A 72,089-nucleotide genomic window follows, 5' to 3' on the forward strand; every position below is an offset into this window, starting at 1 on the left:
CACAAAAAGACAATTGGCACAAGCACGTCAAAGACCAGCCGATTTTAAGTCTTATAAGATTATCCTATAAGATTGTCCTTTGGCCCAATGTGTGTTAAGAGTGGCTTCGTCCCCATTTTGGGGTCCGAAACAGATCGGGGCTGACAATCTTAAATAATGAACATGTTCAATATTTACGACCAAAACTCTTCATCTGTGTGGGGAACTCCGACTTCTCCCGAGTCATGATGCCGAGAATGGTGAGGTGAAACAAAATGTAGCAAAACAAAGAAGCACAGTTATTTTCCAAACCAAGTCATTTTTTGAGAGCATTGCCATTTTACAAGGCTTTCGACTCCGGCAACCTTCGGGAACACTCGGGAAACATTGATGTGTTTCCGGAGGTGTTTCTTTTTCTTTGGTTTTGTGAGCTCACGTGTGATCACGCGAGACTTTGAGGTCGGCGGTACGACAGAATCTTTACATGTGTGGTGTGCGGTGTTCTTGGAGCACACCACACACAACAATCACAACTGTTGAATGCCTGATTTTTCATCTTCAGGTGTAGGGCCTGCAGCAGATAATAAAAAACAATTAAGAGTGGAAAAATCTTTATGTGTGTATCAGGGTTAAGTCATACCATTAAAGCAAATTCATCCACGTCAGCTGCCAGGAAGGACAAAGGCTTCAAGCTGTACGTGTTAAATTATAGTAATAACTACAAAGGTAAGTTTCACATTCAAGTTTCTGATGTTACCGATCATCTTGCATAGTTCGCACGCTGTTTACGTTTGTTGACATTGCCTCGGTGGCTATGTTATCACATTTTAGGAAGATGTATTTGCTGTCTTCTGTCTTTTCGTCAGGAGGCGGTCTTGGTCTTCTGTCCCAAACACCCGGTCTTGTAAAGGGGAGGGAGTAGTTGTTCCTGCTGGCTCGAGTATTTTCCCATTTTTAAACAAAATGCCGGCCGCACACCTGGGTGTGAGGTTTTATGGTAAAGTTGTCCCTGCAGATAGAAACGATCTACTGATGTTGGATGTGGGAAATGTAAAAAAACTGAGAATCTGGTTGTACTCAGTGAAAGCCTGACACAAAGGCATACAGCAATACTTGGCAGTAGTGCCTCTTGTTCTGTCACGGGCGAGTGTGGTGAAGGACCCAAGTGCAGTCCACCGAACCACCAGAATACTGGGAAATGACTTCTATCACTTGGGGACCACTGCTGAAATCCACAAGAAGAGGAACAGAGAAACTCACACTGCGTTGTTGTGGTAGCAGAAACAGCCACAGTAACAGGCAAACATGCTATGGCAAAATTTGTGGTCGAGGGCAGAAGGCAGTGAAATTTTGGGATAGAAAGACAAGCCAGGAAGATCAGAGGCCGACCGGATCGGCAACGCGAGATCAACCAACATAGACGTGTTGGAAGGTCTTGCTTGGACATGCCGCCAATTTTTTTTATCTTGAGTTTGTTGTCACATTTCTGTCGGGCCAATTATACATTACTTGTGCACTCACTGTAGTAGTAGTAGATATGCCACGCTGCATATCTGTTGTTGACCAATACTGGCCACTCATGCCAGAGTAGCATCTGTCCCACTTGCACACTGACTGAGGAGTATCTGCAACATTAGCACAATCAACATTGTCCCAGATTATCACGCTACTTGTCACTTTAAACTGCATACATTCCTTGAAGTCTCGGTGCCCTTTACACAATAATCATTGCACCGCACCAGACTATTGCTATATTAGTCATTCAAACTGCTCTAAGTGCTTGAGGACTCTGCATCTTTTTGCACAATTGTCAAAAAAATAAATAAATAAAAATTGTACCTGCATTACCAGATAACTAGCAACCCCTTATTGCTCAGTGACTGTTTTTTGTCAGTGTCTTTATGTCTCAAAAGTGTTCTCTGTCAATTGACTGTCTGTTGTCGTACTAGAGCAGCGCCAACTACCGGAGACAAATTCCTTGTGTGTTTTTTGGACATACTTGGCAAATAAAGATGATTCCGATTCTGATCTGGCAACAAGTGAGTTATCAGCAGACCCTTAAATAGGTGAGCGTGACTGGCAGAAGTGGAAGTGGCTGTCTGTGACTGTCAAGACTGGCAGTGACTGGTGACTGAGAAGCTCCAGTCGAGCATTCAGCATTGGCATATAGGCAATAGAAAATGGAAGGAGCAAATGATACACAGATTCTACAGGTGACACAATCAAATAAAGGTACAGGATGATTTGAAAAATATGAAGCCATTTACATATTCATATATTATGTTGTGAATTTTGAGAACATTTTAGTCTGCTTTTTCTGGACAAAAGATTTCTGATGATGTCATGAACATCATAAGGCTTCTCAATTTTAAAATCAGATTAGATCATTTGATAAGTGAAATGTATCAGTGAAGTCATTCCAAACAAGAGTTCAAATCATGCTTTTTTTTCTCCATTGATTTCACTTCATAACTGACCAAACACACTGGGTTCACCCAGGCCGTTGTGTGGGAGGGCCAGGATGCCAGGCCCACTGGTGTCACTTTTGGGTATCATCTAAGGAAATATATACAGTATATACATCTTGTATACATCATTTCCCTGGTTGACCCCTGGGAAATCGTCATTGCCTGGCGTGGCAAAGCTGCGGAGCGATTGTAAAAGATACCTCATATATTTTCTGTTTGGAGATACCCCCCGCACCCCCCCACCCAACCCAAAAAAAATAATGCTTTTTTACACTCAAAGCCACATCTCATGGCATTACTGAATAATGAATTTTGATTATTAAAACATCCTTTTGCAAACAGAATTTGCTGACTTTGTGGATATTACTGTGTACAAATAATTAATACATTTCCTCTAGTGATTTCCATTGTTATTGGTAAAATTGATGTAAATCACTCCATATAAAAACTGTTACTCAAAATCAGTTAAATGTGAATGTCAGTGCTCTTCATTCAGAAAACCCACATACCGCATCTACATTTCAGAATTTTATTATATTAATATTTTAGATACAGATGAAATGTTTAATATTTAGGAGCTATACTGTAAGCACTCAGAAAAAAAAATAGAAATATAGATATATTGGATAGATGCTCAACTATGTCATAAATATGGAAGGAGTAAATATTTATAATCTTGAGATTACAAAATGACATACATTGTTTTTATGCCTATTTATTTCCTGTTGCCCAAATTGATTACTGAGTGCATATATTTTGGAAATAGATGGGCAACATAAACAATGTATGATTATCAATGTATACTCCATATATTTAAGCAACACATACATTATCTGGAGCGTTTCAGAATTCATATGTCTAATAACATGACATGAACATAAAATGCATCATACTCACCAGAGATGCTGATTATTAAATGTATTACCGTAGGCCTAATCTGAGCGGATCGAGTCGAACTTGGCTTCCCCTGCACACCCAATCAGAGGATGGAAAAATACTAACGTTATTGTGGGACAACGAGCTGGCCCTCTGTGATGAATTTGAAGTCTTATTGGTTCAGGAAACAGTGCCATTGCTAATATATTTTAAGTTACGTCCTCCAGCGCTTACGTTTTGAAGGCCTGTGCAGATTTGATTGACACGGCAGCACATAAAGGTTGAAATCCGATCCAACAAAAATATCTAACATCCGCATACTGGTAGCAGTGCAGCCAAGAGAAACACGATGAAATAAAGAAAATAAACTCTTGGGAATAAATTGATACAATTTCATGCAACATAATATAATTGTAGAATTTAGGTTGTAAATGTAGATCAGTGCTTGTGATAGTGTTTCAGCCAGCAGAGAAGGCCTTTCTGGCCCTTGTTTCCCAAATCCATACAATTATACTTGGTACTAAGCACCAAGCAAGACCCAGCCGGCCGGCGACAGATGCAGCCACGCTGTGCAAGTGTTTGTGTTATTGTGTTTTGGAATCATAAAACATTTTCATAATTTCATACTTTTGGCCCTGAGGTTAGAAAGAAAAACTAGCAAAGTGTCTCTCACCGAAATGCACAGGTGCAGTCAGTGAATGGGGCGATCGATCATTGCCAACAGCCTCTCAAAATTGCCACAGTCCTTTATTCTTGCCCGTTTCCTCTCTTTGTACCAATCCTCATGTTTTTGTGATGTCATTTGCTAAAATCATTTAAGTTCATTTTTTTCTACATTAATGTACACACAGCACGCCATATTAACAAGAAAATATGAGCGTCTGCCTCACAGTTCTGAGAACCCGGGTTCAATCCCCGGCCTCGACTGTGTGGAGTTTGCAGGTTCTCCCTGTGCCTGCGTGCCTGCGTTTTCTCCGGGCACTCCATTTCCTCCCGCATCCCAAAAACATGCATGATAGGTTAATTGACAACTCTAAATTGCCCGTAGGTGTGAATGTGAGTGCGAATGGTTGTTTGTTTATCTGTGCCCTGCGATTGGCTAGCAACCAGTTCAGGGTGTACCCCGCCTCCTGCCCGATGATAGCTGGGATGGGCTCCAGCACGCCCGCGACCCTAGTGAGGAGAAGCGGCTCAGAAAATGGATGGATGGATGGATGGATATTAAAAAAGAAAAACTGAAATATCACACAGCCATAAGAATTCGGACCCTTTGCTCAGTATTTAGTAGAAGCACCCTTTTGAGCTAATAGAGCCATGAGTCTTTTTGGGAATGATGTAACAAGTTTTTCACACATGGATTTGGGGATCTGCCATTCCTCCTTGCAGATCCTTTCCAGTTCTGTCAGGTTGGATGGTAAACGTTGGTGGACAGCTATTTTCAGGTCTCTCCAGAGAGTTACGCGCAATTGAGTGTAAGTCAGGAAGGGTTCTGATCATCCCAAACGTCTTCCATTTCAGGATTATGGAGGCCACTGTGGTTTTAGGCACGTTAAGTGCGGCATAATTTTTTTTTAAACTTTGGCCAGATCTGTGCCTTGCCACAATTCTGTCTCTGAGCTCTTCAGGCAGTTCCTTTGACCTCATGATACTCATTTCCTCTGAGATGCCCTGTGAGCTGTAAGGTCTTTATATCGGCAGGGGTGTGGCTTTCCTAATCAAGTCCAATCAGTATAATCAAACACAGCTGAACTCCAATCAAGGTGTAGAACCATTGGAAGGAAGATCAGAAGAAATGGACAGCACCTGAGTTAAATATATGTGTGTCACAGCAAAGGATCTGAATACTTATGGCTGTGTGATATTTCAGTTTTTCTTTTTTCATAAATCAGCAAATATTTCAACAATTCCGCTTTTTTCTGTCAATACGGGGTGCTGTGTGTGTATTGCAAGTGACTCTTTGCGGACTCCGTAGTAAGCAACATGACCGGCTGACTTAGTTGGATCAAGTTTTATTTTGATATGGGTTTAAGACACTTGGAGATACTCCTGTCTTTGAGTCACATAGATGGTATTGTTATTAGTCATTAGAAAACAATTTCATAGTGATGGCCGTGTTTCATTGTTTTTTTTGTTTTTTTCCCCCCCAGTGCTCAAAAGTTTCAGTATGCTGATTTCTGGAGCTCTTGCTCAAAGAGACAAAGAGAAAACAAATAAGATAGAACTTCACGGTTAAAGTTTCTTGTTGTTGTTGTTGTTTTTTTTTCTAGTGATAAAGACAATAAAAACAGTTAACACTGAAATTGTACAACAATGACACTTTATTTGATGTTGCATCGTGCGTGCATTGAAGTTGTGTTTGATCAGCATCAAAGCAATAAATAATCATTTCAACAGTTTTCTGGAATGACTTCACTGATACATGATCTATAAACATGATTTTATAATTGAAGACGTTTATGATATCATCATCATGCCTCGTAGGTACAACATGGACAACTTCTCTGAGCTTACAACATTGCCTTTGAATATGGAAATTACAAAACACTTGTTGCATCATCTTTTTCTTTTATTTGGATGTGGACGTTTTTAAAGACTCATTATTTTTTGATGATCCTAAAATTGCAAAATTTAAATTAGGCAGGAATTGGCCTGTGAAATGTTTTAATATTGAATCTCTATAATGTATAGGCTACGTAGATATGTACGTACTTTTCTTTTTTCTTTTTTAATTGAACTACTTAAATAAAATGAATTTTCGGAAATAGCTGGTCAATCATAAGCAGATTTGTCTCAGTGGTTGCCGCTGCCGAAGTTGAAGGTGAATTACGTTGAGCATCAGGTTGCGCGTCTGACTTCGACAGCAGGTGATGCCAAGGAGCCTCCGCGGCCACGCAGCCTGCAAGACGCGAGCTTCTTCACTTTCTCTGGAACCATATGTCTAGTTTCCAGAAAGAAAATGACCCTGCAAAATCCCTATTCAGAAGACTTGAGGTTTTATTTGATGTTATAAAGTAGCTGGCATTTATTATAGTTTGTGTCTGTATAGGCTACCTGTGCTGTGACTTAACGCAATTTAGAGTCAGGGCTGTACGTGTCTAAATATATATACTGTATAGTGTGTTTGTACATCTCTCCCTTTTCCCCCCTTCTGCTGTGTTATGTGCTAGTTTGTTCCTTCACTTTAAGCGGGTGCTTGACCTCAGCCAGCCGGCAAACGCTGTTGAGTGCGACACACGTGCATGGGAACAACCCAACAATGCGGGAACGTGGCTTGTTTTCAATGAGACGACCCATTTACCGTCTCCGTGTGGATTGTATTACGCATACAAATGGTTGCATTGCTGTTTCTTCCTTTTCTAACTGATCCACTTAAGGTGTTAACTGAAGATTAAGAGCAGCTACCTTCACCCCTGACTCCTTAAACCACACATCTATGTGATTAAAACGACTAAATGTTGTTATTCTTATTTTTAAATGAATGAAATACCCAATAATGACAGTGTTGTTCCATAGAGTAACAGTAAAAGAGCCCCCAACACACAAACACGCACACACGTACACACACGCTCCAAAGATTACATTTTTCTCCCGCAAGTCTGCAGTCACTCCCATCGTGTCCGGGGAGTACAGTCAGCACCGGGACCGAGCTGCCATGGCCTCCCGGATCTCGTTCACCCAGCTGCGGTTGGAAGCGGAGCTGGATCGGTACCGGGCCGAGTGCCAGTGGGACAAGATTCCTCCAATCGTCGAACACATGCAGGCCGCGCGTATGCACGAAGAGGGTGAGTGCACTTCACTCAAAGCTTTACTTTACAGGCAGACGTTTTACATTGTGCTCTCCAAATATAATTGATTGTTTTTTGTTTGTTTCTTTTTGCTGTGGCCGAGCAGATCATTAAAGCAGTACTGTACTGATATTTTGTAACTAGTATGGATAGTACATAAGTTGAACTTTGTACTGTTGACAAGGTCCAGTGCAGGCTGGTGGCTGGCATGTCAAATTTAAAGGACTCATTTCCTCCACCTTGGAGTTTTTGTTGTGTTTCTACGGGGGCGTGTTAGTTTTCAGATTTGTTTTAGTTTGTGCGCAATTTCCTGTGAAAACTTTATCATACATAACCTTGTAATTTTACCAACCTCAAAGCGCAAAATTTGAATTTACAGTTAGGCCCCAAATTACTCATGTCTTGGCCAAATTCCAAGTTACAATGAATTTTGCCGAATGAATGTGATTTTGAAACATCTCGCTGGGAATGAGCTCAGAAACTTTCAATTTAAAACTACAGCATATTCGCCATTTTCATTTCGAAAATGTGATTTGTGAGACGAAAGGATGACTGCGTCATATAATAATGACACATTTCCACTGTTTTTACCAAGAGTTACATTTCATTGGAACGATGTGGGTGGGGATCGATACCACGAAATTACCAAAACTGGGTCTATCCCATCCCCTCGCAGAGGTCACAAAAACAGATACCATTGCGTTATACTCTCTTTCAATTTCTCAGTTGTCCAGATTTTTTGGGTGGGGTTAAAAACTCGGCCAATGACACAAGCGGGCCGGGGCGTATACTTTCTGCCGTGAGTCGGCCCTCCCCCACAATACGAGCGGCATATTTTCAGCTGTGTCAATCCATCGCAATTGCAATCAATTAGAAATAAAATCTTGGCCCGTTTCTACCACTACAGTGTGCAGTTAGCCATCTACCTATGCTCTATAACCTGAAAAAAAAAAAAAAAGTATCTTTCCTAAAATGTTCATCTGTGCATAGCGCACCAAAAAGAGACTGCTCACTAAATTACATTCAGACTAATTCTTAGACAGGTCACAGGTACGGCTTGATATGACATGTAGTGCATCACATTCAAGTGTGTGTAGAGCTGAGGGGCTTTTTGCTTTTTCATTGAGGGTTTTAATGCTGATATGTCTATGTAGATTCCTTATATGCCGACTTTCAATTTGAGTAAGCTCTTGAAATTTCACCAGTTTTTACCATTCTGCCTTTTCTCACTGTGTTTCTCTGTGAAGTCAGAAATGAATGTAATAAAACATTCAACCCCTAAGAACAATTTTATTTCTATCCACGAGTGCAAGTGAAAACAGCAACTGAAATCTGACAAGGCATCTTAATCAATGAATAACAATGAGCTTGACATTTTTCTGTGTCCTTGAAATCCAGTTAATTGGAAACTCGATGTACAACAAGAACAATTATAATTGAGGTTTAACATTAGTGTGTACTAACAGAAACATACAACTTTTCTTCTTTTCCTTTGGGCTTGTCCCTTTAGAGGCCGCCCCAGTGTGTCATCCTTTTCCGTCTATGCATATCTTCTGCGTCCTCCTCTCTAACTAACGATTTAGGTAATTTCCAAATCTGTTCATTGAGGGCAGCAGTGGCCTAAACCTTAAATTAGGTGTTGGTCTGTTGTTGAGCACTGCACATCCTTTCATTTGCGCACCTCATTCTAGTCTCATGAAACTAAGTGGCAAAGAATGTAAACACTGCTCACTGAACTGGCATTGGAACACACACAAAACACTGAACAGGAGTACTTGAACTGAGTGTGTATATTGGACAATCGCCCAGTCTACTGTATCTATAAACTGTACGCAGTATTCTGATTTAATGATCACATTTTAAAACGTCATCAAAGATAGAAACAGTAGTTTTAGACTGTGTCTACTCCTGATCTTGAACAACATTTGATAGACTGTTTGTAATATTTTAAAAAGGACTTGTGAGCTGTTTTTTTAAATGTAGACCTTCAAGAGACTCTTTTTTCCTTATCCCGCCTCCAGATGACTATGGGACACTGCTGTTGGCCGAAGCACTGCTGGAAGAGTCCCTGCAGGAAAATATGGACCTGCTAAGGAACTCCACACCTTTGATAGAAAAGATGCAACCAAGATTATGCCGGGCCAAAAGCTACCTCAACATCATCCTGAGCCGAGGCCGCCTCACTGTGAGTCAAGTGGGCCGATCGGTTTCCTTTTAATAGCTATTCATTCATATCTGTCCCAATAAAGCTTGCATTATTTAACCCCAATCCATTTTTTTTTTTTTTTAATGTGAAAACAACGAAAGAAGCACTCTACGCCGGTCTCTGCTTTCCTCTCTTTGTCCTTCAGCCCCGGTATTTGAATGAGGCTCTGCTGCTGATGGCCAAAGTGCACTATGTGCAGGGTTGCCATCGCGATGCCCAGGGAATGTGTGCAAGGGTGGGACTGGAAGAGCTGACACAGGACAATCAACCCACCTACCACCTCCGCTTACTGGCTGAGGCCTTTGTCATTAAAGGTACTATACGCAGCTTCCCAAACGTAAACATTTCCAACAGCTTTTATACATTGGATAACGTAACTCTCACTGTGTCTGTTATTGGTCCAAAGGAGTATTAGGGCCACACTGGAAAAGGCTGTCCACAGTCACACCCAAAAATGTGTGGCTTTTTTCTCTCCAGAAAGACAAATGTTCACACAATCACTTTCAAGTCCTGCATGATAGCCTACTAATTAGGATCTGATATTGTTGCCAAAATACTGAGTATTTCTTTTCATTCCCGTAATATTACAACTTTAATCTGGAAAACATCTGACTTTTTTTCAAAATATACAATTTTATTTTGCGACATTTCAACTTTGAACCTGAATCCCTGACAAGTACAGAAGAAATCGCTTGAAGCACCGCATTTCTTTGCCTGTGAATTTAATTGTTCCATAGTTTTATTTTACTTTGTTAAGCACAAAATGAAGAAAGAGCCTCAAGTCCTAAAATTGAAAATTTCTCCTCACCTCTGTCGTCCTCTCAGCTCTGCATCGTGAACACTGCGTTTGTATTTCTTGAGCTGCCAGAATGAGACCAAGTGCAATATGGCGTTGTCCCATTACTTTTGTACTGGTTGGAACATCTAAAGCACAGGTGGCCTGCCGCATCATTTTACGTAGCCTGGAAAAGCAAACCGTGTGTGTCAACGTTCATTATTCTTGCACAAATCTGTACTAAAATTTCTAATTGCCGTATGTAATAAATAATCAAATTGAGCTATGGCAAGCAGTTTTGCTTACCAAATCCTTTTTAACAGTGACTTTAGCAATAGTTGAACAAACTATTATCCTTGACTTCTAATTTCAAAACAAGTTATCCGCCAATTTGCTGTGTATATGTAACGGAACACGATGAGGCGATTAAACGTTTTAATGGTTTCACCGACATAACGGCCCTCTACAGTGTGGCCCGTGACAAAAATGTGTTTGGCATCCCTGCTCTGAGATCATAACGTATCAATCTATTTAAAGCTGATTGTCAACCTCTGATTTTTTTTCTCCCATCCTCCCCATTGAGAGTATTTTTGTTGTTGTTGAATAGGCTGGATGGAGAGTAGACACAAGTGACATTAATTCTTAAGTTAAAATTTTAGGTCTATAGATGCTTGTACTAGATACTTACAGATACATACTGTACTATGGAAAATGTCACGGGTAAAATCCATAGAATAGCACAATATGCGTAATACCGGCTAATCTTGTTATCCTCATCATGTCATTACACCCAATATTTCCTGATGAGCGGATGCGACTTCCTGCCAGTTGAAATATTATTGTGGCACAGTCACTGGCAGATTTGAATGCCATTTTGGTTTCTTGGAAAATCTTCTACCTTGTTTTAAGGCGGACTAATATACAGTAGACGATGTTAAAGGCTGCAGGAGAAAGTTAACCCATTCCTTTCTTTCTGTTGATTTGACAGTCCTGCATGCTGTTGTGGAAATGACGTCGGCTTGGAATATTTTGGCGATGATGTCTATTTGCAGCACTCTGCTTATTTGATTAGGCCTGGCTTCCTCCCCGAAGCTACTGACCATGTCAGACCTCCTTCTGGCTCAGAAGCTTGCCACTGACAAGAGTTAAAATGGTTTACGGTTTACAGATAAACTGTCACGGTATTACCGTTTTAAACTTTGGGTTTGACACCCCCGGTCTCGACAATGACTCAGCCCTATTGAACATTGCCTTTTTCTTCATTACAATGAAAACAGGTCTCACATACCCGAACACCATAGAAGCCCTGTATGGTGTTCGGGTCTGTGGGACCTGTTTTCTGTTTCAAATGCTTGGAAACAGAAAACAGGAGTTTATTTCTGGCATACAGTACCAATTTACATCAGTCGTTGCATCCATCTGTCATCAATACACAGTAACTCTTTGGTGTGCCTGCTGCCCGACATCACAATGTTCGAATAATGCAATGGGGGCTTTCCATGTGTAATGTTCTCCCCGCGGCCCATGTGAGTTTCTTCTCCTCTGGTTTTCCCATCCAGTACACTGTACGCCGGCCTCGTCGTATTGATCCCAATCCAGGTGCACATACAGACAGCTCCTCACCTGGAGCTCCAGAGTTAATTGAATTGAATTGATTTATTTAACCTTTATTTAACCATTTGCATGCTCAAGCTGCAGGAGGAATGATTAGCAAGTGATAATGTTTGTGTTTTACTCTGTTTTGCTGATTAAATTCCTGACTGTGGCGTCTGTATGCATTCCAGGCCTGTCTCTGGACCACCAGGCACTTTCATCAGTGTCTCGTATCCGTCTGTTAGAGAGGGAGGAGGAGAGTCTTTCCTGTTTCCTCAGGGCCTGCGATGCGGCGCTGTCCTATCTGCAAGAGCTTGATAAGGTGCATCTTAGCAGCATCTTGGCAGCAGCATTTCAGTAAAGCACACAATTGTTGGTGCTGAAGAGTAGAAACACATAACATTGTTTACGTTAGACCAGATTTTTATTATTATTATTTTTTCACAAATAAAGACACTTTGTAAAATGAAAAGACTGTAGATAAGACATTATTATTCATCTTTGACTGCTGCCCCTGCGAATGGAGGGGAACATTATTCGATAAAAGTCAACAAAATGTCACTAGTTGATTGTTGGTTATTGTAAAAGTTCTAACATTTTTGCTTGACCTAAACTTTTCTTTTCAGACAGTTACAACGCCACACACGAAGACAGCCAAACTTAGTCAGCTTTCACCTGCCGTGGACTTCGACCTGGGTTTCTTCCTTCAGGCAGCCCTCCAGAGTGCTTACCTGTGTTTGCTGCAGAGAGGGTGAGTTCAGCGCATGCGCACACACACACACACGCACACAATGCACACACTGAAGCACTCGTCAGCGTCTGCAGGGAAAAGTGGGACTTTAGCAAGTTAAACAGTGAGCAACTATTTACCAGGCTTTTTGAACTCAAGCTGCGTTAGAATGTTTCGCCAGTAGGTGTCAGTATTGCTTTTCCACTCACTAAAGGGTTCGGCCTCTAAAGTGACGTTCAAACTGCATGGAAATGACAAAAATGCAGAGTCAAACGTTTTTTTACATATAGTCATCTTTTTTGGCTGATTCTAATTCTATACCTATCTGACAATTTTGACCTTTTGTGCAATTCTGAAGGTAATGGCCACGTCTAGCATAATCAAAAGCATTCCAGTATGATAGTGCCTGCATTGAGAACGAGTATGAATCATTTTGTAATTTTTATCTTTGTATAGTAATGTCTTTTCTCATGTCTTTAATGTGTTTTTATTTGATTGATTTCCAATGTCAAAATCACTGAAGCACACTATGTTTGTTAGTCATCTGGCGCAAGGTGCTCACCAACTCCGTCGTGTGATGAGGGTGGTAGAGTCACGAGGGTCTCAGGGTCTCAGGAAGGTGAGCTGCCCCACACAAAGCATGGAATCGAATTCGAATGGTGCTGTATTCTGCACAAAATAACACATACGTTAAGCTCTGTATGGAAAGTTCATGAACTACTCAATGTGACAGCACGAGTCAGCATAGTGTTGACAAGATACTGTCACAAAATACTTGTACAGGCTGCAGCAAGGAAGCTCGCAGAGGTGCTGCTGAGCTCAGTGGCTGAGGACAGTTACTGGCCGCCACTGGGCCCCCCACCCTCGGCCTGGCTCCAAAGAGAGGGGGCTGCCACCTCCAAAGATGCACTCTACCCCACCATCAAACCACCACAACGCTACACTACTGACAGGTTTCAACTCTTTTGCTTTACTTTTCACAACATACTGTCAGTATGCTGCTCCATATTGATTTTGCCAAGCTCAGCGTTACAGAGCAACTGTTATCCAGATCCGGTTATGTTTCTATATTATCACATCTAACGGTAGTAGAGTCATCTCTAATGAGCATTCCTTATTCGAAATCCTTAATACCCACATCCAAGCAACTTTATAGTACTGGGCAAATGCCACCACTGGTTCTATTGTTTTGATGACCTTTTTTAGAGCAACTTTGGCATAGTTACGTTACGATACAGTTGGCAGCATTACGGGAAAAATACAAAGCAATTTCCATGGGAGCAGGAGTGGCACATGGACCATTTGAATTTGGTGAGAATATGGATGAAATTACATATACAAATGCTATAACCTAATGCAAGTTTTATGCTGTGGCTGACCTATATTAACAGCATTGCTAAGTCATTAACAAATCTCATTTTATGTTTCATCATGGTTATCACGCCAGTCTGTTGAAGCTTTTTAATCAAAATGATATGTGTAATGCTAAGATGTAATTATTATTGTTATCCAGTCATTTTCAGAGTTACTGTTTTACAATAAAAGAAAAAAAAAAAGGAAAGCACAGAACAAAAGGTTTTATTTGTTGAAGACTATGCTTGATTAATTTCTGGTTCCTCAAGGGAGCCCAGTGACCCGGCTACGATTTGTGCATAAGAAAGTGAATTACTCATATACCAAATGTTCAAAATGGTAAAATGTGGAGAGAATTGAAAGAGTCTGCATTAAAGCACCGTGCTATTTAACATACTTGATGTAGTTATCAGCATTTGGACACAAAACTATGTCGCCATTTAGATGACTCATCTCTGTGTATCCCTCTCGCTCGTTGCGCAGACCTCCCAAGCCGTAATCCTCCCACACGTTCCAAAAAAATGACATCTCAATCCATGTCTGAGATAAGAGGAAGACACAATTCATCGTGAGGAGCAGCGATACTTGAATATTATTTGTAGCTCGTGTTGTGTCATAGCCCAATGGTGTCGTCGAAACATGTTTCCCTCAGAGGATAGTGTCGAAAGTGGTCAATAAGACATATTTATGTGCTGGGAATGGACTCATTAAAGAAATGTGCGAAATATATCTGAGAAAATGCTGTGTAGTGATGACACTCCTAGGGTGCTTCGTGTTAGGTTACGTGCCAGCTAAGTCGGAAATCGGACTCTGTTGGTAACTCGAAATGCTGAAGTAAATGATATCGATGCGTTTGCATGTATGTCAACAAGAAAGACTTTCAATAGTCGTGTGTGTTTCTTTTGTCACTGCAGTTGCTTCTGTCCCCAGGACGTGGTAGAAGAGGCTGTGTTGCTGCTTCTCATTACGGAGTCCATGGTGAGACATAAACACACACACACACACACACGTGTACATACAGTGCATACATACTGTTTGCTTTTGAAATGCATACTGTAGAGAAACTTTCACCATTCATTTTGTTCTCTTCATCGCTTCGAATATTGTTTTAATCCAGGCCAGTGGCGACGAGGTCATCAGTCGCCTGCCGGATCAGGCCGAGGCTCGCCGGGCCACCCTGCAGGATTCGGTGTCCGTCTACGACCTTCTCGCTATCGGCATGGTTAGGAGGGGGCAGTACACTATGTTGTCTGAGGTTTGCGGACACTCACACATACAGTACATGTCCACTGTGGTGCAGGTCTTCATCAAGTCTTGCAAATGAGTGAGAGATGTGTTAGGGACAGCCTCGTCTTCAGCAAACATTTTTAATGAACAGGCTGTCTTAACAGACTGTGCTCAAGGGATTAAGTGTCCTCCCTCCCTTTATTGCCCATTTTTTCCCCTCCTTCCCCCACGTTCACTCCATACTCCAGCCTAGTTACTACCTATCTCACTCCTCTTCAGTTTTCAGTTTTAGCCTCTCTTAATCTCATTCTTATAAGCTTTCTTCCCTCTGAAATGTGCCCTGTGTGCCAGTGTAAGACGTTTTTATACTGGGGCTTAATGCTGTCAATAAGAGTTATCATTTTATAAAACACCTCTCACACTGTGTTAGATGATCTTTGAACTTAACTCATCCTCTGAATAAGTGCGTCATTTAAATGGTATCCACTTGGTTCCATGTTTTTCTAGCTGTGATCAACTTTGACTTATTACAGTAACGACTCCACCAGTAACATTCTCACTCCAGCATCATAAGTAATTACAGAATTCATAAATGTGCTTGTTGATTGTAAACTTTCTACATTTCTACATTTTGCACATAATACATTGGCTACTACTTTTTGCAAACAGAGTTAATTTTTTGGGCTCCTGGGCTCTACAGTACAACAATGTAATTGGAATCATCCATCCATCCATTTTCTGTACCGCTTTATCCTCACCAGGGTCGCGGGCATGCTGGAGCCCATTCCAGCCATCTTCAGGCGAAAGGCGGGGTACACCCTGAACTGGTTGCGAATCGCAATTGGAATCATTAAATGTCAATTTAAAAAAAAATTTTTTTTTTTAAACTAGCAGGTCTCTGATGGAGTAGTGGTTTACTCACTTGACTTCCGTGCAGTCAGCGTGGGCTCGGTTCCCATTCGGTGACTGTGTGAATGGTTTTCTTTCTTGATATTTGACCTGTGGTTGACTGGTGACCAGTCTCGGGTGGAATTTTCCTTTAACCCAATGTCAGCTGGGATAGGTTCCAGGTCCCTGTGACCCTGAAAATGACAAGCAGTATAGGAAATGGATTGATTGATATTTTAAGCTTTTTTGCAGTGGCATGCTTTCTAATAGGGCTCAAAAGCATTGGTGCGATTGGTCATCCTGATGATTCTGTATTTATCTTAGTGGTTAAATATTGATATGATTTATTCTTTACTTAATCTGGTAACGCAATTGAGAACAGTTTCTCATTTGGAACGCCAACCTGGAGGCAAATAACTAGGGATCAGTGTCTTGCCCAAGGACACTTTAACAGGGAACAGTCAGAGCTGGGATTTAAACCACTGACCCATTTCTCGAATGCCCCGCACTACCAACTGAGCCACATTGTGGAGGAGCTACAGAATGTGCTGAGGGCAGAGTTGGAGACTGTTCGTTCAACGTGCAGAACTTTAGCCCCTGTTAAAAAAAAATAAAATAAAATAAAATGTTTGGGATCCACCACATCAGTGGCAAATATAAAGCACTTTTGTGTAAATAAACAGCATTTTAATACTGTACTATGTGTTACAACAATTATATGAAAGAAAAATATTTAAAAAAAAAAAACATACTGTACATAGAAAGTGTACCATTTACATGTTAAATGATAACAGCTTTAGTTAAGTCCACAATTGGACTTACAGATGTTATTAAAACATTTACGCTTCAATTAATTAAATTGCCACAGAGATTTGGTGCTAATGTTACAGTTTAGAGTTGGCGGTTACATCAGTTTATTTCGAGATCTGATTTTACATTGCTGCCAAGTTGGTGTATTGTGGAGCCAAGGAGCCCCCAAACCAATTTTTGTTTCTTTAAGCCAGCTAGTTTCAAGTTTACTAGTTGTCTGTTTTGCTGTTTACCATTTGGCTGGACTGCATGGTGACCTGGCCGTTGCACTGTCACGAAATATAACAGATGTTTACACTGAACTCGAGTTCTTCTGTACGGCAAGACATGTTTTCTGAAAAAATGAAAGAAATATCGGGCAGCCTTTATTTATTTTTTTGCCCTCTAGCTGAATGACAACATATGTCTGATTGGCACGCCACGCACTGGGTAGGGAGCGGTGACACCGTTATTTCAAGGAAAATGTAAACAAAATTTATCTATTGGGACTAAGTAAATTAGAGAAAATTGTATGAATTAATTTATAATGTTCATAATACTAACCTAATTCTATATTTCCACATTAAAAGTTTATTTCTTAATGGCTGGTAAAAAGGATATAAAGTCATTATAGGTATACTGTAAACTCAGTTGATTGTTTTACCTATGTGGACTGCATGCCTCCACTTGCACATCCTAGTATACATATTAGCTTTTTGAATATTCAACTATTGTTAATAGTCTGCATTTATCCTTGCAGTGTCTGGAACGATCCATGAAGTTTTCGTTCAACGAATTCCACCTCTGGCACCAGCTGGGCCTGTCACTCATGGCTTCTGGGAAGGTCAGGTTATTTCACCTTAAATGCCATTAACAGCCCGTTTCACGCACAACATTTCGCTACAGAGAGCCTTCCTTCCAAACAAGGAACACATGGTAGCAACAGATAAAAGTTCATTCTTCTTGCAGCGGCAGAAGGCTAAGCCACTGATAGCAATAACACAAAATGACGTTAGAATACACAGGTGCAAAATGTATTAGCTAGCCCTGCCCCACAATTTGCAGATCAAACGATCTTGGAATATTGATTCCATCAGTTAACAGGGAAGAATATAATTCCACTGTTATTTTAATAATTAAAAAAGGGATACCATGCATTATTCATTGACTCCTCTGTCACACCTTGGTGGTGGTAAGCTACTTGTGTAGCCACAGCTGCCCTGGGGCAATCTGACACAAACATGGCTGCCATTCTGCACCTACATCCCCCCTGACCACCACCAAACATCTAATCCCATTCATTCGTCGGCAATGTGGGTTAGAAAGGGATACGAACTCGCAACCGTCCGGTTGCAGGGAATATGTCCCTCTGTCTCTAGACGTGTTTGCGTGGCAAGATTGATCCGGTTCCCATTATAAAAGGACAGTGCAGATCAATGGAGAGCTCTAGAAATAGGCTGCTCTCAAGAAGGAGAAAGGGCCGCCTCGGTGTCGTCAGTTCCGCGTCTATTTAGGGCTCAGTGGGACTATGCATATGTGTTTATGCATGTGGGCAACTGGCTTACATGTATTCAGTGTGTACTAGTCAGTTCTGAAGGGATCTGTGAGTTATCGCTTACAGTATATGGGTTCGATTCACTCGTGATGCATGTCTTCTGCATCTACAGGATTGGTGACTGCTATATATACACAAATCACAGTTTGTCACTGATATTTGTGTGCATATTTCAGGCGGTTGGTGCTGTGTCTGTGTTTAAAGAATGTGCCAGGATGAGACCAGAGGACCCGTTGCTGCCCCTGTTGGCTGCTAAAGTCTGCATTGGTCAGCTGCACTGGGTGAATACAGCATGCAACACGCACCAATATAAAACCATATTATAATTCACATAATAGGTTGTGCTATGCATAGTATACCTGAGGCACAGTTTCACTTGTCTTCTTTTAAACTTCTAAAAATTATTTCCCTCACTCTTTAGTCGCTGTTTGTACTGACAAAATGTACATTTGTTACTCCCTAACAAGTGGCATAAAAAAATATATGTAATCAGTTTTGTAATCCATGCTTAGCAGCAGTAGTTTGGTCTCCAGGGACTTGACTTTGGATCGAAGGGTTGTGATTCAAGACCTGCTGCAAAGCCAGCCAATTACAGGGCACAAATCAAAAGCAATCAAATCAATCAGAACAATCATTCACACTCGCATTCACATCTATAGACAAATTTAGTCTTCAATAAACCTAGAATGCCTGTTTTGGAATGAGGGAGTAAGCTGGAGTACCTGGAGAAAACCCACACAAGCACGGGGAGAATATGCAAACTCCACACAGGAGGGCCTCGGGTTTGGCACAATTCCTGATTTCAGTGTGGACTTTTCATTTTCTCCTTGTACTTGAGAGGGTTCTCTGGAAGTACGAAGGCTTCCTCCCACAGTCTACAAACATGTGGGTGAGGTTTATTCAAGATACAAAAATTATGCTTTTTTTGTCTTTCCCTGTCAGTGATTTACAAAATCACATGCTGTACTTTGTCATTTTGCACATGATAACACTTACTGTAAGACTTAAATTGAGAGTTGCATTTTATGGTAAACATTATGATCAACAGCCATAAAGAAAGCTTATGTACATGAGACGATAGATGGATGTACATTTTATATACAGTATGTCCATGTGAAATCATCACGCACCAACACTTGTGTTAGTTATCAGATTGACATTCAGGTCACTCAGGCAGACGCACAGGTCCAGAATCACGACCTCTTGTCGCTAGTCCTGTTGTTCATGACCTAGGCAGGAGCGAGAAAGTCGCATCAACAGAGGCGTGTTGGCGAATGAGCAAGGGTGCGGCAGAAAGATAGAGAGAGAAAAGGAGTAGATTAGAAAAGAGGAGTTGACAGGCGTGAGCGTGGAGAGCACATCTGTCAATGGCTGGAGCTCATGCTAGGCCGGAGACAGTAAGGAGCTTATGGTCTTAATCACAATGGGACTCAGTGGCCATAGCACAGTGGGGCATTACATAAATGGGACACCGTTATCTCCCATCAGATGGGCTGGACACCACCACATAGAAATGTACAATATTGTCTTCTGTGGATGCTTGTTGGAAAGCACCACAATCAGCGCCTAAAATCCGATGTACCCTTGACAATCCTGTAACATCAACACCACACCAATATTGCTTTTCTAAATTCCTGAAAAGCAGTTTTCTTTTGGTGTTTAGTCACAGTATCTACCAGTTGAGACCTGTCACAACACAGTAACCATTTAAACCAGACTATGTTTTGAGCTCATATCCGTGTGTTCCACATACTGTATGCTGCCATCATGAATAGCTGTGCTGTGTAAAACTCCACTAGCTTCATCAGAGCGGTCATTTTATGACAGTAAAAGATTGAAGAGTCAGACAAATACAGTGGAGGATTACACAATAAAGGGAGACAAGGAATAACCAAAAACATTTTGGTGAAGTATGGATAAAGGTGTGGATTAGGGATGGGTAAATACCAGTGACGTGCGGTCAGGGTAGGCAAGTGAGGCACAGCCTCACTGCCACCTGGTGGTCTTTCCTTTCCACTACATGTGAATAGTAAAAAAAACAACCTTATGATTACATTAAATTGTTCCATTTTAGTTCTATGGTCCGTGCTTTACATTGATTTTCTTTTTAATCTAATAATTTCAATGATTTCTTCATTAAAATAGCTAAATTTTAATATTTCCTGTTCAAATGCATAGGAAGCGCAGCTACGCGTCACATTGAGTCATCGCTCCCATGATGCTTCAAGAGACCACGCACACATCCATTCAGGCAGCCTGTGATTGGTCCGTGGCTCCGCACAAGAGACATTGGTGTTTCCTCATTACATCGCCAATAATATACGTTTTATCACACATGTACTGCACTTACTGACGTTTAACAGACTGTCTAATATATTTAATGTAAGTGTGTGACATTTAGTCTTTCTCATCGACCAGAAAAGCCACTAAAAGTGCACAGTGGAGTCTAGTACGTACGGTGCCACAACCAGCATGTGGCAGTGTTGAGTTGAGCTTCATAGAGCTCCAGTAGTCAGTGCCTCACCAATCATGAACCTCACCGCACGTCACTGGTGAATACTACTACCAGGTACCGGTATTAGGCCCATACTGGCCTTAGTTCACGTTATGGGGCACTCATGAAGGCTGCCGATACCAGCCACCAATACTTAAGGCAAAAACATATTGAGAACGAGTAAGCCCTCCTCACCAGTAGTTGGTTCTGCACTGCGGCAGGGTCACACACTGGCGAATAATCATGTGCGACAGATGCCGTTGCAGAAAGATGTCATGGTCTGTGTTTTGGGTTTGGGTTGTGTTTAGTTTTGTTCCATGTTTTCCTGTGTTCCATGTTTGTCGTGTGCTCATTAGGTTGTTGTGTCCACCTGTTCTCGTCTATTTTGTGTCGACCAATCAGCTCTCTCCAGCCACTCGTGTCTTGTCCAGGTGTTCCTCGTTGTCTCGTCAATTTGTTTGTATTTAGTTCCCTGGGTTCTTTCAGTCCTTGTCGGTTCATTGTCGTTGTCACATGTCTTGCCAGGTCATAGTCGCCAGTTGTTTTTGTCATAGTCGCCAGTTGTTTTTGTCATAGTCGCCAGTTGTTTTATCATTGTGATTAAATATTATTATTTTGAGATTCCCGCACTCCTGCCTTGCCTCCCTGCTTCCCTGCAATTGGGTCCACCATGTTCTTGCCTTGCGTTCCTCGCCGTCGCCCTAACCATGTTCATGACAGAATGAACCGACCAGAACAGGACCCAGCGGGAAGAACATGGGGTCACCCTGGACGCCACCAAACTGCCTCCCACCGTCCTCAGCCTGCCATCCATACCTACCCTCCTCCAGTAAGCCCTATCATTCAGTCTTTTCTGTCCTTTTCCTCGGGTCCCCCCACTTGTCCTAGTTATTCACCATGCCCTACTATTGTACATCCACATGTTTCTTTAGATTCAGATTTTTCTGATTGTGAAGATGGCCCTGATTTAGTTAACCTCCTGTCGGATTCTGACTCTGACACAGATTTAGATTTTTCTGGTTCCTTCCCTAGTTTATCCCGTCCTCGTCAGTTTTTGTCACGTTTCCACGTTTCCAACCCCAGTGAGTCCAAATCCTTTCCCTCGGACCTTTTCTTGGGCACCCGTTTGGCCATCTACCCGGGACCGCCGCGTGGTGGCCAACGGAGGCGCCCAAGTAAAGGTCAAATTTTGCCCCCTCGTTTTTTCCCCCGTGTTCACAAATCACTTGATTTTTCACCTGTTCCCACACGTTGTTCCACGGCTCCAATTAAGTCACGTCTAGTCAAACCTGCCCCCAAGCCATGTTCAGTACCAACTTTTTTTCCTAGTTCACCTTCCCGAGACCTTGTGCACTCTTCCACTCCCGTACCCTCTACTCCCACACCTCAATGGCGGCAGGCTGAGGAAGCGACTGCAGCTCCCGTTCCGGCTTATCGGCAGCTGCGCCAGGCTCCCGTTCCGGCTCCTCGGCAGCTGCGCCAGGCTCCCGCACCGGTGGCGCTCGTCCAGCGGCCGCCACCCATCCTTGCTCCGGCGGCGCTCGTCCAGCGGCCGCCACCCGTCCTTGCTCCGGCGGCGCTCGTCCAGCGGCCGCCACCCGTCCTTGCTCCGGCGGCGCTCGTCCAGCGGCCGCCATCCGACCATGTTCTGGCGGCGCTCGTCCAGCGGCCGCCACCCGTCCTTGCTCCGGCGGCGCTCGTCCAGCGGCCGCCACCTGACCTTGCTCCGGCGGCACTCGTCCAGCGGCCGCCACCTGACCTTGCTCCGGCGGCGCTTGTCCAGCGGCCGCCACCTGACCCTGCTCCGGCGGCGCTTGTCCAGCGGCCGCCACCCGTCCTTGCTCCGGCGGCGCTCGTCCAGCGGCCGCCACCCGTCCTTGCTCCGGCCGCCACCCGTCCTTGCTCCGGCGGCGCTCGTCCAGCGGCCGCCACCCGTCCTTGCTCCGGCGGCGCTCGTCCAGCGGCCGCCACCCGTCCTTGCTCCGGCGGCGCTCGTCCAGCGGCCGCCACCCGACCACGCTCCGGCGGCGCTCGTCCAGCGGCCGCCACCCAACCCTATTGCCTGGCCCCTGCATTACCATTGGGTTCGGCACCGTGGCCGTCCGCCTGAATGGCCCTGTAAAGACCCTGGTGCTTGGCGTCCTGGACGACCTCCTGAACCGCTCAGCCAAGCACCTCACCTCGGGTGGCCTGGATGGCCACCAGACTGACCTGAGGGGTGGACTCTGTACCCTCCTCCAGGCCCCCTTCCGCCCACCCTGGGTTGATGATTTTTTGGTTGTTGTTTGGGGAACGTCTGGGATCCGTTCCTTTAGAGGGGGGGTACTGTCATGGTCTGTGTTTTGGGTTTGGGTTGTGTTTAGTTTTGTTCCATGTTTTCCTGTGTTCCATGTTTGTCGTGTGCTCATTAGGTTGTTGTGTCCACCTGTTCTCGTCTATTTTGTGTCGACCAATCAGCTCTCTCCAGCCACTCGTGTCTTGTCCAGGTGTTCCTCGTTGTCTCGTCAATTTGTTTGTATTTAGTTCCCTGGGTTCTTTCAGTCCTTGTCGGTTCATTGTCGTTGTCACATGTCTTGCCAGGTCATAGTCGCCAGTTGTTTTTGTCATAGTCGCCAGTTGTTTTATCATTGTGATTAAATATTATTATTTTGAGATTCCCGCACTCCTGCCTTGCCTCCCTGCTTCCCTGCAATTGGGTCCACCATGTTCTTGCCTTGCGTTCCTCGCCGTCGCCCTAACCATGTTCATGACAAAAGAAGGAAATGGCTTTGTTCACAATTATCTGTCATTCTGTTAATTGAAAATCTATGTATCAAAAGAACTAGTGGTATCAGGTATCAGTAAATACTCAAGAGTGGATACTCAGACTGGTATCGCTCTGAAAAAAAGTGGTATCGAACATCCCTAGTGCGGATGTAAATATTTAGTTTTACAGTTTCAGTTGCTATGGCATCAATGCAACTGTCTACCCTCCAGAATGATAATGACACCACCTGTTTGCCATGCCTCATGAACCAGGATGTTGCCTGCTAACTAAGTAACTAACGAACTAACTAACTAAACACACTACTATGGAGAAACATACTGTAGCTATGTCACTGAGTAGATTTATGTATGGTCATTATAGAAGGGCTAAAATAACATTTAAGGTGGAAAAGAGAGAAAATATAAAATGCACATGGATAAGCTGTTGAATAGACTCGCTGCGTGTAGGCTCTTAACTCCCAAATGCTGGATTTAGACAAAGAGAGGAGACAACGGAAGAAAGAGGTTGTCAAAGCAATTGATTTGTTGGTGCAGCGCTCAATCATTAGCAGCTAACCCTCCGACTGAGTGACACGCTGTTCTTCAAGCACTGTTCCCAGCTATGTCCCACAGTGTACTCTTGCATAAGCGGGTGAGTGTGTATGTGTCCGTCCTTCAGGTGCATCGACTTAGTAATCCTGACTGCACCCTTTGCCCGATGTTGCATCTGCTGTTTTCAATCTGTACTGACCTAACAGTCTTCCCAGACTAACTGTGTGCGTGTGTGTTATGTGTGTTTCAGTTCTCAGAAGCAGAGGCTCTGTCCCAAAGTGTGGTGTCAATGGGAGAGGGAGCTGGGGAATCTCTTCCGAGGGCCTACCTGGCTTTGGGACTCTCCTACAGCCTGCAGGCTTCTGATGGTGATAATGCAACAAAACAACTGGGTTCATTTTTAAATGTTCATTTAAAAAAAAAAAAAAAAACACCTGACAAGGACCTCTTACAGGAATGAATTATCTTTGGCAACAATGAATGCTTTTGACCAAGACACTGGACTGCTCAAAGGCACAGGGGCATGGTTGAACATATTACACACTGACATTTGATAAACACCATAGAATTTAAACATCCATCCATCCATCCATTTTCTGAGCCGCTTCTCCTCACTAGGGTCGCGGGCGTGCTGGAGCCTATCCCAGCTGTCATTGGGCAGGAGGCGGGGTACACCCTGAACTGGTTGCCAGCCAATTGCAGGGCACATAGGAACAAACAACCATTCGCACTCACAGTCATGCCTACGGGCAATTTAGAGTCTCCAATTCATGCATGTTTTTGGGATGTGGGAGGAAACCGGAGTGCCCGGAGCAAACCCACGTAGGCACGGGGAGAACATGCAAACTCCACACAGGCGGGGCCAGGGATTGAACCCGGGTCCTCAGAACTGTGAGGCTGACGCTCTAACCAGTCGGCCACGGTGCCGCCAGAATTTAAACAGTATAACCTTTAAAGTTGAACACATAATCACATAATCCTCTGTAATATGCACTGAAAATAAACCTGCTGGTTCTGTCCTCTTTCGTAGCCTCTTTGAAAGAAGATCGGAATGAATACAACAAAAAAGCACTAAGAATTATGAGAAAGTAAGTTCCAATTATTCCTCAGGTGATGGTGTAAAGTGATATTATTTTTAGTCATGAAATGAGGCGCACATACTAAAATTAATAACTATGTTAAATCATTGATCTAATATCTCAAGCAATATCCATTGCATTGCCAAAAGTATTTGCTTACCTGCCTTAACTCACATATGAACTTTAGTGACCTCCCATTCTTCATAAAAATAATTCTTAATAATAAAAATCCAAAAGTATTGGCCCTTTAGTTCTAGTGAAAGGCGCTCTGAATTCTTCAGGATACAAAGAGATTTTAGACAAGTCCATGCTTCCAACTTAGTGGGAACAGTTCTTCCTCTTCCAACATGACATGTGCACCAGTACACAAAACTTGGTCCACAAAGATATGGATGAGAGAGTTTGGTGTGGATCGACTTGACTGGCTGGCACAGAGTCCGGATATCAACCCGAGAGAAACACCTTTGGGACAAGTTGGAGCAGCGGCTGAGAGCCAGGCCTTCTCGCCCAGCGTCAGTGTGTGACCTCCCAAATGCGCCTCGAGATTAATTGTCAAAAATTCCCATGAACAGACTCCTTATTTGCAAAGGGTGGACAAACGGATGTCATATTAAACCCTATAAATTGTGAATATTTTGATGTCACTTAAGTTCATATGCTAAACAAGGCAGGTGAGCGGATACTTTTGACAATATAGTGTATCATAGATATGTGCATTTGACTCTACGAGACTAGTTTTTAGTACAACCCCAATTCCAATGAAGTTGGGACGTTGTGTATAACATAAATAAACACAGAATACAATGATTTGCAAATCATGTTCAACCTATATTTAATTGAATACACTACAAAGACAAGATATTTAATGTTCAAACTGATAAACTTTATTGTTTTTTGTAAATAATCATTAACCTAGAATTTCATGGCTGTAACATGTTACAAAAAAGCTGGGAGAGGGTTGTGTTTACCACAGTGTTACATCACCTTTTCTTTTAACAACATTCAATAAACGTTTGGGAACTGAGAACACTAATTGTTGAAGCTTTGTCGGTGGAATTCTTTCCCATTCTTGCTTGATGTACAGCTTCAGCTGTTCAACAGTCCGGGGTTTCTGTTGTCATATTTTACGCTTCATAATGCGCCACACATTTTCAATAGGAGACAGGTCTGGACTGCAGGCAGGCCAGTCTAGTACCCACACTCTTTTACTACGAAGCCACGCTGTTGTAACACGTTCAGAATGTGGTTTGGCATTGTCTTGCTGAAATAAGCAGGGGCGTCCCTGAAAAAGACGTTGCTTGGATGGCAGCATATGTTTCTCCAAAACCTGTATGTACCTTTCAGCGTTAATGGTGCCTTCACAGATGTTTAAGTTACCCATGCCATTGGCACTAACACAGCCCCATACCATCACAGATGCTGGCTTTTGAACTTTGCGTCCATAACAGTCTGGATGGTTCTTTTCCTCTTTGGCTGGAGGACACGACGTCCACAATTTAAAAAAAACAATTTCAAATTAGGACTCATCGGACCACAGAACACTTTTCCACTTTGCATCAATCCATCTTAGATGAGCTCGGGCCCAGAGAAGCCAGCGGCGTTTCTGGGTGTTGTTGATAAATGGCTTTTGCTTTGCATCATAGAGTTTCAAGTTGCACTTACAGATGTAGCGCCGAACTGTATTTACTGACATTGGTTTTCTCAAGTGTTCCTGAGCCTATGTGGTGATATCCTTTCCACATTGATGTCAGTTTTTGATGCAGTGCCGCATGAGGGATCGAAGGTCACGGGCATTCAATGTTGGTTTTCGGCCTTGCCGCTTACATGCAGTGATTTCTCCAGATTCTCTGAACCTTTTGATGATATTATGGACCGCAGATGATGAAATCCCTAAATTCCTTGCAAATGTACGTTGAGGAACATTGTCCTTAAACTGTTCGACTATTTTCTCACGCACTTGTTCACAAAGAGGTGAACCACGCCCCATCTTTGCTTGTGAATGACTGAGCAATTCAGGGAAGCTCCTTTTATACCCAATCCTGGCACCCACCTGTTCTCAATTAGCCTGTTCACCTGTGGAATGTTCCAAACAGGTGTTTGATGAGCATTCCTCAACTTTGTCAGTCTTTTTTGCCACCTGTCCCAGCTTTTTTGGAACGTGTTGCAGCCATAAAATTCAAAGTTAATGATTATTTGCTAGAAACAATAAAGTTTATCAGTTTAAACATTACATATCTTCTCTTTGTAGTGTATTCATTTAAATATAGGTTGAACATGATTTGCAAATCATTGTATTCTGTTTTCATTTATGTTTAACACAACGTCCCAACTTCATTGGAATTGGGGTTGTATCATCATTTTGGCACAGTTTGATCTTGCATGATTTCATCTGTATGTCATCACAGGGCTCATTCGTTAGACCCACAGAATGCACACATTGCCATGTGCTTGGCGCTGCAGTTGGCACTTGTACGGCAGGTGAAAGCAAACAAATACAATAACACATTGTCTCAAGATAATATGATAGTATAATAACCATTCCATAACAATTTTAGGCATCCCTCGGTTGGGGTACCAAACACAGTAGGACAGTACCTAAAGGGTGAAGGTAGAAGCGCTGCAGTTTGTTGTTTGGTTCAGAGAGACACACCTTTTCTCAAGGAAAGCAGTTTCTTCTTGTCATCAAACAGCCCAATACCAAAAAATAAACAGCACAAAATGCTGGATGTCCTCCATCATTGTCCTGTTTACTGTGTGATGTTCCCCTTCTTCATCCGCATTGTTTACATTACAATCGTTGCTCTGAACTTTACTGTAACAAACGATAAACTGAATTAAGCGACCCTTTACTCTTTGGAACTGTGGAAGCGTGGCTTAAGTTACCGCCTAATGGCTATGCATCTGCAGGTATCAGCAGCCATGGAGCCCCTGCAGGAGGCTTTATCTCTCCAAGGGGATGACTTGCACTCCCTCCACTTGCTGACCCTTCTCCTCAGTGCTCAGAAACACCACCGCCATGCCCTGGACACCTTGGGACTGGCCCTCAGCCAACACCCCGACAACTTCAAGTAAAACCGCCAGCGCCATCCCACTTACACGTGCAACAGAAAATACTGACGCACATATTGATCAACTGGGAATAAGTCCCTCAAAGTGAACACATCCAATCAATTTTTAGACTGCGTAGAGTCTTGACAGAGCGATTGAGAGCGAGCCGGAGACCCTGGAAAGCCATGCAGCACCAACACTTGTCATCTTGCAGGGCAGGGATAGGGTGTCTCGGCTCCACTGCGTTGGAGGCCAGGCGAACGCACGCACACACACACGTACACAGCACGCACACACACACACACACACTCGCAATGCCTTATTTAGAAGTCCCAGAGTGAAGGCCTGCATTGCGGTACCTATTTCCCCTCATGCACCCTTTAGCCTTTTGACGCTGTAGCTTTGACCCACGACTGCATGCGCACTTCCAACACAGTGATTGTTTCTGACTATCATTTGATTCGATTTTTCCTCTAATTAGTGTGATTAATTATATAACAAATGATAGTAAATAAAATCATCTGAGAAATACAACATAATAATAATCATTACATGTAGAGGAAGCCAGATTATATCGGAAGGTAACAGTAACAGTCCGGGGCCATGTGTCTTCACTCAAATTATAGTATAAAAGAATGTTGCATCATCTCTGAGATGTGTTTACTCAGTGTTTGGTGTCCCTGTAAATGTGTTTCTCAATAAAGCCGTTTGGGGTCAGTGTTGACCACCTTAGCCCCAGTACCAGCAGATGGTGTACATCGCTACATCAGGAAGGACGGGAAGAGAGTAACAATGCAGTAATGCAACAAAATGTTAATAAATAAATGTAACAACACAGGGAAGTAAAAACAAAAAAAGAAGGGGGGGGGGGGGGCGGACAGCTGAATAAAGGAATATAGAGGGCTGGTTCTCTGAGGAAACTTCATTGCTTGCATGTAAAATTAAATGTTCATCTACTTTCTTCTTTCATTTTAGAGGACATAATCACACACACACGCACACACTCCTCTGAATAGACACTTGACTACTTTGAGCCATTTAAGTGCTCTTTTTCCGACCCGGCCAATCACCTTCGCTCTTTGAGCTAGGGATCCCCATCACCCCGGTGACTATGAGGCCATGGGTAAAGCTGTTTTTGATGGAGTTGTTATGACAAATTGAGTATAAAAAATAAATAAATAAGAAAGAGCGCGAGTCCACAAGATTGACAAAACCAAACAAAATCTATACAGCAGCATTTTATTTTATTATTACTTTTTTTTTGTTCAGACTGCTGTGCCAGTGAAAGTTCCTCTCAAATCTATGGCCCTTTACAAAAATATAGTTGTATATATATTTATGGACTATGTTAATTAAGCATGAACAGAGCGAGTTAGTTCTAATTCAATGCCAAGCCGAAAAAACAGTCTGTTTCTATATATATAGCTTGCAATACACCCTGTTAATATGATTGAGTAGCACAGTGTTGCAGTGGTTAGCAAGTTTGCTTTCAAGTGAAGAGGTTCTAGTCCCAAAATGAACTCGGATAGGCGCCGGCTCACCCGCGTCGCAAAGGAGGATACGCTTGACACAAATTAGATTGATGGATGGGCATCTCCAAACATTTCTCGTTATTTTGGGCATTTTGTGAAAATGCACCAGATTGTACACAGAGAGGAGAGTCATGAGTCAATTGTAAGTCAGACAAACCCACATACTGTGACAAAGAAATGGGCACGCGAGGTCAGAAGACCATCATCATCTGTATTTTAATCAGTTGTGAGTTGTCAGTGTGCTCGCCCTCCATGGAGTTGTATTCTCTGTAACAAGCCCTTTGAATATTATTTGTGTTGGACGTGTGAGTGAGTGTTGCACGTCCAAGCCGGGACGTTGCTCGGTATTGCACAACAATTGTCTGTGTACTGTGGTGGTGAGAGAAAAATGGTAGTGGGTGTGAGAGGTTGTGATGTACTTGTGTCTAGGTTCTTAGTCTTGCATATCGACGATGATGTGTCTCACTGTATTTTTGTATGTGTGCATGCATGTGTATGATCCCTGTTAGCTATTGCCCCTCTGCATCACAGCAAACTGTCAGCTTCTTCTTCCTCCATTTCTCTCGCATCCTCTTTCACCAGGGTTTCTCTTCTTCCCTCAATTCTTTGGGCTTTATTCATTGTCTTTCACACAGGGCATCTTTTTAAAAATATGTTTTTTCCTCCCAGTTTAATTGTAATCAGACCAGTATACGGATATATTTTTCACTGTTAGATGGCCATTTGCATCCGACTGAGAGACCTGAGGTGATAGAGGGTATGTGAGGGCTGTGTGAGTCTTGCTCGTGGTCGCACAGTGTACCACAGAGAATGATTAATCTGAGCCTTTAATTCAGCATTTATTGAACAGTCTTAAGCTTGGGTGAGCGTGCATGCATGTGTGTGTGTGTGTGTGTGTGTGTGTGTGTGTGTGTGTGTGTAACTGTAACTCTATGTGGGTTTACTGGCATGAACGTGCATGCTTGTCCAATGCTCCAAAGGAAGTATATGTGTGCTGTGCAGTGCACAGGCTTTAATAAAGTATTCTCTGTGTGTTTTGTATATGTGTGTGTACCTGCTCATGATGGAGTGAAAACAAACTGATCTGTGGGAGTGCAGAATGAGTAATGCTGTAGCTGGACCACTTTTTCAAGGGAACATTGCTAGCTCGCTATTTTTAAATGCAGTTGATGCTGGCACTCATTGTTCAAAGATGGCCACCACTAAGCATTTACACAGAGCAACTCTGCTCACCACCGTCCACTCACCAACACAACACTCTGTGCACACAAGGTGCATTCCCAGGAGGCTGGAAATTGTTATTGGATGTGCATCGTGTTCTCTTAAAATCTGTCTCTTTACCGGAGCACTAAACGAAAACACTGGCTTTGAACGAGAGCCGAATGACAAAACTTATCCTTGGATAACTTTGAACATTTTCACATGAAAATGACAGAGGCCTTTTGTGACTAAACTGACTTACACTTAGATTCACTGAAACCAATATCATGTGCGGGATCATCCTGAATACCATACATGTTTCTGCCCATTGGATGCCCCCCCCCTTTTGCACGCCACTGGCAATATGAAGTATCATCAACCATAGTTTGGTCACATGTTTCTTTAATTTTGCAGTCAAAATGCTTCTGGAGGCGCAAACAAAAAGTACCATCTTCTTATTTTTGTAGCTGAACCAGATATAAAAGCCTGGAAACAAAAGCTTATATGTTGATCGCTTACCTCAGTCATCTTATTGAGCTCACACCCAAATGTTTTCAGTCAAAAGTAATGAAATTGGCCTCACTCTTTCCATACTTTTGAAAGGAAATGGATGTATGTACTAAGCACGTGTAGATATGCATGTGTGTGTGTGCGTGCGTGTGTTTATGTGTGTGTACGCGCTTATCCCTTAAGGACACTTTCATATCCCTATTTTGAATGAAGTGCTTTAATTGATATTAAACTCAGTTAACATGGTTTAACATGACCATCAGCACCTTTCATTTAGTCCACAGAGAGCGGCAGTTCACATAATACGCAGCGACACGCCATGTCACATTTCAACACGAGGATGGGTTTACACCATCAAAGTGCCTCTAAACGTTTTGCCACAGTGGTAATAGGGAGCCGAGAGACACGCAGCAGGTGTACCCTTCACAGTCAGCCCCATTCTCCCACACACTTAAGCTTTCAACTCTTCCATTTTCCCCTCTCTCTCAACACTCACACACACACCCTCCCCCCACTAGTCTACTGACCCGTGAGCTGGTAATAAGGCACATTTCACATTGAGTTTTCTCACTTGACACGAGCTCTTCTCACTCTGCTATTGAGACTCACCCTCGCTCTTACCCCTCATCCACTTGGTTTCCTCCATCTGCTGTCCACCTTGCTCCTCTCCCTCTGATAGCGCATACAAAAATTGGAGGATCATTCAACAACAAGGATGCAGTGGGCCGCAAGATCACCATAATCTTGTTGAGTCTCGTGCTCACTGTCTCTCCTTGTACTCCTTAGTGATGCCCATGACAGACGCTTTCACTGAGAACCCCGCTTTGGGAATTAACGTACGCATGCACATTCTCTCGTAAACGCATACACGCACACACATACACACAGATCTAATACGGTCTAAGGCACACATGCATCTGAGGAGGATGCTGACTATGCACTATGAACCAGGCAACTGAACTAAGAAAATGTAATTAGTTTCATGCATTCAGTTTTGCATACTTGAAAAGGTCATGTCAGCTATGTTACAATGATTCCTCAGTTCAGTCCAAGGTAACAAATACATCCAAATGATAATTAAAAATGTATACTATTACAAAATGAATTTACTGTGCGGATTATACATACTGTAGGTGTTCATTCTTTGTCTATACCTATGTGCCCTGTAATTGACCGGGGACTGGATAACTACTCCCTATAATCGATCAGAAGTATGTCCGATATATGTGATTTTTGTGTTTTTGCTCTAGTTTGCTGTCTTCGAAGGCTAAGCTTGAAGAAGTCTTGTATGGCCCCGCTGTGGCCTTACAGACCTGCCAGGAAATGCTGCAAATCTGGCAAAGTCGTTATGATGTCAGCCGTTCAAAGTGAGTGTCATACAGTGTCTACATATACAGTATGTATACTGTATTTTATAATGTGCAGATATGCATGCGTGTTTTACTGGTATGGCAGATAAAACTTACAAAGGGAAACTTTTGGTATTGATCACCCACAGTTTTTAATGTGTGTAGATGATCATCCACCCATGCATACCAAGGTTTAAAACATGCCCTTAAAACTTTTTATTCACCTTCCGAGGAGAACTCGCGAAATATTCAAGCAATTTGGTGGAATTAATTGATGAATTGGGTTATCAATACAAAGAACATTTGGTTTTGTCATAGGACGTATGTAAAATAAATAAACAACGGACATGTTGAGGGTTAGTTTAAGCGTTAAGTCAATAGTTTTTGCAAACGTGAATAGAATAGATCATATTTACCACACCAAAAGTCATCCAAAGTCCCTGTGTTGAAATGAAATAGAGTGCTACCTTGAGATACAAGTGACACAACTTATGAGTTTTTCGAAATACGAGCCATCGTTGGGCCATTTTTTTGCTTTGACTTGCAAACTCAGTCTTGTATGTATCTCAGTATGTATGGTAGCAGTGAACCCAATTCAATTCTTTTCACATTAAGCAGTACTTTGGAAAATAGGGAACAATTAATTCATCAAAAAAGAGGCTTCAAGCTGTTTAATGCCATTCCTTGTTATAGTTTACTGTCAAACGAAACATAAAACAAAGATAATGACACGTTGTGTATTTCAAACAACTACATAGCGCTGCCTCACGACTCTGTTTATGCCTGGATCAGACTACAAGATAAATTTGGTCTTTCGCGATTGCACGATGTCAGACTACTGCCATAAAATCTTGGTGTATCTCAGTCAGACAGTGGCAACACTACAGAACATGTAGTCCGATACCACCGTATCCTGTCTTTTACGATCATGAAAAACGTGTCACCTTTCATCTCAACCGGACACAACCATTACCATGGCGACAACAAGTCATTGTCAAGCCATGGATCTCCGGGGCAATGTGGGGAAAAAAAGACCAAAGATGGGGAAAAAAAACATGCAGTGTCACCGGGTGCTCCAGAAATGACATTTTGGGCTATCCATTAAAGGATTGTTTGGCGTATGTTCACATACTTTTAAAACAATACGGCTCGCAAGCAGGCAACAAAATGTTGCGTAGCCTTGCAAGTTACAGTTGTATGTAAACATGCTGGCATTCTGTTGAATCATGCTCTAAAGCTTTGTTAAACATTGGTTTGTGCGTGTGAATAAATGTTAACAACGGCGAGTCGAACAAGTATGTGGACAACGGCAAGCACGGGAGGCGAAGCGCCCATCACAATACGCAATCCTGTTGGTCGACGTCAAGGTGCGCTGTCGGAGCGTCACACTACACAGACGAGATCCCCAAAAATCTAACATGCTAGACTTTTCATTTTGGTGTCGTAGGGCCAAATCATTACATCACTACAATAAGTTTTATTGTTCCGATAAAATATGTGGTGCCCAATCTGGGAACGATAGCAAATTGGGCCAATATCGGGGGTAAAATCCTGGAGTCTGATCTAGGCATTAGCTTAACGCTAACATATACGGAAAACATTCGATTAGCATTGATGGTCGCAATTTTAGAAACCTTTCAGCAAAAGATCTTTCAACAAAAACGGTGGAATCAGGGGCAGTTTCTGATATGGGCGAAATGGGCAGCCGCCCAGGGCAGCATTCTGTGAAGAGCGGCACTCGCCCACCCCCTATACCCCCGTTGATGATAGGCCATGGGTGCGCAATCGACGGGCGGCGCACAGGGCACATACACTTCGAACTGCTATTTTGAAAATAAACCATGTTGTGGATGGTATGATATCGTACAGACCAAGCACCCACTCGCACTTTGTGCTCCACAGTGACTGTCCAAGGGATGCTGCACATCTGCGTTCGACTTTTTTCTTGAATTTTAATAATTGATTATTGACATTGTTGATGGAAGACTCTAAATTGCCCTTAGGTGTGAATGTGTGCGCAAATGGTTGTTTGTTTCTATGTGCCCTGCCATTGGCTGACGACCAGTTCAGGGTGTACCCCGCCTCTCGCCCGAAGATAGCTAGGATAGGCTCCAGCACTCCCGCGACCCTTGTGAGGATAAAGCGGTCCAGAAAATAGATGGATTATTGACATTGATTCAGAACATCAGCATTATGATGCATCTACGAATCAATGACTAATCCCTCACACACCTAATTTGTACCTACGATATCATATAAAATATTAGTGGCACTCGGCTGGTTTTATTTCATCAGTTCATGAGCGTAAACAGTTGGAGGATGCCGGTGGGATATTGTACTTTGTGATATGTGTGTATGTTCCAGTGAGACAGATGACAGTACCAGTATACCAGTGGTTGAGAGGCTGGATGGCAGCCCTGGAGTCAGCAAAACATCCATCCACCTCACTCTGCCTGACTTCCAAGATACCTCCACTGGTCTGCCTTTTGACTTCTTAAATATTTTTGTACCCTGCTGTCTGTAGAGACTCGAACTGTTGAGTACACTCACATAGACATGGACAACTGGCAGCCCATGGGCCACATGCGGCCCGCACCCTCCCTCAGGGTGGCCTGCGAGTAGATGGATGAAGTTAAAATTATGATTCAAATCACCCACAGCGGGAGCGCTAAAGACCGGGGAAGCAACAGTGCTACAAATATGTCAACGTGCCAATAGCCGGAAAATGTGTTATTGTTACTGACTCCAAAACAATATATTGTAGTGTTAATGAAGCCATACTCATACAGTATCTACATGAATTATTGGCATTTCATTTGAACTGCAAGTTATTGAAGTAGGAGTCTGTGTGAAACTACCAAGGACTCTAATATTGTTTTTGCATGTGTTTGATTGTCAATGTGAAATAGCAAATGTTGGAAATATGAACAAAGATTCTGACTTACTTTGATTGTGACCACTTTTCAGGAGCTATACATTGTCATCCTTGACATAAATCTAGTGATATTGATACCAAGTGTTCCCAAACGTTATTTGAAGCATGAACTACAATACCATACGTGGTGTGGGGTATGCCTGTAAGGTTAAGCATAAATAGTTGAGTTTTCCGCACAAAAACTGCCTAGTGCATCATAACTAAGCCTTGTTGCGTCAACTGATGAAGCCTGCTCGGATGAGAAGCGAAACGTCGTCTGAGACAATTAGAACAGTCCAGTTACGATCGATTCAATGCCCTGAGAAGGAAATTACCTGGATTAATGGGAATATTCAGAGATATCTGCAAATCTTTTATTCTCGTGTTGTTGTTTTTTCTTTTTTTTTTTTTTTTAAGTTGAATTTTCTCCCCCCCAAAAATGTAAGTTACACACTCTTGTTTGGCTGGGTTTGCGCATTCTCAGACACAAAATGCATACTAATTGCTAGTTATGTCATTCTTCACTCTGAAAAAGAAAAAGTAAATCATTAAAATGAAATTAAACTTAATTTTACACGTGATAAAAATGTTAGATCATTTGAGTGAGAATTGGCTATTTTACTATAATTATAAAATGTTATATTTTTTAGGACACCCTGCACACTGTAGTAGGCTAAATTGGCACCCTTGTTTCAAGTTTAAAGTTCTGTCATTTTAATAATGTATTTTATTCCTGTTTCTTCTTTGCCTTATACTTTCAGGTTCAATGAGTCCATCATCGATTGCAGCATCTCATCTTGAGGCGGCGCTCTCAGAAGTGTCAGACATTAGCTCCATGCATCGCCAAGGACCCGCGTACATCTGGACTACCCTAGAACGTATTTGGCTGCAAGCTGGTACGACAGCAGCACACATGAGTTTAAAGAAATACAGACTGTTTTGATTGCCTGTTTATAAGCACAGGAGAAGAAGGCAGAGTTTGGGACAAATCTCTTTAAAAATTGATTAAGCCGTCAGACTTTGGGCTGAGCTACTTTTAAATCTTAATTATTGAGTATCGTAAATCACTTAGAACAATCCAATGTTCCCAACTTCCAAGTTAAGTGACAGCCCTTTTCAGTTGCAGCATGACTGTGTCACAGTGTACAAGACAAGATTGATAATGGCAATGTAGATGAGTTTGGTGTGGAAAGAACTGACCTCAATGCCATCAAACACATTTGGGATGAACGAGAACAAACATTGCTACCTACATTGAAAAAAAAGGTTACTGGTAATTTTCAGTTGCACATGACTAAAATGTCGTAAATTGACATAATTTCCCTCCCTTTCTTTCGATCTAGGTTTAACACATTTTTATCATGTGCAATCGATGTACATGTTCAAATCAAGTAATTTCAAATGGTTCCCCCCCCCCCCAGTGTATTCCAACATCCGGGACCGCACACCTCTCAAAAATTTGATGAATGGACAAAACATAAACATTGTGTTATCATATGGATTGGGAGGCCTTGCCACTATGATTAAGTTTTGGCATTCATAGTTTAGTAGCATTGTAGAAAAAGATGTAGGGACACCGAAACTGGTGTTGGCAATGTTCTAGCGCCATAGGTGGAGCATGTCGTCAGCATTGCATGTTCCTCGTTCTCATTCCAAAAAATAGAGGTGTGAATATGAGAAAATGTTTTTTTTGGCCACAGTGTATGTGCTCTGTGATTGAATGGCAACTAGTCCAGTGTAGTCTACCTCTTGTCCAAACTGACCCTGTTCTCCCTGTGCCTGGGTGGGTTTCTCCCGTACTCCGGTTTCCTCCCACGTCCCACAAATATGCACAGTAGGTTGATTGAAGACTCTAAATTGCCCGTAGGTGTGAATGTGAGTGCAAATGGTTGTTTGTTTCTATTTGCCCTGCGATTGGCTGGCAACCGGTTCGGGGTGTACCCCGCCTCCCGCCCGAAGATAGCTGGGATAGGCTCCAACAGCCCGCGACCTTAGTGAGGGTGAGTGGTAAAGAAAATGGATGGATGAATGTATCAATGATATATTGACCTCAGCTGCTGTAGGAAAGAGAGCAGTTAAAAAAAATTAATGCAGAGGATTTCTTGATAATAAAAGGTCTGACAGAATAGGGTAATAAAGAGCTGGTCAATGGAATGGTTTCTAGCTGTGGTGTGGATTACTGCAGCTGGTTTACCATAATGACAAAGCTCAAGTGAGGCAGAAAAACAGATAAAGCAGGAAGAGGGAAACTGGAGGGTTACATACAAAAACACAAGTAGAACAGAGAAATAAAATAAACAACAACAGATCTTCGAATGCATTCTTCATGAACTGAGCAAGTGCTACTGCATTAGTTGGATCGAGCATGAGAGAGGAAGTTGACATGTTCACCATACAGAGAGTGGATATATAAAGTCTACACACTGTGATAGAAAAAAATAACACAAAGAAAAATCCTTTTAAAACGTTTTCCACCATTAATGTGGCCTATAACCTGTGCAACTCAATAGTTTTGTGTAATATATTTTAAGAGGGTAAGTACAATGATCCTAAGTTGTCTGGGGCTTTATGCCCCTAGCAGGGTCACCCATGACAAACAGATCCTAGATGAGGGACCAGACAAAGCACGGCTCCAAAGACCCCTATGATGAGAAAGATTATTTGATTATTTGATTATTTTGATAGCGGCACGGTGGCCGACTGGTTAGAGCGTCAGCCTCACAGTTCTGAGGACCCGGGTTCAATCCCCGGCCCGACTGTGTGGAGTTTGCATATTCTCCCCGTGCCTGCATGGGTTTTCTCCGGGCACTCCGGTCTCCTCCCACATCCCAAAAACATGCATAAATTGGAGACTCTAAATTGCCCGTAGGTGTGACTGTGAGTGCGAATGGTTGTCTGTTTGTATGTGCCCTGTGATTGGCTGGCAACCAGTTCAGGGTGTACCCCGCCTCCTGCCCGATGACAGCTGGGATAGGCTCCAGCACGCCCGCGACCCTAGTGAGGATAAGCGGCTCAGAAAATGGATGGATGGATGGATGGATGATTTTGATTGCGTTTTCCCTTGCCTGGACACTTCACCCACGTTTCGGGGAAGGCGGGAGACACTCAGTCAGAGTGGACTATGTTCCACGCCTCCATTGGTGAGGCGGCCGACCGGAGCTGTGCCCGTAAGGTATTCAGTGCCTGTCGTGGCGACAAACCCTGAACCCTTTGGTGGACACCAAAGGTGAGGGATGCCATAAAGCTGAAGAAGGAGTCCTATTGGGCCTTTTTGGCCAAGTGGAATGCAGCTTTGGTGGTTGCTGAGGCAAAAACACGGACGTGTGAGGAGTTTGGTGAAGCCATCGAGAAAGACTTCCGGATGGCTTCGAGGAAATTCTGGTCCACCATCTGGTGTCTCAGGAGAGGGAAGCAGTGCACTATCAACACTGTGTATGATGGGGATAGGGCACTGCTAACCTCGACTCGGGACGTTATGAGTCGGTGGGGAGAATACTTCGAAGACCTCCTCAATTCCACCCACACGCCTTCCCATGAGGAAGCAAAGTCTGGGGTCTCTGAGGCGTGCTCTCCTATCTCTGGGGTTGAGGTCACTGAGGTGGTTAAAAAGCTCCTCGGTGGCAAGGCCCCGGGGGTGGATGAGATTCGCCCAGAGTTCCTAAAGGCTCTGGATGTTGTGTGGCTGAATCTCAGATTCAGGAGGAGGAGTGTGGTTTTCGTCCTGGCCGTGGAACAGTGGACCAGCTCTACACCCTCGGCAGGGTCCTTGAGGGTGCATGGGAGTTCACCCAACCAGTCTACATGTGTTTTGTGGATTTGGAGAAGACGTTCAACACAGGGAGTCGGGGAGTTCGGTGGGGGTTGCTTCGGAAGTATAGGGTGCCGAACCCCCTGATACGGGCTGTTCTGTCCCTGTACGACCGGTGTCAGAGTTTGGTCCTCATTGCCAGCAGTATGTCAGACTCGTTTCCGGTGAGGGTTGGACTCCACCAAGGCTGCCCTTTGTCACCCTTTGATTCTGTTAATAACTTTTATGGACAGAATTTCTTGGCGCAGCTGAGGCCTAGAGAGGTCCGTTTTGCTGGCCTCAGTATTGCGTCTCTGCTTTTCGCAGATGATGTGGTTCTGTTGGCTTCATCAAGCCGTAATCTCCAACTCTCATAGGAGCGGTTCGCAGCCGAGTGTGAAGCGGCTGGGATGAGAATCAGCACCTCCAAATCTGAGACCATGGTCCTCAGTCAGAAAAGGGTGGAGTGCCCTCTCCGGGTCGGGGATGAGATCCTTCCCCAAGTGAAGGAGTCCAAATATCTTCATGAGTGAGGGAAGAATGGAACGCGTGATCGACAGGCGGATCGGTGCAGCGTCTGCAGTGATGGAGACTTTGTATCGGTCCGTTGTGGTGAAGAAGGAGCTAAGCAGAAAACGGAAGCTCTTGATTTACCGGTCAATCTACGTTCCTACCCTCAACTACGGTCACGAGCTGTGGGTCGTGACCGAAAGAACAAGATCCCGGATACAAGCGGACGAAATGAGTTTCCTGCGCAGGGTGTCCGGGTTCACCCCTGCTCTCCACAATCGCGGCCCACATGGTTTAAATGCAGAGAAGTAATTTTGGTGTACATTGTACACGTGACACAAAGTATAATTAAAGCAGCGGAGGAGATCCAAAGGGGCATTTTAAGAACCGGCCCTCCAGTGTGTTTACAGTACCCTAGTGGGTTGAAGTGGAAGGGGCAGATGTGAAGTATGTCGGTATCGTGTCCCCTGTGGCTTACAGTAATTCAAAAGTTATTTTTGATTACCAACCTTCTGCTCCTGTTATTCATCTGCTGAGAAATAAGGCAAAATTGCACTAAAGTCTCTCAATGTGTGTTCTTGGTATAATGGGACCAGGCTGTGTTCCCTGTACCCTTCCCAGCATTCCTGCTCTCATCGGTCACTTCCTGTCACAATCTCACTTCCTTATTGGCCACGCAGGAAAAAAGTCTACTCAAAGGGGTACACCATGTTGTCACATACACATAACTGCAAAGAAATCACATTATTACAGGGCATCACTATATGTATTTTCCCAAAATTAAGCTACAGTAGGATAGTAATGGTAATTATGAGAAGTAATTTATATCAGTGCATCTGTACTTAGGTAGGGGAAAAAAACAACAACAGAACACCTCCTGCCAACTACACAGATGAGTTCACACAGTATTCAGGAGCAAGAGGCGTGCATGATATTTGCACAACACAGTTCACCTCGGTTCTCCCCAAACCACATACATATCCGGTGGCGTGATTGTTTAAAGTTGAAGAGTTTATTCCTCAAGGCTTCCTTGGCTGTTGGCATGCATTGATGCAGTGTCATGGAAGGATCCACCAATAATCTATATTTGAGGTCTGACTGGACATTATAGAAGTTAGAAGCTAGTGTCTGGAGGTTATCCTCCTCCGAGAGGCAGGCAGCTTTAGTATGTGGTGGCCTTATTTAGGCAACAGTTCCATAACTTCCCAGACAGTACATTGCTCCTTTAGCGTGCATGTGTGTGTGTGTGTTTACTTGAACCGGTTATGTAATGTTATGTGTATTTAAGTGCCACACTGTTTATATTTTAACATGCAATGAGGTTGTAACTAGCACTTTAACGCAACTGTACATGATATGTCTCTGTCTGGATTTCTGTCTGTGTCTGCAGGAGAACTGTTCATGGTGGACGGTCGACTTAAAGAGGCACAATTTTGCATAGCCGAGGCCAGCTCACTCTTCCCCAACTCGCACTCAGTATTGCTGCAGAGGGGCCACCTAGCCGAGCTCCGGGGTCAAATGGAGGACGCGAAAAGTCTTTACGATGAAGCCCTTGCCATCCACCCTACTGGGGAGCGCATACTGGTGCACATGGTGAGCAACGCCAAGAACTATACATGACGCAAAATTAAATGAGTTAATGTAACATTGTGTTTTGTCTATAAATACACCAAAACACACAACATGGTTGGATAGGGAATTTCAAAGTGAGAAACATCCATCCATCCATTTTCTGAGCCGCTTATCCTCACGCGGGTCACGGGAGTGCTGGAGCCTATCCCAGCTAACTCACCTGTTGTTGAATTGCAATTTTTTAAATACATTTAAATAAAAAATAAATGTATCTTCTTTCTTCTGTACTAATTTTTATAACATTGCAACAATATTGCAAAATGACTGTTGGAAAAAAAAATAACATTTTTGTGTTTAGACAAATCTCATTTGCAAAGAGTGTCCCATATTTTTGTAGTTTGTAGTGTAGTACACCATAGAAAATATTGATTATGTAAGTAAACTCAGTTTTGAAACAAATTTCAATGTAGTGTACAGTGTACCTGTTTCAGATTATAAAAGTAATTACTTCCCTTGATACTGAAATGTCAAGACCAATCATTGGTGGTGCTATTGATATTATACAACCCCAATTCTAATGAAGTTGGGACGTTGTGTTAAACATAAATAAAAAACAGAATACAATGATTTGCAAATCATGTTCCACCTATATTTAATTGAATACACTACAAAGACAATATATTTAATGTTCAAACTGATCAACTTTATTGTTTTTAGCAAATAATCATTAACTGGGAATTTTATGGCTGCAACACGTTCCAAAAAAGGTGGCAAAAAAGACTCAGAAAGTTGAGAAATGTGTGACAACTGTGTGAGAAAATAGTCTAACAGTTTAAGGACAATGTTCCTCAACGTACAATTGCAGGGAATTTAGGGTTTTAATCATCTATGGTCCATAATATCATCAAAAGGTTCAGAGAATCTGGAGAAATCACTGCATGTAAGCGTCAAGGCCGAAAACCAACACTGAATGCCCATGACCTTCGATCCCTCAGGCGGCACTGCATCAAAAACCGACATCAATGTGTAAAGGATATCCCCACATGGGCTCAGGAACACTTCAGAAAACCAATGTCAGTAAATACAGTTCGGCGCTACATCCGTAAGTGCAACTTGAAACTCTACTATGCGAAGCAAAAGCCATTTATGAATAACACCCAGAAACGCCGCCAGCTTCTCTGGGCCCGAGCTCATCTAAGATGGACTGGTGCAAAGTGGAAAAGTGTTCTGTGGTCCGATCAGTCCACATTTCAAATTGGTTTTGGAAATTGTGGCCGTCGTGTCCTCCGGGCCAAAGAGGAAAAGAACCATCCGGACTGTTATGGACGCAAAGTTCAAAAGCCAGCATCTGTGATATTATGGGGCTGGGTTAGTGCCAAATGCATGGGTAACTTACACATCTGTGAAGGCACCATTCATGCTGAAAGGTACATACAGGTTTTGGAGAAACATATACAATATGCAGATTGAGATCATTTTCCAATCCCGGATGCTATTTTCAGGTCTTAAAAAGTGTCCAGGGAAATCTGCATGTCTGGACACCCCTGGACTGACAGATGAGGGACAAGCGAAGACAGCCAAAAAGCTGCACTTGGCTTGGGAGCCAAGTGTTGGCCACCCCTGAGCTAGTCGTATAAGTAGATGCTTTAATGTGTGGTGACGTGTGATCGGTTGACTCTGTGTGTGTGTGTGTGTGTGTAGGTGGGTGTGTGTGGGTGTGTGCGTGCGTGCGTGTGTGTAATTCCAGATTAGCATAACATTTGTCTGGTGTACAACTGTACAGCAATTGTGTAATTTCAAATTTATCTGTTCATTTTGTGTACTCCTACTCAGACGGAATATGGGTCACATTAGTCCTAATAACCACAGCATTAAGTGATGAATATTTGAATGCCAAAAAAGCTTAGAAACTACCTGTGCTTCATAACAGCAAATGACAAATTGTATTCAGAGTGGCTTTCTCCTTCCTGATCATTTAAGTGAACCTGTTTCTCTCGCTCTCTCACATAAACACACTTCCGCTCTATAAAGATCCTGTCTCACCCACTCCCCCTTGGTCTCTCTCCTCGTCTGTCTTCCAAATGATCCAAGGATTAACCACTGCCCCTGTGACCTTTGAACTCTCTCTGTTGTCATGCCGAAGGGACTGGCAAGGGATGTTCCTCAAATCCAAAGACCTGTGCCCAGTCGACACATTCACCCACACGGATGCCAGTCGTCTCCATAGTGACCATAGATGTGTTGGCTGATACTTCTTTGACCTAAGCACTGGATTTCTTGTGACCACATAAGGCTAGTGCATTGGCTCTGATTGCACACTTTCGTGAGTGTGTATGTGTGTGTGTATACGTGTGTGTGTGTGTGTGCATGTGTGTACGTGTGTTAGGAGAAGTACAGTTGCGTAGTCATGTCTCTTCCATATTTGGCCTGTGCTAGAGCCAATCCCTAGAGGTGAAACATTGAAATGAAGCCAGCTGGCAGTGTCCCCCTCTGTAACTCTCACAGGGCAGATGTGCTCTTAGTGAGCATGTGTGTGTGTGGATTTTGTCTCATGTTGTCGTGGGCACCAATAAAACAAAAAAAGGGTTACTATTTAAAATGTAACCCTTCATATTTTGGATTAGATCCTAGACATACTAATGGATTAGTGTGCTGAACGGATGCATCCTTGCTTTTTGGCTGTTAAGTGGGACAGTGTGTGGGACATTTCACTTGGAGAGCTTCCCAGATTTCTGGTTTCCATCACCCCTTTAGAATACAGTACAAGCCAGAGCGGCAGGTTTTCTCAGTGGCTAAGGCTTCCTGCATGTATGGGGGAGTGGCCCATTTATTCTTCTCTGTCTTAAGTTGGATTCTGATTATTCTTGGTTAATGTTCCTGACTATTACTCTACAAATGTACATTCTGTACTCTTCTTGAATATCCTATTCTTCCAACTTTGGGTTATTAGGGATAGAAATAAATTAAGATACATTCTGACTGCTGCGTGTATGATTTAAAGGTAGTGGGCCTTGAGGTTTTTGTATTATCCTTTTCATCTTAATAAAAAAAATCAATCATATATTGTTTGGTTTGCTTCAGTAAGAAATCTGAACTCTATACATATGATTTCAATCAATCAATAATTGTAACTTTCTCAGTAACAGGATCCATCCATACAACCATTTTCTTCTGCTTATCCAAGTTTGGTTTGTGGGGGCAGCATTTTAAGCATGGAAGCCCAGACTTCCCTCTGCGCTACCATTTTGTTCGGCTCTTCCGGGCTTCCCATGCCAGCGGAGAGATGTAGTCTCTCCAGCGTGTCCTGGGTTGTCCCTGGGTCCTACTCCCAGTGGGATATGCCCGGAACACCTTACCAGGGAGGTTTCCAGGGGGCATCCTAATCAGATGTCCAAGCCACATCATCTGACTCCTCTTGATGTGGAGCAGCAGCAGCACAACCCTGAGCCCCTCCCAGATGACTGAGCTTCTCATCCTATCTGTAAGGGAGAGCCCGGACACCCTGTGAAGGAAACTCATTTCGGCCACTTGTATCCGCGATCTTCTTCTTTCGGTCACGACCCACAGTTTGAGACCATAGCTGAGGGTAGGAACGTAGATCAATCAGTAAATTGAGAGCTTCACTTTTTGCCTCAGCTCCTTCTTTACCATGACAGGGTGATACAAAGTATGTATCACTAAAGATGCTGCACCAATCTGCCTGTCAATTTTCCAGTCCATTCTTCCCTCAGTTATGAACAAGACCCTTAAATAGAACTCATTCACTTGGGGGAGGATCTCCTCCTGTACTTGGAGAGGGCATTCTAACCTTTTCTGACTGAAGATCACGGTCTCAGATTTGGTGGTGCTGATTTTCATCCCAATCGCTTCAGACTCAGCTGCAAACCGCTCCTGTGAGAGTTGAAGATCTCGGATTGATGAAGCCATCAGAAGCACATCATCTGCAAAAACCAGAGACTTGATACTGACGTCACCAAACCGAATGCCCTCAACGCCTTGGCTTCACCTAGAAATTCTGTCCATCTGCGTAATGAACAGTATTGGTGACAAAGGGCATTCTTGGCAGAGTCCAACTCCTGCTGGGAACGTATTCGACTTACTGGCGGCAATGTGGACCATGTATGGAACACCCCTTATCAGGGGTCCTGCACCCCATGCTCCCAGAGCCCCCTCCACAGGACTCCCCGAGGGACACGGTTGAACGGCTTTTCCATAAAACACATTGAGTGAATTTCCATGCACCCTCCAGAACCCTTCTGAGGGTGTAGAGTAGGTCCACGGTTCCATAGCCAGAATGAAATCCACACTGCTCCTCCTGAATTTGAGATTCGACTTCCAGATGTACCCTATTCTCCAGCTCCCCCGAATAGACCTTACCGGGTAGGCTGAGGAGTGTGATCCCCATGCTCCCAGAGCCCCCTCCACAGGACTCCCCGAGGGACACGGTCGAACGGCTTTTCCATAAAACACATTGGGTGAATTACCATGCACCCTCCAGAACCCTTCTGAGGGTGTAGAGTAGGTCCACCGTTCCATAGCCAGAATGAAAACCACACTGCTCCTCCTGAATTTGAGATTCGACTTCCAGATGGACTCTATTCTCCAGCTCTCCGAATAGACCTTACCGGGTAGGCTGAGGAGTGTGATCCCCCTGTAGTTGAAAGACACCCTCTGCTCCCCCTTCTACCAATCCAGAGGCACTGTCCCCGATGTCCATGCGATCTTGTAGAGGTGTGTTAACCAGAACAGACCCACAACATCCAGAGCCTTGAGGAACTCAGGGGATCTCATCCACCCCCCAGGCACTGCGACCGAGGAGCTTTTTACCACCTCAATGACCTCAACCCTGGAGATAGAAGAGCCCACCTCAGAGTCCCCAGACTCTGCTTCCACATAGGAAGGCTTGTCAGTAGAATTGAGGAGGTCTTTGAAGTATTCGGCCCACCAACTCACAACGTCCCAAGTTGAGGCCAGCAGCTCCCCAACCACAATGTACACAGTGTTGATGGTTCACTGCTCGCCCCTCCTAAGATGCCAGATGGTGGATCAGAATTTCCTCGAAACCGTCCAGAAGTCGTTTTCCATGGCCTCACCGAACTCCTCCCACACCCGAGTTTTTGCCTCAGCGACCACCAAAGCTGTGTTCCACTTGGCAAGCTCGTACCCGTCAGCTACTTCTGGAGTCCCACAAGCCAAAAAGGCCTGATAGGACAGCCTGACAACATTCATTACCGCTGGTGTCCACCAACGGTTTCGGGGTTTGCCGCCTGAACATGTACCGACCACCTTACAGCCACAACTCCGGTCCGCTGCCTCAACAAACAATGGAGGCGTGGAACCACTCATGCTCAATGTCCCCCGCCTCCCTCAGGACGTGCTCAAAGTTCTGCCGGAGGTGGGAGTTGGAACTCCTTCTGTCAGGGGACTCTGCCAGACGTAGCCAAATTATGCCAACGGATCCTCACAATACGCTTGGGTCTGCCAGCATCTTCAACCACCATCGGAGCCAACACACCACCAGGTGGTGATCAGTTGACAGTTCCATCCCTCTCTTCATCCAAGTGTCGAAGACATGCGGCCGCAAGTTAGATGACCCAGCCAAAAAGTTGGTCATCGAACTACGGCCTAGGTTATCCTCGTGCCAAATGCACATGTGGATATCCTTATGTCTGAACATGGTGTTAGTTATGGACAATCCTTGACGAGCACAGAAGTCCAATAACAGAACACCGCTCGGGTTCTGATCGACGGGACCGTTCCTCCCAATCATGCTCTTCCAGGTTTCACTCTCATTGCCCATGTGAGCGTTAAAATCCCCCAGAAAAACAAGGGATTCCCCAGTAAGGGGCATTCTCCAGCATCCCCTCAAAAGACTCCAAAAAGGGTGGGTACTCTGAACTGCTGTTTGGTGCATAGGCACAAACAACAGTCAGGACCCGTCCCCCGACCCAATGGCAGAGGTAGGCTACCCTCTAATCCACTGGTGTGAACCCCAACGTACAGGCACCGAGACGTGGGGCAATCAGTATGCCTACACCTGCTCGGCACCTCTTAAAGTGGTCAACTCCAGAGTGGAACAGAGTCCAACCCCTCTCAAGAATTTCTCGACCTCACACACCAGCTCAGGATCTTTGCCTGCCAGAGAGATGACGTTACACGTCCCTAGAGTTTCTGTAGCCAGGGATCGGACAGCTAAGGTCCCTGCCTTCGGCCGCCAACCAGCTCACATTTCACCTGATCTCTTTGACCCCCTTCCACAGATGGTGAGCCCATGGGAAGGGTAACCGGATCATTTTTCCAAATCATTTGTGAAATACAAGAAAATGTATACGTACTTATTTGACAAATTTTTTTTGCAAACTTCTGTCCCACTGTCTACACGCTGACCGAATTGTCTGTTAAGTTCTATTAAAGAAAGAAAATCTGACTCCAAAAATTAAGAAAACAATCAACAACATAGAAGAGAATGCAGTACCCACATTAAAAGTAGCAACGTGACAAGATTTGCCAAAAATGACTGTCTGGTTGGAACGGCCAATTTAACCTGAGTACCTGAATTTAGAAAATCGAAGTATGGGTTCTGGAGGAATTTAGTTTTTGTTGTTGGAAAAAATGGCCTTTTCGGGGATAATTTTTGTGTGATATCACCTATAGAAAATGTGGTCAAAAAACACCTTCAAATTCGAGTAAAACAGTTTAACTTGATTATTTCTCAACGTACTGTATCTCCTGGGCCGTTTCATTTCGGCTGCTACTCGGGGAAGCCCTTCTCCGATTGGCTGACAAGTTTTAGTTCAAAATATCCACCCATCAATCGTACTGGTCAAAATTCAGAGAGGTTGATGACATCACTTGCCGTATAAACTCGACTTAACGAGCTCAAATGGAACATTATTGGTGAGAAGAGCAGTGTGGGCAGTCAAATAGGTCATGTACCTTTGTCATCAAGTATTTTTCATCCACCCATTTTCCAAGCCGCTTATCCTCACAAGTGTCGCGGGAGTGCTGTAGCCTATCCCAGCTATCTTCCGGCAGGAGGCGGGGTACAACCTAAACTGGTTGCCAGCCAATCGCAGGGCACATTTAAACAAACAACCATTCGCACTTACATTCACACCTACAGGCAATTTAGTCTTCAATCAACCTACCATGCATGTTTTTGGGGATGTGGGAGGAAACCGGAGTGCCCGGAGAAAACCCATGCAGGCACGGGGAGAACATGCAAACTCCACACAGGCGGGGCCGGGATTTTAACCCCGGTCCTCAGAACTGTGAGGTAGACGCTCTAACCAGTCGACCACCATTCCGCCTTGTTTAGTATTTTCCAGAATTTCCCCCTTCCCGACCGAGCATGTCAGACAAACGCCTGTTCTTACCTCTTAATTTTCCTTACACTGTGCCTGCGTGGGTTTTCTCCGGGTATTCCGGTTTCCTCCCACATCCCAAAAACATGCATGGTAGGTTAATGGAAGACTCTTAATTGCCCGTAGGTGTGAATCTGAGTATGGTTGTTTATCTATGTGTGCCCTGCGATTGGCTGGTGACCAGTTCAGGGTGTACCCCGCCTCTCACCCAGAGTCAGCTGCGATAGATGCCAAAACGCCCGCAATCCTAGTGAGAATAAGCGGTATGGATGGATGGATTTTCTTTAGGTCTGATGTGTGTTAGAGAGGATTCGTCCTGATTTTTGGGTCCGAAACGGGTCGGGGCCGACAATCTTAAATAATTAACTTGTTCAATATTTACGACCAAAACTATTCATGTGTGTGGGGAAAACCGACTTCTCCTGAGTCTCTTCTCTTCTCATGATGCGGCGAATTGTGACGTGAAACAGAATATAGCCAATCAAGAAACGCCCTGACTCAACAAAAGGAAAAGACCGTAAATAAAAACGAGGATGTCTTACTCGATGTTGTTTTTTTTGGGATAAAAATGGATTCCCCAGATGGGGAATATTTATTAAGACAACACCATTTTACAAGCCTCAAGGCTCTGGTAACCTTCGGGAACGAGATTTCAAGATCAGCGGTACAACAGAATCTTTGTGTGTGGTGTTGTGTTGAGATAATCGGAGCACACCACACACAACACAACCAAAACTGTTAACTGCCAGATACATTTTCTAAGTATTTTTAAAATAGTGATTTACTTTTCAGTCACTTTGTATATCTACCGTACATATTAGCACTAGCCATGACCAAATGTCTATGCAGTGATCAGATAGTGACTCACAGCACTGGTCAGCTGCTGGTATTTTTGGATCGATGAGGGTGTGGTAGTGACGAAAACTGGAGAGTGTTTTGGACCGGTGCGGGCATGTGCGCGTGTATGCGTGTGTGTGTGTGTGTGTGTGTGTGTGTGTGTGTCTCTCTCTGTGTGTGTGCATTCCTGTAAGAGTTTTAGTTTTAAGAGCTTGAAGCAGCCCATAGGCTGACTGAAGCATATTTTCAGTTTGCATGCCTTGTCAGCCTTGATGAATTCATGTCTGTTATGCACCTGGTTGACGTCTGTTGAATGAGACACGACTTTGTATGTTCTGATGGTATAGCTGATCCTAACACATAGCCCAGCCCTACAACTTGTGGTGGCATGAAATGAATCTGACCCACTCCCAACATCCTCCACATTTCATTTCCCTGTGTGCATAGTAGCACCTGCTCTGAGTCAGCCACACGCTCTACTTTGCTGCCTGTCCTACAGAAGCAGATTCATACACATGCATGCAAAATCTCAAGGATGGGGACTTGTGCTCATTGAATTAATTTTATCCCAATTATCAAATGGTCCCATCTTCCTCTCTATTCCTCTCCCTGTGCTTGGGGGTGGTTGTCAGCTGATTGGATCATGCGAATACATTATTTATAACACTGCTTGCCAATTTTATGGGATTGCCTAGCAACCTGGGAAATATATTCTATTGAGTAAGTCCTCTGATGAGCAGAGAGGAGCCAGTAGAAGAGATTCAGAGAGAAAAATGAATCAGGGGCACAAACACTATGGTAACTGGGAGCTGGCTGTTGCCTTTGTTGCCAGGTACAGCTCATTCAGTTGCTTGGCATTCGTCTGCCCTTTTCATTATTCAGTTTAGCTAACTTTAGCTTTTCCTTTTTTCCATTGCCTTGTTTGCTTACATGCACATCCTCAACTCCACTCCCTTTCCATTCTTTCTTTTTGTCCATCACCCTCTCCACAATGGATTACCTTTTAGTTATTTCTCCACCCTCAGATTGTGGCTATGCAAATGTGTAGATGTTAAGATGTCTTTTATAAGGTGATAGGAAGAAAGGTGGAAATGTGCTTTGAAATGCAGGGACCAATTGTTGAAGTACACAAACACACACAGTCCACAAACAGTAACTTGCAGTACACACTGTACAGGACAGTGTATGAAAGAATGATCAATAACCAGGGCCCGGCCGATATAGATTCTTTTAGACTGATGCTGATTCCAATATTTGGCAGAAAAAGATTACAATAACCAAATAATTGGCTTATAAGTGTAAAATATATATAATTAATAAAATAACACATATTCTATTCTCTTAACGCTTAACGTGGGGATCATCCGATATAGCTGATTGTCCGTTACCTTGAAGCACTTTTTTTGAGGCCATATGCACCCATATTACTGTACAGTACATTATTGTTTTGTTTTTTTCTTTTGTGGCCTAAAACGCCCAGTACAGTACAAAGTTGTTGTCAATAAATATTTTAAAAAGCCTGAAAATGTTTGAAAGTTTCACATTTCATCTGAACTTAGCACTCCGGCGTGCTTGGTCATCGTGACATTGTTGACGTACAGTACTCATCATAGGCGAGTCGCTTTCATGAGCCGCAAGGACTTAGTGTGCTTCCTAGTTCCAAATTAATTGCCAAAGGTGAACGGCTTGACAAAAAAACTGTTACTGGACCAAAAATAGCATGTTCTAGACTCAAAAGATTTGGTTTTTTGCACTCCTCAGAGCCATGCCGTTCTCTCTCTCTCTATGCTCAATAGACAATAGAACCATCATGACATGGCCGCCTCGTCAATGCTCCGCATACAACATGGCCGCCACGTAGGCACGGCATGTCTTTTGGAATTGGATCCAGTCATATTGTATATCTAGGACCTGGAAATACGTCAGACCCATTCTCTGCCTGTATTGCACCACAGCTCCAGAAAACAACAGTGGCCAATTCTGGCACTAACAGACTTTGTCGAGTGCTTTTTAAGTGACAAATGGGAACTATTTTTGGACACATTGTTCAGTCCCGATGGTCGGTTTTATCCGATATCCGTTATATCAGGGTCTGTTTTATCGAGGTTCCACTGTAGTTCCTTTTTTCCCAGTTTCAACTGACAGGGAGATTGATAGAACAGTCAGTTCTGATGCAGGGGAATGGCAATGGTAAGGATCTGAACTACAGACCTAAATGGGCTAAACAACTGGGTCAGACCAAGTCCCAAATGACAAGTCTTGTGGGGTTTTTCCAGTATAAACTGGTTATTATCTTCTGAAAATGATTCATGATGACTGATAACTAGTGAACTGACAGGTGTCTCGTGGGTGCCAGAGGGAGCAAGGATGATCTGGGAAATCTTCTGCAGGAAAAGCAGTACATTGATCCAGTGGTCCATGCTATGTTATGACAGGTGCAAAGTGTTGCTAATAGGAGTCGAACCGATTAGTTGACAAGTAACAATATTAATAACAATACATTTGATTTCTATAGCACCTTTCCTGACACACGAGAACACTTTACAAATAAACTATAAACAAAAGGGCTTGAGCTTTTATTGTGGGACGGGTGTCAATGCCGCGGTCAACCACAGAGACGGGACGCCGGCAGATAGTCCCCGCCGGGAGCCTCGTTGGCTGTCGAAGGAATGGCGATGAAGTCCATAGCCCTCCACCAAGCCCATGATCCCCGTAGAAGGAGGCGTCCGTTAGCCAAGTCCGAGGAGCCGCACGGATGCCCATGGTAGCGCCACAACCTGGGGTGGTGACCATGGCAGAATGAAAGGGGGGAGGTTATGCAGGATCCAACACAGCGTGGCAGATGACAGATGCTGCGCGAGATAGCCAGCCAGCAAGCTAACTAGAAAGGTGCCAGTTGGACCCAGTCATAGAGGATTTACGGCACCAAGACAGGTGTAAACGCCACCTTTGGCCACGGTATGGTGATGGATCCTGGTTAAAGTCAGGATACTGTCGATACTAATCTGCATCGACATTTAAAGCTTGAGGTTGACTAATTTGCATCCATATTTGCCATCTCGACTTCCAATTAGCCAGTTAGAAAGGAATTTCAACTCGCCCTTCTGCTGCCATTCCGTGGAGCAGTGAAATGTCCAGCCAACAAGGCGACACAGTCTTCAAACATACAGTATGTCCCAGAATCTGAAAATAAGGTGGTTGTGGATGAGGATGTTGGTTAGGCTTTCATCTTCAGCTAGTCGGATAGCTACTAGTTTTAAAAGATTCATACCAGCAGTAGGCGGCACGGTGGAAGACTGGTTAGAGCGTCAGCCTCACATTTCTGTGGACCCGGGTTCAATCCCCGGCCCAGCCTGTGTGGAGTTTGCATGTTCTCCCCGTGCCTGCGTGGGTTTTCTCCGGGCACTCCGGTTTCCTCCCACATCCCAAAAACATACATTAACTGGAGACTCTAAATTGCCGTAGGTGTGAATGTGAGTGCGCATGGTTGTTTGTTTGTATGTGCCCTGCGATTGGCTGGCAACCAGTTCAGTGTGTACCCCGCCTCCTGCCCGATGACAGCTGGGATAGGCTCCAGCACGCCCGTGACCCTAGTGACGAGAAGCGGCTCAGAAAATGGATGGATGGATGGATATATATATATGTGTGTGTGTGTGTGTGTGCATGCGGCACGGTGGACGACTGGTTAGCACATCTGCCTCACAGTTCTGTTGGGTTGTGTTTGTGCAATATTCAAATTTGATCGACGACCTGAAACATTTCAGTGTGACAAAAATAGGCACAGCGCAAATACATTTCAAAGTTTGGATCTCTGTAGTTGAATGCATTCTGTCAAACTAGATGGATTAATACAGGTGTACAGTACATAAGGTCTAACTATACAGGAAGTGAAACACTGTCTTGGGGCACACATTTTTCATTTCAACTTATTTAATAAGGAATTACTTCATAGACATATGCATTCTGTTTGGCTTGAATCTGCACATCACGGTTGTTCATTTGCATTGTGGAAGATATCAGGTTCCATCCAAAAAGTAGAAACTAATTCCTTCCATGACAATTAATTCCATAACAAAACACAACCAGGACTGTCTGTTTGTTGAATTTTTATTTTTATTGTCCCCAGTAATGTAAATATGCTTAAATAGTGTGTACAGCTTAAATAGTGTGTACAACTAGCCACTCAGCATCGCTGAGCTCACTTCACTTGTGCTTTTACGAGACACAAACCTGCACCGCCAAGCTCGATGCGATGTACTGAGGTAAAACTGGAGACAGATGGCTTGTAACAGTTCAAACAAAACCAACTGATACCAGTTTTATTTTCTCTGATGCCAGAACCAAGCAGTCCCAATGTTCTTCATCTCAGTTTTCTTGCAATCTGTTATCTGTCCAATAAGCTGCCCAGTTTTATTGGGCCATTTTTGGAGCTGTAAATATTATTTTCCCATGACATCTGCCCTGTTCATCACTCTCTAGAGAGTCTCCTTCACTCTCTTAAATGTAGTGTACCAATTTGGTAGATACTTCTGGTTAGTGGTTTTGTTTTCTGACTGTAAGATGAGAACAATATAAACGTCTCATTTTCGAGGACATTTTTTATTAATCACCAACCACAGTGCTTTAGGTTAATCTAAAATCTTTATAAACCATAAACAAGAATGTTTACAAATAGGAGAATATCAATATGTGGCAACTATAGGTGCACAGAATTATTACGCAACTAGATGAAAAACACATTTTCCCATCTCTCTTTTTTATTTTCATTCAAGTGGGAATTATACACAAACAACTAAAAACTTTCCAATAAAAATGTATGTATATATATATATATATATATATATATATCTATATATATATATATATATCCATCCATCCATCCATTCTCTACCGCTTATCCGGGTCGGGTCGCGGGGGCAGTAGCTTCAGCAGGGACACCCAGACTTCCCTCTCCCCAGCCACTTCATCCAGCTCTTCCGGGGGGATCCCGAGGCGTTCCCAGGCCAGCCGAAGGATGTAGTCTCTCCAGCGTGTCCTGGGTCGTCCCCTGGGTCTCCTCCCGGTGGGACATGCCCGGAACACCTCACCAGGGAGGCGTCCGGGAGGCATCCGAATCAGATGCCCCAGCCACCTCATCTGGCTCCTCTCAATGCGGAGGAGCAGCGGCTCTACTCTGAGATCCTCCTGGATGACCGAGCTTCTCACCCTATCTCTAAGGGTGAGCCCGGACACCCTGCCGAGGAAACTCATTTCGGCCGCTTGTATCCGGGATCTTGTTCTTTCGGTCACGACCCACAGCTCATGACCATAGGTGAGGGTAGGAACGAAGATCGACCGGTAAATTGAGAGCTTCGCCTTTCGGCTTAGCTCTTTCTTTACCACAACGGACCGATACAAAGTCCGCATCACTGCAGACGCTGCACCGATCCGCCTGTCGATCACTTATATATGTAAGTGAGCAATATAGCCACCCCCCTTTTCAACAACAGTGATAAGCCTTCCATCCATGGATTCTGTCAGTTTCTTGATTTGTAGTCGATCAAGTTTTTGTGCAGCAGAAACCTCAGCTTCCCGGACATTGTCCTGAGATGTGTACTGTTTTCCTTCACTGTATATCTCCTGTTTAAGAACTGTTCTCAATTGGGTTCAGGTCAGAGGGGAGAACATGCAAACTCCACACAGCTGAGGCTGGATTTGAACACGGGTCCTCAGAACTGTGAGGCAGACGTGCTAACCAGTCGGGGTATCTCAATGGTCACTATTGCTGCCAGTGACATGTTTGTGAGTTCTATGACCACATTAAACTAAGTTGAGTAATTACAAATCCATATATCCATACCAGACGCCTAAAACATAATGTGTACAAAAAAAAACTATGTGCTATTTTTATGTCAACATACTTTACTAACGTTTTCTTTGGTAGCTTTCTTGCTCCCATCCTCTTCTCTTGGCGCAAACAAAGTCAACAGCTCTGGTCTTGTGACAATTAACAGTAAACACGCGACACTGCACATATTTCATTGAGACCCTTTAATATTTCAATATCTGCTGGAAATGCATTGATAGATCATTCTGTAACATTTTTATAGCCTTAGAAATGAAAAAGGTTTTCTCCGGTCACTGTTGTGACTGGTGGGATTAAATCTTAACCAAGCAGACTTAAAGGCAAACTACTGTTGAGTTGAGTTCACCGCCACCATATAGCATATCTCATATCTCAAACAACAGACAAATGACTGTTCAGATCTCGAAAAACTGTGAAGTCAGGTATTTCGTATCTCAAGGTTCCACTGTACTGGTCGCCAGCCAATGGCAGCCGAATTAGTTTGAATACATGATTGAAGTGGTCGCCTTAAAGAGTCTTTTTTTATTTCTAATTTGTTGACACCCTGAGGAGACGTGTCAGAATGAAAGGCAATATCACACTCTGGAGCAATTGAAGGTTTGATGCTTTACTTAAAGATTTCTCTGCAGTCCTCGCATGGGAAGCTAAGTGGCAGCTCTCCAGGAATTATTTCTATGTCCGATTTCCAAGCCAACCGCCTTGTAGAGTGCTACACTTGTTCTTTTTTTAAATGAACTTTAAGGTTGTTCTTCAGCATTACATGAGGGATGAAATTCGAAAATGGTGAATGATGATTATTTTTTTGGGTTTATTTGTTGTTGTTGTTTTTAGGTTACTTAGGTTAAAAATTACTACTTTTGAATGACTGCGTGTAGATATCCAATGAATGGAGCTTGGCAACCTGAATGCAATTGTTTTTAGAGTATTTGTGGCTTGGACATTTAGATGTACCAACAGGCCTATATATTAACCAGTCATAACATGATGACCACTTTCACAGCACAATGATATCCAATACAAGTGCTGTATGAAATATTCTGCCTTTGCAAAGATAATAAAGCTCAGTTAGGAGTGACACGGTCAGAGATTTATCAATAAATTAATCCATGCAGTTTAGAGTGGTGTAAAACTGCATTAAATCCTAAAGAGTCACGTGTCTAATTTTTGTTTTAGCTATGAGTAACCAAAAGATTAGAAACAGGTCTGGGTATGATGCAGTACAGTTCTACACCACTGAAATCTACACCCACAATTATAACCAGACTTTGTTTAGGAATGGATAGCACTTCAATTGTATCTTTCAAAATTTAGCACGGTTTTTGTAAAGGCAGAATATATGATAAAGTTCTTGCATTGGACATCATCTTGTCCAAGTGGTCATAATGTTGTTGTTTATATAAAATATGTAGTATAATTTTATAATTATTTGTGCAGGGCCGGCTGCTGGTGAAAACAGGGCGTGCGAACCTCGGGGAGAAGGTCCTACGAGATGCAGTTCAGGTCCACAGCACGTCACACGAAGCGTGGAGTGGACTGGGAGAGGCGCTACAGTTTCTGGGATCCAGTCAGGCCCCCGACTGCTTCCTCACAGCTCTGGAGCTGGAAGCTTCCTGTCCCGTCCGACCTTTCACGATCATCCCCAGGGAGCTTTGAGGAGCCTGGACCACAGTGTAGGTTTGTCCCAACCAACTCGACTGACAGATTCTACACTGGTGCAGACATAGACATTCGGGTGGACATCAAGGCTTCTTGTTTACATTGTAAGACCAAAACATTGATACAAAAGATAACATTTTTATTCGTTGTTAATAAGTTATTCCCTTTAAAAAAAAATGTAGCTTTCTACAGTACCGTATACAGTATATTCATGGCGTTTACTATTGACATCTCAAAAACATTCCATTATTCCAGATATACATGGCGGAGGTATATTTACAATTTGAGACGAGCATTTGAAGTCATCCCAATGGGGGTAGCATCAATATAGCAAATTAAGTCTGCAGACGTATAGGGCTGGCCGATTAATCCAAATGTAATTGTGATTTCAATTTTGCCTTCTCATGATCAGAATAACATTATAACTGAAGAAATATGATTAATGTGCCGAATGGTGCATTGTGTGCGTGCAAGTTCCTGTGTTGTGAAAGCACCCTGAATGCACCCATGTTGCTTGCAGCAAGCCTGTGACGTTTGTTATTTTGCCTTCCCTGAGTGTGCTTTTAGCTGTTTGACTCCCGAGTTGGAGTTTACTCTTAATCTAAACACACAAGAAAAATAATTACACATATTGTACATTTACATACAACACATACTTTGTTTTAGAAACATTGCCAGCTTAATGCTAAAACTCAATGGAAAACCTATTGACCAGCTAGCAAAAATTTGCCTTAGACGTCACGGGAGTGATTTATGAATAATCACGCAGAAACACCGTAGTAACACATACAGACAGGTAATATAACAATACCTACTGGCATATATTCTTTCTAATCTGTAAAAAAAAACATGTTAGATTAATGAAGTTCAGTTGCAACTTTCTGTTGCTACTCTTTATTTTATCTTTTCTGGTTGTTCTTTTAAGTACTTAAAGTTGAGTATTGGTAGTTGAATGTAAACTAAGTTTTGAAATCAATAAATAATTGCGTTGTTTAATTGTCATTTCAATATATATCAAAATAATTTTGAAATAATCACAATTATTTTCCATAAATGGCGCCTGCAGGGCGCCGGTGGAAATTCAGCTACTGTGGGTCGAAGTCGAAGAAGGTGGAAAAGCGGGTTCTTCGGCAGAAAGAAAAGAGGAAAGCACAGAGCCTAGAACTGAATGTGGGGACTTTGAATGTTGGGACTATGACAGGAAAATCTTGGGATTTGGTTGACATGATGATTAGGAGAAAGGTTGATATATTGTGTCCAGGAGACCAGGTGGAAAGGCAGTAAGGCGAGACGTTTAGGGGCAGGGTTTAAATTATTTTACCATGGTGTAGGTGGGAAGAGAAATGGAGTCGGAGTTATTTTAAAAGAAGAGTTGGCTAAGAATGTCTTGGAGGTGAAAAGAGTATCAGATTGAGTGATGAGGCTGAAACTGGAAAGGCAATTGGTCCTGATGACATTTCTGTGGAGGTATGGAAGCATCTAGGAGAGGTGGCTGTGGAGTTTTTGACCAGCTTTTTTCAACAGAATTCTAGAGAGTGAGAATATGCCTGAGGAATGGAGAAAAGTGTGCTGGTGCCCATTTTTAAGAACAAGGGTGATGTGCAGAGCTGTGGGAACAATAAAGGAATAAAGTTGATGAGCCACACAATGAAGAGTAGTGGAGGCTAGACTCAGGACAGAAGTGAGTATTTGCGAGCAACAGTATGGTTTCATGCAGAGAAAGAGTACCACAGATGCATTATTTGCCTTGAGGATGTTGATGGAAAAGTACAGAGAAGGTCAGAAGGAGCTACATTGTGTCTTTGTAGATCTAGAGAAAGCCTGTGACAGAGTACCCAGAGAGGAACTGTGGTACTGCATACGGAAGTCTGGAGTGGCAGAGAAGTATGTTAGAATAATACAGGACATGTACGAGGGCAGCAGAACAGTGGTGAGGTGTGCTGTAGGTGTGACAGACGAACTTAAGGTGGAGGTGGGACTGCATCAGGGATCAGCCCTGAGCCCCTTCCTGCTTGCAGTTATGATGGATAGGCTGACAGATGAAGTTAGACTGGAATCCCAATGGACCATGATGTTTGCAGATGACATTGTGATCTGCAGTGGAAGCAGGGAGCAGGTGGTGGAACAGTTAGAAAGATGGAGGCATGCACTGGAAAGCAGAAGAATGAAGATTAGCCGAAGTGAGACAGAATATATGTGCATGAATGAGAAGGGTGGTGGGGGAAGAGTGAGGCTCCAGGGAGAAGAGATAGAAAGGGTGGAGGACTTTAAATACTTGGGGTCAACCGTCCAGAGCAATGGTGAGTGTGGTCAGTGAAGTGAAGAAATGGGCCCAAGCAGGTTGGAACGGGTGGAGGAAGGTGTCAGGTGTGTTATGTGACAGAAGAGTCTCTGCTAGGATGAAGGGCAAAGTTTATAAAACAGTGGTGAGGCCAGCCATGATGTACGGATTAGAGACAGTGACACTGAAGATACAACAGGAAGCAGAGCTGGAGATGGCGGAAATGAAGATGTTGAGGTTTGCTCTCGGAGTGACCAGGTTGGATAAAATTAGAAATGAGCTCAGAGGGACAGCCCAGGTTCGATGGTTTGGACACATCCAGAGGAGAAATAGTGAGTATATTGGTAGAAGGATGATGAGGATGGAGCTGCCAGGCAAGAGAGCTAGAGGAAGACCAAAAGAGAAGGTTGATGGATGTCGTGAGGGAAGACATGAGGGCAGTTTGTGTTCGAGAGGAAGATGCAGGAGATAGGCTTACATGGAAAAGGATGATGCGCTGTGGCAACCCTAAAGGGACAAGCCGAAAGGAAAAGGAATTTTCTTTTCCATAAACCGTACAGACTTGTGATGCATCAATTTGCAATAAAGTGTGACAATGAAAGGAATACAGTGTTCCCTCGCCACTTTGCGCTTCACGTTTTGCGGCTTCAATGCTTGGTGGGTTTTTCCAAAATATTTGTCATAAGTCATTGTCCAAGACGCGTTGTTTCATGTTGATGCGCGCGAGAGAAGGTTTCCCTGCATGCCAAACAAAGAGATGAGTTGACTCAGAGGCTTTGTACATGCCTGTACTGTAGGGGCACTTATACAAGGCGCGTGTTTGGTACCCGGTGCGACATCGACCAATGAGAGCACGAGTGGATTTATCCCGTGAGCTGATTGGCTGCGCATCATCGCAGCCTCACCCAGCATCTTCCCTTGTTGTGTCTCGCCAGTCTCGAGTCTCTCCAGTTATCGCTTTTTTTGTTTAAGCGATAACTTTTTTCGATTAGTTAAGCCTTTACAATGCCGCCGAAGCGCTGTGCCCCTGCGAAAGGTTCCTCGGGGCGCCCAAGAGGAAGAAGAAGATGATGACCATCAGCGAAAAAGTGAAACTTTTAGATTTGATCAAAGAGGGCAGAAGTTATGCATCTGTGGCACGCCATTATGACATGAATGCATCTACAGTGCAGTACATCAAGAAAGAGGAAGCAAACATCTGCAAAACTGCTTCAATAAGGAAGCGAAACGTGTGGTAACTCCGCGTAATAAGATACGGGGTTATGTCCTTGTACAGGGGAATTTTGAAGCAAAAGAAAAAACAAAGCCATCACCATGTTTTTCTCCAAAGTAAAACCCCAGCTACACCATCAGCGCCTCCAGCAGAAGAGTCTCCGAGTGAACCTAAAGCCTCTACGAGTCAAGTGAGAGCCTCTCCAACGCAAGCCTCTTCGCCTCTCTCAGAGGCAATGTTGAGGAATGTTAATTACTGTATAAGGTTTTATAATTAAAGATTTAAGTAAATATGTGTACTGTTGTAATCTTTGTCTCAAATATGTAAAGTATAAATACTGTTAACATATTGAAAACATTCTGGTATCCACATACACGAAAATTCCTAGGGGGAGGGGGGGGGGGGGGAAATCCTACTTCGCGTTTTTTCAACTTTCGCGGGGGGGGTTCTGGTCCCCATTAACCGCGAAAAACAAGGGAACACTGTAGTCCCAATTGTAGCCATTTAGTAATGCATGAAACACAAAGATGAGAATGTGTGTTCCTGTTGTGTATTTCCTGTACAGTATGTAGCGGTACACAGACATCAATTTTGCATAGGTTGTCAGGCACAACAACAGACGATCTTTGATGATTATGTTGATTGACGTATCTTTCATACGCACACAAAATCATCCTCATATATTTTTCAGCAGGCCCTTGCAGTTATCAACATGTCATTAACATGCACGTTCATATATGTGCGGTACTCGTATACCATGATTAGGGTTGCCCTGTTTGTGTGAAAGAGAAGACAAACACTCCCCTCACAATGTATGTATGTGGTGGTATTTTTGGGGGGTGGGTCACTTCTAAGCTTAAATCCCCCCCCCACCCCATTATAAATTAAATAATAACAGCTTTTAAAATCACTGCCGGATGCTGCGTCTTCACCTGCCTTGTCAGTTGTGACTAATGGGCATCACTTCCCCTCCGAGTGTCGAACCGCATTAATGTGAACACTGGGACTTGCCTACTGGCTTATGTAATAGTGCCAGCACAGTTTTCTGCCTCTGAACATCCCCCACCTCCCTCTTTCCTTCTCTCACACTCTCTCCGGGGTAGCCTGATGTGATGTGGCTTGGTTGCCTAGCAGCCACCCCCTTGTTCGACTTACTGGGGAAAGCGGAGAAGATATCCGCTCTTCTTAACGACACTCTCACATGCATTCACACAGCATGTGACGACTGCGTTGTGATTTTTCAGGCTTGTCAGTGTGTGTTTGATTTGTTTGCCTGATGTTACCATGTGAGGTATGATGCCGCTGTCCTCGATGGCTGAGCCTGGTGTCGATCGATTCGCCCTAAGGGCAGAGTTCCGGTCTTTGTTCTCAGAAAACACGCATTTTTGAAAACCATCTCTTCCCTGTCGTGCTGCTAGAATTCCTCTGATTTCAAAAATAAGCAACCTCAAAAACATTATAAACACCCACTCTCTCCCAGCATGAAAACCCCCCACTTATCCATACTTCTGAAGACGTAACCCTTATCGATCACGGTCACTTCTTTTTCTGCTGTTTGAAAAAAAAAAAAAAAATCTATTTTTAGTTTTTCCTTCATTGCCATCGCCAGCTAGCTTTCCCTTCTTTCCAGCCTCCCTCTCATTAGCACTGTGTGACACCCACACTTGGGCATTGAAAGATGAATGGTACATCCCTGTGGGTAAAGGAATGAAATATTACAATCTGTGTGCACACATGCAGGCACACGCATGTATGAATGTATGTATGGACTACACCTGAGTTCAATGATTAGAACAAGTCTAATTAAAGAGGGTCAACTCTGGGTATGCATTGTTCAATATCACACAAAAAAGCACAATTTTCTAATAATATACAACTGAATGTAGCAGTTCCTCTTCTCCGTAAGTGTTTAGGCTTGTAAAAGGACATAAGATTTTTGTTTTTCTTTTATTTTTAAACCTTTCTGTGGTTAGCTTCTCACTTTTAAAGTTTAGCGGAGGAATTTTGGAAATATTCAAAATTGGACAGAGTTTGAAATATACACCAACTAAGATGACTACTTCCACAATATAAGGAATTGTAATATTTTGCTCACCTCAATTAGTTACATGAGAGTAAAAAAAATTGGGAAAAACTCTCAGTTGATGCTGTACAGTTCTATACCACTGGAAACTTAAACCACAGTAATGTAACAATATTGTTAAATAAATACCTCTCTGGAGGGGTCAAACTTAATAGAACATTATTATTTCATTGAGGCAGAATATTTAATACAGCTCTTGGATATTATTATAACGTGGTTTACAATGTATGTTGTGGATGGTTAGTGTACGACATTACACATGAGTTTACTGGAGTTATATATAAAATTTGTATTTGATTTTGTTATAGTAGTATAGTTGTTTTCATCTTTGTAATGATTTTTTTTGTAAATGCATTAGTGTAGCGTCAATATTTTAAGAATGCAAGGGTTCTGGCTTCAATTGTTTGTAAGGATGCACAATACAACGATGGTACATTTGTATTAAATACGATTATTTAATGTTAATGTTTTTTAATATGTCCATCAACAATCCCTTTCATAGACTGTGTAATTTCACAAATCCTAAATTTATTTCTGTTATTTCCTCAAAATTTCCATACACAGTATCGCAATTAATTATTAAGTTATTAGCTCAGGGCGCACAGTGGCCAACTGGTTAGCACATCCGCTCTGGACTTCCTGTGTGGCGTTTGTATGTTCCCCCCATGCCTACGCGGGTTTTTTCTGTGTGCTCCAGTTTCCTCGCACATTCCAAAAACATGCATGGCAGGTTAATTGAAGACTCTAAATTGTCTATAAGCGTGAATCTGCGTGCGAATGGTTGTTTGTTTTTATGTGCCCTGCGATTGGCTGGCGACCGGTTCAGGGTGCACCCCACATCTCGCCCTGTGTCAGCTGGGATAGGCTCCAGCACACCTGCGACCCGATAAGCGGTTCAGCGAATGGATGGATGGATGATTAACTCAGGAGGAGCTGAATCAAACTATCCAATATGAAAATCATGCTACTAATAATAATGGAAAATGAAAATAATATTTAATACCGTTAGCTAATTTGTTCTGTGAATGCCCACCATTATGTGAGATTGGCTTAGAAACCAGTCCAAGGTGTACCATCCCTCTCACCCAAAAAGATGGGACATGCTCAAGCTCATCTACAAAGCAAATGAGGAAAAACTATAGAAAATGAACAGACAGATGCCCACCATTATTGGTTTGTCTTTGTATTGTTAAAAAAATAAATTGATTTTGTTTCGAAAGTTTGAATGCTACTGTGTCACCATGTGTAATTTGTCACAGCACGTGTATTCCCCTTATGATTCACGTCATGTGAGGCTAATGGCATTTATACTCAGATTCACGCCGTCAATGAGTAGGTACTATAGTCATTCAGCCTGCACAGAAGTCAGGCTCATGTACCACTACACCATCAGTGACTTCTACCCTAAAATATGATATGAAGTAACTTCCTTCTATAAGTCCCATCCTCTGCATGATTGTTTATTCAGCATTTGTGTCTCAAATTAAATCACCTTTACTGTATGCATGACTAATTATTACCTGCGGGATGAGGGATGGCGCACTGTTTGAGACAGATCCACCCAAAAACGAGAGTATGTTACCATAGCAAGATGTCTGTAATTATTTTTCTGACAAAAGCATATCACATTTTATTAAGACCTTTAAGAAGTAATTTAAACGTGAAAAAGCATAGCACGTCTCCTTAACAACATTAAAAGAAGGTAGGACAGTGGATCACAGAACCCTTTGTTGAAGAAGTAAAGTGTTTACAACATCAAGAAGAAGTCAAGAATTTTAATAATCTGGAGAAGGTAAGACCGTAAAACATACTACAGAAGCAGCTCAAGACTTTTTGTAGGTAATGAAATGTATTACTCTTGATAGGTCAAGTCAGTGGTCTGATCTCAACCCAATAGAGTATGCCTGTCACTGACTAAAGACAAAATGACGCCAGCTATAGACCCACGAACCATTCAGCATGTGAAGGTGACTGCAGTGAAGGCCTGGAAAAACATCTCCAGGTAGGAAAGTCGAAATGTGGTGATGTCCATGGACTCCAGATTTCAGGCACTCATTGACTGCAAGTATTAAAAATTCCATTTGTTTTATCCTTGTTTGTATGTCTACAATTGCCAGTGTAGCTATGTTTTGAAATTCAAATTAAAGCATTGTTTCCTTCCTGGAAAGGATACTTCAGATCATGTATATACTGTATGAAGTAACTCAATGCTCATAAACATCAGTAGCCACATGGGATCAAATAACAATTGAATGCAATAAAGGTCATGGCCACATTGTGGAGTGTATGTGGTCTGGTATTCAGGTCACTGCTGTGTTTATGTGGCTGTTTTGCCAACCCACATGGACTACATAGGCAAGGTTTGTGCATGTTCAGGTTGCCAAGAAGGAAATCATAAACCATTTGTAATGTCCAAACAAGGACTGGGAGTCATTGGTGTTTATTATGATCAATGACTTCTCAATATTTGGTCCATAGAGTCATTGCAGTGCTATTGCTATAATGATTTAAACAAAAACATACTACACCATTATTTGAAATATACAGAGTGTGCTTTATTTAGTGTGCCGCTAGAGTCCACGGTAAACCTACAGTAAGTAATCATGAAGAGGGATGAAATATTGTTGATGCAATAGTCAAAACAATTCTGCAGATCACTCCCGTCAGTCTCTTCATTCCCCCTTGATTATCTTGAACCCTCTTGGGTCCACATTAACATCACCTAAACAATGAACCCCTTTGTTTGGCAAAGGTCACCAATGGGAGCTGATTAAAATGTCATTTGTTGTTGTTCTGTTTGACCCAGTTGTCAGCTGACTCATCATCATCCTGGATACGGGAGGGAATATAACCTGGACCTGAAAGGAATTTAAAGAATCGCCACTAGCTAATTTCAACTCTACTAAGATTTACAAACAGCATACTGTATATCTATAGAAGAGCACACAGCATTATTCAAAGTAAATACAGATGTTTTAAACTTGATGCAAACCACTGGTAACAGCCAGATTGGATTTTATCTGAAAACATCTACAGTATAAACCCTCCAATGTTCTAGAATCTGTCATGAACGGAACAGAGGATAGGACCCAAAAATGCACGACTCCAAAACAAATGGACAGTTTCCAAAAAGAGAGGTTTAATAGACAGGCATAGGTCGGTACACAGGCAGGCAATCCAAGAAAGGCAACAGGAAACAAGGAATGCTGGAACGCGACAACAAGGTACAACGAACTGGCAACGAGAGGGAATGAGACAAGAGGTTAAATACAATAGGTAATTAGGGTGAACGAGGCACAGGTGGTGAAGATGCTCACAGGAGCAGGTGTGTGTGAAACAGGGGGGAAGACAAAACCCGGAACACACACACACACGACAGTACCCCCCCCTTAACGGCCGGCCCCAGACGGCCCTGGGGCCTCTGGATGCGCAACGTGGAAGTCCCGAATGAGCGAATCATCCATGATAAACGCAGACGGTACCCATGAACGTTCCTCAGGCCCATAGCCCTCCCAGTCCACCAGATATTGAAACCCCCTCCGACGAGACGACAACAGCCGCTTCACAGAGAAGACAGGGTCCCCATCCACAAACCGGGGGGGAGGAGGGGGCCTGGAAGGCGGTACCAGAGGGGACTCCCGGGCTGGCTTGAGTAGGCTGACGTGAAAAGCAGGGTGGACCTGCATCGACCTTGGGAGTCTCAGCTTCACGGTGACAGGGTTGATGATCTTTGTGATGGGGAAGGGCCCAACGAACCTGGGAGCGAGCTTCTTGGACTCCACCCGGAGTGGAATATGTTTGGTCGAGAGCCAAACTCGCTGACCCACTTTGTAGTTCGGGGCCGGTGTCGGCAGCGGCTTTGTAGGACCATCCCTGGCGCAGCAGCATCTGGCGGGATCGCTCCCAGGTCCTCCTGCAGCGTCTCACCAAGGTTAATGCCGCTGGAACTGTGGACTCTGGGGCTATGGCAGGAAACAGAGATGGTTGGTAACCATGCACAACGTGAAAAGGCGATAGACCAGTGGATGCAGAGGGGAGGGAATTGTGGGAGAATTCGACCCAAACCAGTTTCTGAGACCAGGATCGCGGCTCCTGTGAAGCGAGACATCGGAGCCCAGTCTCCAGGTCCTGGTTCAGCCTCTCGGTTTGGCCGTTGGTTTCAGGATGAAACCCAGATGACAGACTGACGGTAGCACCTATGAGATTGCAAAACTCCTTCCAAAATTGCGAAATGAATTGGGGACCCCTATCAGACACCACATTCTTGGGGAAACCATGGAACTTGAAAACGTGATTAATCATTATCTCGGCAGTGTCTTTAGCTGAGGGGAGTTTTGGAAGTGCAATGAAGTGTGCCATCTTAGAGAACAACTGTAAGAATGGTGGTATTGCCTTTAGAGGCCGGTAACCCTGTCACAAAGTCTACGGAAATGTCTGACCAAGGACGTTGTGGTATTGGCAGGGGTCGCAACTCCCCAGAAGGACGTTGATGAGAGGGCTTGTTAGCAGCACATACCTGGCAAGCATTGACGTAATCGATAACATCCCTCCTAACATTAGGCCACCAAAAGCGCTGTTCGACCACTGATTGCGTCTTGGCAATCCCTGGGTGACATACAGTTCGGTTCGTGTGAGCCCAGTGGATGACTCTTCCCCTTAAGGTCGGAACCACATAAAGCCTGTTTTCAGGGCAATCTTCAGGGCTGGGAGTGTTTTTCAGAGCTCCTTTAACCGCAGTTTCAATGTCCCAAACAAAAGCGGAAATGAAACATGACTTGGGCAAAATGGTCTTAGGGTTGGACAAAGAATTCTCTTCAGAGAAAATACGTGACAAAGCATCTGGCTTACCATTTTTAGAACCAGGTCAGTAGGATAATGTGAAATTAAATCTAGTGAAGAACAGAGCCCATCAAGCCTGCCTCGCATTTAATCTTTTAGCAGTCTTAATATACTCAAGGTTCTTGTGATCTGTCCATACTAAAAACGGAGTCTGTGCCCCCTCTAGCCAGTGCCTCCACTCCATCAAAGCCACCTTGACTGCCAGCAGTTCACGGTCACCAATGTCATAATTTTTCTCAGCTGGGGTCAGTTTTTTGGAGAGAAAAGCACAAGGATGTAATTTATCATCCTTGAGAGATTTCTGGGAGAGCACTGTTCCTATTCCGGCATCAGACGCATCGACTTGTACCACAAACTGCTGTTTGAGATCTGGCAAAGTAAGGATGGGAGCGGAGGTAAAGCTCGACTTAAGTTTTTGAAAAGCTGCCTGACAAAGCGGGTTCCATACAAAAGGTTTGTGTGGCGAGGTAAGATCATGCAAAGGAGAGGCTATAGAACTGAAATTTCTGATGAATTTTCTGTAGAAGTTTGCGAACCCTAAGAACCTTTGTACATCTTTGCGTGACGTGGGAGTAGGCCAATTAATAACTGCATCGACTTTGCAAGGGTCCATTTTTACTTCACCTTGAGCCAGGACGAAACCCAGAAAAGAAACGGACGCCTTGTGGAACTCACATTTCTCAGCCTTGACAGTCCCTCTAGATGAAGTTGGAGGGCAGCAATCTGCTCATCCTGCTTCGAGAGGAGTTGACCCTGCGCTTGAAGGGCTTTGCGCACCGGGTCTGAGTCTGCTGGGTCCATGTTATGGCCAGTTCGTTCTGTCATGAACGGAACAGAAGATAGGACCCAAAAATGCACGACTCCAAAACAAATGGACAGTTTCCAAAAAGAGAGGTTTAATAGAGGGGCATAGGTCGGTACACAGGCAGGCAATCCAAGAAAGGCAACAGTATCCAAAAACATGAGGCAAGGAGGCAAGGTCGATAACCGGAACAGGGTCAAGTCTTACTGAGTCTGTGACGTGGAAACAAGGAATGCTGGAACGCGACGACAAGGTACAACGAACTGGCAACGAGAGGGAATGAGACAAGAGGTTAAATACAATAGGTAATTAGGGTGAACGAGGCACAGGTGGTGAAGATGCTCACAGGAGCAGGTGTGTGTGAAACAGGGGGGAAGACAAAACCCGGAACACACACACACACGACAGAATCAGATTATTTGGATGGATGAAACCAAGGTCAACACATGTTAGAATGATGGAAAGAGGAACGTATAGATGATCAAAAGCTTACCACATCATGGGTCAAACAAATAAACAAATAAGATGGGATGTCCCTGAAAAACACATTGCTTGGATGGCAGCATATGTTTTTCCAAAACCTGTATGTACCTTTCAGCATTAATGGTGCCTTCACAGATGTGCAAGTTACCCACCCCTAACACTAACACACGCTTATACCATTACAGATGCTGGCTTTGAACTTCACTGGTTACAAAACAGATGGTGCTTTTGCTCTTTAGCCTGGAGTACACGATGTCCCTGATTTCCAAAAACTATTTGAAATGTGGAGTCGTCAGATCACAGCACACTTTTCCACTTTGCATTTCTTTACTCTAAATACAGTAGTAGCACTATAAAAGAATACACTTGCTACACTGTGTGTGGAACATTGTGTTCACTTTGGCCGCTAATGCAGTGTGGTGCAGTGTAGAGGCTGAGTCAGGAGTGGATTTTGACTCTCGCGCTTCCTCCCAAGTGTTTGGGGGTAAAAAAAAAAAAGGGAAAAAAATCCCCCTCCCTCTTGATCCGAGGCATACATATTTGCAGTTACTCTTTATCAATTCCTGCACCTTTTTTTTTTTTTTTACAGGCGCTACCAATTTTTCCATATAAAAATACCCCAGTGTTTCATTGTATTGTGCCCCAATATGCATAAGCTTTATAGTACAGTACGTAATGAAGAAGAAGAGAAGAGAGCTTGTTTGACAGTGAAGAAGCAGGTGGGTGGCTGCTCCTGCAAGAGATGGAGGGTGTTAAGTCGTCACTATGATGCATATGTCAGAGAGCAGTAGTGGACTGTAGAGATGACTGAGATAAGAAGGCAGGAAAAGCTCCAAAGGTTGAGAGAGGCAGATTACCGAGGGCTTGGCCTCTACATAAAGAATGGGTGCTCATGGTTCGCGAACACAATGATACGCATGCCTCTTCCTCATTTCAGTCTTCCTCTTACGTGTTCACGAGTGTAAAACAAAGTGGTCAGGATTCAAATGCCAGCCTAGACATGGATGTGATAATGTGCCACACTGCCCATGTGACAGCCATCCCAAATAAAGCACTTAAGTAATACCGCTGGGTCGCATCCTCATGCTAAGTCCTCTTGTAGCACTTATGACCCAGCCTTGAACTCACTGTGTTTTGTCGATGCAATTATTTGATCCAGCTTGAGGTCAATTTACTAGTGTGGTTTTTGTCCTCACTAGTATCACACTTCAGTGCACTAGTGGCTTAGTAGTAATGTTGTTGTTGTTGTTTTCCCCACTACTGCCTTCCACTACTGTATGACATGTCTGCGCACTAGTAAGAATGAATCGGATATGAAACATTCTTTTAATTTCAATCCCTTTATTCAAAAACCGGACATTATTTCAAATTGACAGTGCAGAAAATGCACACATATGAATTGATTATGATTCAGTTACTGGTTGGGTCTGTAACAAAGCAAAATGTTGATCATTGTTTTTCAAAGTAAAAACGATATTTGCAAATGTTGTATATTGATTAAACATAAAGATAATTAGTCTGAAGATGACAGAAATCTGAGAATATTTACTGTTGAAAGGCTGAAATTTCGAGGATTTGAACAATTTTAAGTTAAACATGGTCAATAAATGATTAATCGATTGTCAAAATAGTATAGATAATCAGTTTTCGATTAATTGTTGCCCCTCTAGTCCGAGTATCAACTAAATTAGACAGTATACTACTGTAAAAATCTTAATAGAGTATGTATGTTAAGTATGTATTCCCAGATTAATAAATTAAAAAAGAACATGTTGTTCTTCTTCAGTCTGTTTGTTATTGCTCCCTGTTGCCCAGTAATGAACGCCATTATTACTTCCTATCATTTCTGCATTCTTTATGTCCCAACATAATCGGCTGCGTTGGCTTTACTAAAGAAAGAGAGACTATGCAGAGGAGGTAGCGATCAGAATAGCTGTTTTATTGTGTGCCACTGCCTTGGCTCATAGTACTGAATGTGTTATCTGAGGGAGCAGCATGCCACACTAAGCTATGTGCATGTGACGCATGGCTGAGCAGCATTCCTCCTTCTGAGTGCATCGCAGGGCAGAGATAGTAGGAAGGCATAGCTGCCTGACTGCCAACAACAGTGAGGAAGAGAGAGGAGTGAGAGCAGTGCAGAGGAGAGATGAAGGGTGAGAGCAACATCGGGAACATGTAGTTAAGTGAAATAAAGTACCCTTTGTCGCAGATAAGATCATTCTGCTTTCCTGGCTACCATTACATATAAAGTGATTATAAAGTGCTACAAATGCAGCTTGTTATGCTGTTGGCAGACCAGAAAATTCATGTAGATAAGCATTAGTCCGAGCATTAAGAGACTGCAGGTTTGGTATATTCAGTTTACATTTATTTATTGGAGGAAGACAGCATCACTTAAACTGGGTCGATTCTTGAGTTGTCAGACTACTAAGGAGTGTCACAGAAGAGGAGGCTGAACGAAGGATCCGTTGTTGTTTTCATGCTCAGGTAGTCACCAAACTTCCAGTGGGGTTCATATGTCCTGGTGGCCCCTGGATTATGGAAAAGCAACATCCACACGTATGCCTAATATGACAATGTTTCCTCATTAATAAAACATCCATCACATAACTTATTTGCTCGTATTGTGGCCTCCACTCAAATTTACTCAAAATTGAAATATTTTAAAATTATTTTAAAATGCGGGGTTTTGTTTTTTTAAATCAAGGCCTTCTGTAACAATGTGAGAAGATGCAGTAGATTGTGCATTGTTTATCTTAGCTTTTGTCATATTCTCAGAGTTGTGCATTCTGATATCTAGAGCTGATACTCGATTCTTATCTATTATCTTCAAAAACTTTGCGTTTCTGTGAAACAGATCTTCAAATAAAACAACTACGTATAGCATGTTGCCAGTAACTGTGACAAAAAACAAGAAATATTCACTCACTGAGTGTACACTGTGGAGTTGGATTTGAAACAGGAAGTGATACCATTTACAGGTTTGCTTGAAAGATTGTAGCCATCTGGAGCAGGGCCTTCCTTTTGTATATATACATAAACACACACATATGCATAGTAGCTTAATTGAAGACTAATTTGTCCGTAGGTATGAATGTGAATGGTTGTTTGTCTATGTGTGCCCTGCAATTGGCTGGCGACCAGTTCAGGGTGTACCCCGCCCCGCGCCC

General features: G+C 43.3%; 2 protein-coding genes and 1 long non-coding RNA gene across 7 annotated transcripts in view; 1 reads left to right on the forward strand and 2 right to left on the reverse strand.

Annotated features, from left to right (window-relative positions):
- Nucleotides 1-6,121: 6,121 nt before the first annotated feature.
- ttc7a (tetratricopeptide repeat domain 7A) lies at nt 6,122-58,214 on the forward strand. Of its 4 annotated transcripts, XM_061790843.1 has the most exons (21): nt 6,122-6,314; nt 6,919-7,105; nt 9,130-9,293; nt 9,460-9,628; nt 11,874-12,004; nt 12,309-12,433; nt 12,953-13,031; nt 13,196-13,365; nt 14,680-14,743; nt 14,883-15,020; nt 17,430-17,513; nt 18,401-18,505; nt 24,266-24,383; nt 25,046-25,103; nt 27,500-27,572; nt 28,002-28,162; nt 32,635-32,751; nt 35,098-35,210; nt 36,409-36,543; nt 41,335-41,537; nt 56,997-58,214. In XM_061790843.1, the coding sequence occupies exons 1-21, from the start codon at nt 6,258-6,260 to the stop codon at nt 57,213-57,215; spliced, it is 2,670 nt and encodes an 889-aa protein (XP_061646827.1). In that variant the 5' UTR covers nt 6,122-6,257; the 3' UTR covers nt 57,216-58,214. The 4 variants fall into 4 exon arrangements, with proteins under 4 accessions (XP_061646827.1, XP_061646826.1, XP_061646828.1 ...); XM_061790842.1 differs by having other exon boundaries at nt 6,198-7,105; XM_061790844.1 differs by lacking the exon at nt 6,122-6,314 and having other exon boundaries at nt 6,964-7,105; nt 9,419-9,628.
- Nucleotides 10,879-32,623, reverse strand: LOC133486144 (uncharacterized). Of its 2 annotated transcripts, XR_009790935.1 has the most exons (5): nt 31,994-32,623; nt 15,915-16,074; nt 12,975-13,081; nt 12,553-12,653; nt 10,879-12,061 (listed from the first exon to the last, which is right to left on the reverse strand). It is a non-coding gene; the product is annotated as an uncharacterized LOC133486144 (long non-coding RNA). The 2 variants fall into 2 exon arrangements; XR_009790934.1 differs by lacking the exon at nt 12,553-12,653.
- Nucleotides 58,215-71,537: 13,323 nt separating the features above from the next.
- Nucleotides 71,538-72,089, reverse strand: part of stpg4 (sperm-tail PG-rich repeat containing 4) — a 6,199-nt gene continuing 5,647 nt past the window's right edge. The window contains 1 exon segment of the mRNA XM_061790296.1: nt 71,538-72,089. This exon segment is cut by the window's right edge and continues 79 nt beyond it. Within this exon segment, the coding sequence (XP_061646280.1) occupies nt 71,845-72,089 (245 nt within the window). The 3' untranslated portion in view covers nt 71,538-71,844.

Source organism: Phyllopteryx taeniolatus, chromosome 11 (genome assembly GCF_024500385.1).
Source record: "Phyllopteryx taeniolatus isolate TA_2022b chromosome 11, UOR_Ptae_1.2, whole genome shotgun sequence".
Taxonomy (NCBI): Eukaryota; Metazoa; Chordata; class Actinopteri; order Syngnathiformes; family Syngnathidae; genus Phyllopteryx; species Phyllopteryx taeniolatus.

Bases quoted from the DNA above. Each gene is read 5' to 3' on its own strand.
- ttc7a (XM_061790842.1), top strand. From the start codon at position 6,802: ATGAAATACCCAATAATGACAGTGTTGTTCCATAGAGTAACAGTAAAA. The intron at 9,294-9,459 runs GTGAGTCAAGTG...TTTGTCCTTCAG, and splicing joins TGAGCCGAGGCCGCCTCACT to CCCCGGTATTTGAATGAGGC. The intron at 14,744-14,882 runs GTGAGACATAAA...GTTTTAATCCAG, and splicing joins TTCTCATTACGGAGTCCATG to GCCAGTGGCGACGAGGTCAT.